This window comes from Aegilops tauschii, chromosome 6, assembly GCF_002575655.3.
Source record: "Aegilops tauschii subsp. strangulata cultivar AL8/78 chromosome 6, Aet v6.0, whole genome shotgun sequence".
Classification (NCBI taxonomy): domain Eukaryota; kingdom Viridiplantae; phylum Streptophyta; class Magnoliopsida; order Poales; family Poaceae; genus Aegilops; species Aegilops tauschii.
Genome location: NC_053040.3, coordinates 462600461 through 462671428, shown reverse-complemented (window position 1 = coordinate 462671428; position 70968 = coordinate 462600461). Strand labels below are relative to the sequence as shown.

The window sequence follows — 70968 nt, the reverse complement described above, 5'->3', positions numbered from 1 at the left end:
GGAGTGATCCAATATGACGTAGCATAGCACAGGATAGGTGTTGATTAAGCTTAATGTTGTGGGCATAAATTACAGATGTAAACATATATTGCTAACACATGAGTTCTAGCGTGTTTTATGTGATTGGCCTGGATTGTATTCATGACGACAAGCAGTTCTGTACAGATTCACCAGTGCATTCTTTCATGAATGCCAAATCCTACATCTTGCTGCACCAAGATATCCTTGCATCAGTTGGTAGTAATAGAGTACTCATACTCGATGCCTATTTAAAACACAATGATTTCACAGGAACCAATGCAATTCCCATAGGGGACAGAAAAGATAACTCCCAGATCCCAAGGTGGTATTCCCTCTGCAATGAAATGGATAGACACGTATTCCCCATATTTTATGTTCCTTGCAAGAAGAATTCCCTGAAAGCTAGACAATCTTTTTCTCAAACCTGGCATGATGCCGCGCTCCAACAAAAAATCAGCGCTGCCATAGCATTTTATCTTTGAGGGGGCTACAGGAGGCCCAGTCATCCATTCATCAGTGTGGATGCACAAAATTTGGTAACTGAACGCTAACAAAAAAATAGCATCACTTTTTATATACACATATAGTAACTCAAGCACTGCTGCCTTTGTGCAGGCTTGCAACCTACTATATCATCTTCATGTTGTTCTTTTCTTCTCTCCTATGCCAAAGTATGTAAGCTACTTAGAGTCGATAACGACACATTCCTTTTGTTAACATGATAACGCGTCCTTAATCCTCACTGCGCAGCTTGGAGTTCAATCAGCAACAACCCCAACAACATTCACTCATCAGATCTGTCAAATAGGAGCATCTCAATGTGAACATGCAGATATTGTGCCCTGATACAAGATCACGTATGCGGTGAAATGTTGGTACCTGGGCTGCCTTTGCTTTGAGCCTCTGCACCTCATCCTGTGCACACAATAACCTGCAGTGCTCCAAACTTTCAATCCTGAGCTCTTTTCTTGTTTTTGGTTTAGACTATGGACAGATTAGATAAGAGATAATTACCGCCATTGTAGCTCCAGGACTTCATTGACCAGTTCCTTCTCCTTCTCTTGTGCTGCTTCCAACTGAAAATGTAGTCAGCGGGTTATACTATTCTTGGCATTTAGAGTAATTGACAAAAAACTACCACATTTCACGTATCCGTCCCACAGAACTACCACATTTTGAAAACTGACCAAAAACTCCAGATTAGTGCTAATTTCGTGACAAAAAACTACCAGGTCGAGTTGAAGACCGATTTAACCGTTTTAAACCCCTTTCTGACAGAGCTGGCCCACCTGTCGGGACGGCTGCCGCGCTAACGGCCACCGCCGCCATTGTTGCCGAAGCTCGTCGCTGCTCTTAGGCGCCGCCGCCGCTGCTCTATCTGCTGTCGTTGCTACCTGTCGCTACCACCGTTGTCCCTGCTGCTGGCCTCTGCTGCCCGCGCCGGCGAGCCCCTGGCCTCCCCTGCCTGCTGCCGCGCAGCTCCTGCCCGCGCCCCCTGCTGGCTTGCTGCCGCTGCGGCTTGCCGGCCCCGCCGCCGCAGACCGCCCGTGCCGTCCGCTCGCGCTGCCCGCTGGCCTGCGTGCCTCGCCGCAGCCCCGCCGCTGCTCGGCTCCCGCCTCGCCCCGCCTCCTCCTCCCAGCGCCGCACAGCCCCCTGCAGCCCACACACGGCCGCGCCCGGCGGCCGGCCAGGCCCGCATCTACCATCGAGCAGTAGCTCGCGACACTGACATCGATGTCGCCGTGAAGGCTGCCACCACTGCCGCCGTGCAGTGCGAGGCAGAGCCGACCCGGAGCTGGTTCACCTGGCGCTCGTGCTAGGGTCCAACGTGGTGTAAAGCGAGCAGGCGGCCGGAGCTCCCCTGCTTCCGTCTCATGCACAAGAGGTGTTTGTTGAAATGCCAAAGAGAGAGAGGAGGGGAGGAAGAAGAAGGTTGATGATGACGTGTGAGTCCCATCTGTCATAACAGTTAACTTGACGGTCAAAATAAACAGAGTTGACTTTGCTGCCGGTCCCACATGTCATAAACAGGTTTAAAATCATAAAAAACAGTCATCAACTCAACTTGGTAGTTTTTTGTCACAAAATTAGTACTAATCTGGAGTTTTCGGTCACTTTTCAAAATGTGGTAGTTCTGTGGGACGAATACGTGAAATGTGGTAGTTTTTTGTCAATTACTCTGGCATTTACCATCATAATAACGAGAGTGAGTAACTGAATAAAGTCAGCAAAGCCTTTCTTTCACGGTTCATCATATTGGCGGCTTAGTAATTTGAATAACTATCATCTATGTTTTGGGTGCTAAAATTTAGAGGTACCAGCCCACCAGGACCCAAGGACTTTGTGGGATCTTTGCAGTGTTCAGCAGATATTAATTTTAGCTACCCACAAAATTCCATGACACTGATTTTTAACTGAGTTAGGTCGTGTTTCCGGAATCATCACTGCTTGGATTTCATATCTCAGCATTAATCAAAAGAATGGAAAATGAGACATGTTGAAGATATAAAGTGATTTGGTTTTCTAGTTGGTCATGGCTTAATGGTGTCCAGTATTCATCAGCATTTTCCAACACAGACATTGCTTTGAGTTTCATAATAGAGTTCCTGCCACTTTAACTGGAACCTGAGCTTACCATGGATCTATCTACCGATAAAGCTGATGATGGAGATGGGGAACGACTTAACGAATGCATCCGAACAGGTGAAATAGAATCAGAAATGTATAACTGCTTCATCGCATGAAGTATCTGTTCCTGCAAGTGAGGGGAAGACTACCATCAACAAAGCAAACTTTTCATTCTTGGGAGGTTTTGTTTGTCAAGCTCATTTTCTGTCGTGAGTGCTGTATGGGTGGGGGATTTACCCTCTGAAGCAGATTGGTCTGCAAAACATTGTATAACTGGATGTACAAGGAGCCACCAATAATGCTTGAAGCAGCCTCAGCTGAAGATGGTATGCTTAATGCAGAAAGTTGAGAAATTGTCTGCATAACAACAAATATATGGTGTAAAACGAAAAGAAGTTAAGTGTATGTTTTATGCATTACAAATGATCAACCACATTTGACAACTGTGATTGGCTAGTTCATGTAAAAGTAAACAGAGTTCAAACCAAGTTCTCGACCTTACAATGCAATGCATTCGGGTTATCTCTCCCCTTGGGTCGAGTTTTTTTTTTCTTTAGTTCAAAGTTCAAACCCTTACCAGGGTTTTTAACAAATGGGGTGGTCTAATTAAAACCTATCAATACAAGGACTAACATGCATCAATTACTTTCGGATATTCAAGCTAAACCCAAGTAATCCTGCTGCTATTGCACATTTTGCAGTCACATAAAGCAGTCTTTTACTGAGCCTTGAGGCAGGTTTTATTGCCAATTCCCTCTTGAGGACCAAGAGAGTTAAAGCAAAGACAATCAAACAGCTCTCCGGCACTCTGTACTGTTCATGGTGCGATTATTCTAAACTCTTTTTTTAACCTAATATTCTGCAGTCAATATATCAAATTTTTAAAGAGGTTATAATGATGTTTCCACATGGCTTAGGTCCCAACACAAAAGCTGCCGAATATCTCTACTCCTAATGTCTCAGTTGGTAGTCTCCGTTCCGGGTTTATTTTCGTCCCACCATTTTCATCCGGTTTTTTTTCGTCCTCACTCCCACCTCTGACTTATCCACCAGAAACCGAAAAAACCTCCTCCTGAGGCCCCATCCACGTACCAAAAAATAGACCTACGAAGGTTAACCAACGAAAAAAGACCTACCAAGGTTAACCAGCGACAAAAAAACCTAAACCTATCGCCCGCTCCCTCGCGCCCCTGTTGCTCCCTCCTCGATCCCAATCTGGATCGAGGGGACGAGGAGCTCCTACCTCCCCGACGGCCGGCCTCCTCCTCGCCCCGCCGCTGCGTCCGGCGCCACCACGGCCTCTGTTGCCAGGGAAGCCATGGCCTGAGCTCGGCCTCGAGGTCCCCGCCGCCGTCTCCTGCAGCTTCTGCCCCGCCGCCTCACCGCCCGAGCTCGCCGTCGCACCAACCTCGGCGCCGCGCCGCCGCCGGCTCTGGCGTGGATCTGGGCATGGCAGCGCGAAGTGGCCGTTTCTCTGGCTCGATCTGCTGCTACGGTGTCCAGGCGGCCGGAAGGAGATGGTCGGTGGTTGGAGGGGCTGTAGGCGCGCTGGTCTTACACGGTGAGGGCGGAGCACGCGCTGGTCTTACACGGTGAGGGCGGAGCACCCAGCCCGTAGGCTCATCCCCTTCTCCGATCCACTCTGGCGGCGGCCATCGTTGGTACGTTGCGCTTGTGTCACCTCTCATGAATTTTTTTCTGGTTTGATTCCCCATGTCTCACGGGTGTGTGGTATGCAGTCAAGGCATCGGTTCATGTGGTTTCCTGCTGCTGGCATATGTAGGTTTACCGCTGGATTCAAGTCTAGAAATGTTTTATTTTCTTAAAATTGATTTATCATATGCTTTCATGATTTCATCAGGAAAGAGATGCAGACGAGAGGAAGAGAGCCTCCCCCAAGCTCTGTCTAGGCGATGCACGGGCGACGGCCACCCTTCCTGTTATTGCCTCCATGGCTGGCTGCTCATCCCCAGGAACCTCCTCCCCTCTCACGTGCGCCACACTCTGGGATTAAGGTCTGCTCCTTGGCTGACATTTGCGCAGACCGATTCTCTGGTTTCTCTCCACCGAAGAATCAAAGAAACAAGCAAGCTGATGTCTAACATATTCGTTTCGTAATAGTTGGAACACAGGTATCTAGGGGAGGGCGTGGTCACATTGCAGGCAGCGAGGAGCAGCGCAAAGTTGTCTTGGCTGTGCCCTGCATCGAGGAGGAACACAGGTATTTACAAATCAAGGAGGAAAACATGTAGTTTTCTGTATTTTTCTGTTTGTTATTTTGTAACTTTATGCTTCACCTGTCCTGAATTATACATATACTCATGTTGTCAGATACATAGGTATACAGATACATAGCTATGGAAGATACAATTTACTGATACATATCTGAATGTTATAGCTATAAAGATACCTGATTGTTATAGCTGAATGTAACAAAGAAAGTGGTATGGATGAATGGTGTCGTTTCTTTACCCATGCTGTGGTTGAAATCGTTGTTTGGTTCCCAGGTTGAACAAATCCGACATCTGTAAATCATCGATGTTTTTCTGGAAGTAGTACAGTAGGTTTAAGATTGGGCGATGATTCGTTCATTCGACTGCCAGGTGATCAGAATTACTGCTTTGTTTATTACTCAACAATGTCGGACACTGGTTTCTCTAAATATCTTTTACAAGTACAGTTTCTACTTTTTTCTGCAGAAATACTACATGGTAGTCTTGAAGTAAATACCAATTATGTGATCCGATATGTTGTTTCAGAACAATAGACCATCAATATTATTTTCGCCTCGGGTTCTAGAGGAGGACAGCTAATTAAGAGAAAACTTCGGTGGGATAGAGACAGAAGTTTGCTATATTTCACAATACCCAAACAGAATTTCATTGCTGATTCTTCTCCCCTGAACTTTGCTCATGCCAATTACATTTTGTAGACCCTTTTTAAGGAAACTGCTTCGTTTACACCATCCCATTGGCATGTCTATTAGCAGTAATGAAACTCAAACGAACACTTCTAGGCTAGATATTATTGAGGTGTTGTGTACGTTGGTCCTTTTTATAGATCTTGCCATCTTTGTTTGCCAGGTGATCAGTCATTTAAAGTATTTGAGAAACTTGAAGGGAAGCACATGGCAAAGCCATAATTACCTTTTAGTTATATTTCAAGTTGTAGGAAAGTTGGAATCAATCTGGAAAGCATCTTTCTATTGCAGATATTTTATTAGTGGCTTGAAGACTTACACTCTGTTTGATGTTAGAGAAATAGTGAGGTTATGCCACAATGCTGATAGACTTGGTACTTGTAGGATGGAGAGGAGAAAACTGAAAAGGATGTTGATATGAGGAATCCAAGGAAGTGGAAGAGGAAGAAAGTTCTGATGATGGTGATAATTAGGTTAGTACCTTAGAACTTTATATGCACTGAGGTTTTCTTTGGGGGTAGAAAATTGGGTTTTAAAAGGTTCATCATTTTGGTAAAATTGTGTATTGTATGTGTGCTCCTTCACATCAACAAATATGAAATGGATAGACCAGTTGATGCATAACTTAGTTGTCATCCATATTGTCAAGTTTAACTTATATATTCTCGCTCTGCAGAATATCAAGTTTGACGACGATGATGATTGGAACCAAGAGGAGGAAGTACGTAAGTTTCCATCTATTCATATGGATGTTATCCTCGATGTACTGTGACCAAATATGTAATGCCTAGTTTGGTTTAATTATTTTCTTGTGTATCACTAGATAATCAGTTAACAAGTGTTGGCCATGGTGCATTGATCTTATTTAGTTGTGGTTTTGTATGCCTCCCCCAGCTGCCGCTAAAACCCACCAAAGAATTAGCAAGAAAATTGATGGTGGGAGCTAGCAATGCCGGCAGTGCCTCCTTTAGGATTACAAAATCGTTAATCCTATCTTCGCTTGCATGTGACTGATGGTGATGCTACACAAGTTCTGAAGGCAGTGCCCTCCCCTTCAGCAGGTAACAAGGATATATTAAAAACATTTTAACTTTCTGACATATTAGTTCAACATTTTTTGCATAGTACCTAGCAAAATCAGAAAGTGCACAAACAGATCTCATCAATATTTTGTGTTTCGCTTGTTCAGTCTTTTGAGGTAACTTCTATTGTGTATTCCATTCTCTTCAGGAGATCTTGCTGGTTCTGCATGGCACAACTGGATTAAATATGCTACAGCAAGCGAAGGAGTTCAACGATGTAATTGCCACTGCTGTTCTGATGCTTGATTCATCAGATATGTTTCTATTGGATACTAATAATGAGGGACTTTCTTGGCTTCATACCAGGTTGTTGGAATCAAAGGATTCATCCTAACGAAATTAGACAGGACTGCTCGTGTTGGCTGTGTGGTACGGGCGATTTCCAGTCCTTTATTGTAACAGTTACAAAATCCAGTCCTGGATCTTAAATAAACGACAACTAAACTTGCTGACCTGAATCCTGTCTCAGGTGAGTGTTAATAGACGAACTTGGAGTTCCAGCCAAGTTTGTTGGCGTCGGCGAAGGGGTGAAGATCTCCAACCTTTTGATGCAGAAGCATTTGTTGAAGCCATTTTCCCATAAATTTGACCCAGTTATTAGCGTTTCTCATGTAACAAGACTTTGGCTAACATGCTACTCCCTCCGTTTCTAAATAAATGTCTTTTTAGGAATTCTAATATGGATTTCATACGAAGAAAAATGAGTGAATCTACACTCTAGAATATGTCTACATTCATCCGTATGTAGTCCATATTCAAATCACTAAAAAGACCTATATTTAGGAATGGAGGGAGTAGAACTTGGTAGAAGCAATTATTTCAACAATTACAGTTTTTTTGGTTCAGTCGTCGACTCATCTGCCTGACTTGTTTCTGTCGTTGATCCTAACTATTCATACAGAAACAGAAGCAAGTATTTGTGATATTATATGTTTCTTGTGATTAAGCTCAAGGCACGTTGCAGATACATTGAGCAAGAGTACTAACAGAGAAGAGGAATTTTTCTTTTCAGACTAGCATGATACAAGAATATCTCATTAATAGTCATACATTCATAACATATATCTTGAATCATAAATACTTCCACGTTCGATTTTGAGTCCTAAGAAAAAAGATCCTCATGTGAAACTTCTTAAGATGAAAGTACTTCCATGTTGGATCTTTTTTCTTAATTAGGTGATATCATTTGATACCATGCTTGATTTGTACTACTACTTAAAAATTAGCTTTCTTGCAGTCGTGGTTGATCTGCAGGTGCAGTCAACTGAGACATGGACTCTCGATTGAACAATAATTTTGTGCAACTATGTCAACATCTAGACCATACATTTAACAGGTCATGAAGAGCATCACGTGTGCTATTTTCTGGCATAAAGCCTGATCTTAATGCTCATAAAACAAAAAAGAAAGACTGTACATATAGAAAATGGATATATACAAACATGAAAAAAATATAGTTTATATAAAAGCAGTGGATGTTAGAACATCACACCAATGAAAAGCACTGTACATACAGAACTATTTCAGGCTAAGCTGGTTTTGACAACAAAATTTGTCGCCCGTAGCAATGCACGGCCATTTGGCTAGATGAGGCGTTGGGAGGGGATCAGTGTGGAGAGAGGGGCGATTAGCGGAGGACTCCTACTTGGCAGTCCATGGGAGGTATGGTGCGACAGAAAGGGGTCGTGATGGCGAAGATGAGGTGGGTGTCGTACGGTTTGAAAGGAGAGCACAATAGCGAGAAATGTCCTGCTACGGCAGAAAACCGAGCGGGAAGGGGAGGGTCCGGCAAGAAAAGAGAAATGTGCGTTGTGGGGGCCGGGTTTTTGTCGGACCGCGTGTTGGACATAACATGACGGATAGTCAAGATTGTTGGGCAAATAAGCCACGGCGACGAGCCAGACGCGACCAGCGCGTGTATGGGCGCGAGCTGGGCGTGTCGGGCGCGTCGGGTCCGCGGCATGTGTGTGCGTGTGTGCGTGCGTGTGGTGCACGGAGTGCCCGTGCAAGTGTACACCGTAGGCGTGCGTGTGTGTGTGCGCTCTGTTGGCGAGAATAGGGGGGTGTGTGGAGTTGGTCCAGGGCGGGCTCGCCGCGACCCGGACGTGTGCGTGCATGTTGGGCGCGGGCAGAGCGGGCCGGACCAGGCGCTCTGCGTGGACGGGGACGTGGGGTGCGCGCCCAGACGTGGCCCAGGATATAAGACCCCCCCTAGACGTTGTAACAGGTGTGGGCTGAGTTCGTGCTCAGGGAAAATAGAAAAACGCCGTTCGTGGCGGCAGTGGCGTTTGTGCGCCGGCAAACCTCGTTGTGCTTCGTGTCTCCTTCTTTCTGTCGTTCGAGCGCAGCAAGCAGAGAGAGTGAGAGAGGCAGCAGCTAGGGCTAGCTAGGGTTTAGGGTTTGGTTCCAACAATTGGCATCAGAGCCACATTGCGGGAGGTGATCACCGGCGATGTCGCTCGTCCCGTACGCCGGCGGGTCGGAGAGCTCGCTGCCAACGCCGGTCCTGATGCTCACTGGTGATAATTACACCACGTGGGCAATCAAGGTCGAGGCCAATCTCGACGCCGCTGGGCTGTGGGAGGCGGTGGTGCTGCTGAAGGACGCGACCGCGGTGGTGATCGCCAAGAAGGACAAGCCGGCGTGGGCGTGCCTGCTCGGGGCGCTGGCGGAGGATCTCCTACTGCAGTTAGCGTCCAAGAGGACGGCGGCGCAGGTCTGGGCCAGCCTGAAGGCGCGATTCATCGGCGCGGATCGAGTCCGGGCGGCGCGGCTGGGCACTCTCCGGGGTGAGTTCGAGCTGCTGCGCATGGCGGAGGCTGACACGCTGGATTAGTTCGCCGGCAAACTCGGTGGTATGGTGGCGCGCTTCCCCGGGCTCGGGTCGACACTGGAAGATGCCGCGTTGGTGAAGAAATTGCTCGACTCCGTGTCGGATCGCCTGTACACGGCGGTGGCCGGAATCGAGCAGTTCTGCGACGTGTCCACCATGGCGTTCGAGGAGGTGCTGGGTCGCCTGAAGGCCTTCGACGAGTGGCTACGGCGAGGCGGACAAGTGGACGGCGAGCGTGCAGACGGCCAGCTCATGTACACGGCGGGGCAGTGGCGGGCACGGGAGCGGCAGCAGGGCGACGCTCGGGTCGACGACGACGGGTGGAGCGTGGCGTCGGGCTACGGTGGCAACAGACGTGGCCGCTGCTACAAGTGCGGTGAGTGCAGCCATTTCAAACGTGACTGCCCTCAGCTGCGGAAGGCGCCGGCGGCGGAGCAAGCGCTGTTGGTAGACGTCGGCGTCAAAGACGAAGGCCTGCTCTGAGCCACGGCTTAGGGGGTGAGTGTTGGGCAAATAAGCCGTGGCGACAAGCCGGACGCGACCAGCGCGTGTATGGGCGTGAGATGGGCGTGTCGGGCGCGTTGGGTCCGCGGCGTGTGTGTGCGTGTGTGCGTGCGTGTGGTGCACGGGGTGCCCGTGCAAGTGTACACCGTAGGCGTGCATTTGTATGCTCTCTGTTGGCGAGAATAGGGGGTGCGTAGAGTTGGTCCAGGGCGGGCTCGCCGCGACCCGGACATGTGCATGCATGTCGAGCGCGGGCAAAGCGGGCCAGACCAGGCGCTCTGCGTGGGCGGGGACGTGGGGTGCGCGCCTAAACGTGGCCCAGGGTATAAGACCCCCCCCCCAGACGTTGTAACAGGCGTGGGCTGAGTTCGTGCTCAGGGAAAACAGAAAACGCCGTTCGTGGCGGCGGTGGCCTTCGTGCGCCGGCAAACCTCATTGTGCCTCGTGTCTCCTTCTTCTTTCTGTCGTTCGAGCGCAACAAGCAGAGAGAGTGAGAGAGGCAGTAGCTAGGGCTAGCTAGGGTTTAGGGTTTGTTCCAACAAAGACAACTACATTTGTCCCCCACATATGGAGTGGATTTGTGGGAGTCCGGACTATCCAGATGGTTGGATTTGGAGGAGCCTACTGGGTGCTTGTTTGATGTGTGAACATGCACTGACATATGAGGGAGAAATAAACTTCAAACTTTGAGACGACCTTAATTATTTGTTTGATTTATTTATATGCATTGTAGCCCGTAGCAACGCACGGGCATTTTACTAGTACCAAATAGGGAACCACTAAGGTTGTTAGTCAGGAAACAATGGTTTTTTCTGCATTCTTTGAGCACGCAAAATATATATGACGCCAGTCCCCAAACATGCACTGCACCAGTTCATGAACCAAAACAGATAAATACCCATGAAACATGATGTAGGATAAAGACTAAAAACCTGCATGCTGTGAGACTTTTGTAGGCCAGGTGAGTGAGCCTGAAATTACAAAATCATGTCATCCTAGAGTTAACCAACATGCACCAAGTATTATTAACGGTTTTCAGTTACCTTATCCAACTCGACATTCCCAGGTGTAACTTTAAAACGACCTCTTTGCTGTATAAGTGGAGGTTTTGATCTATCATCATGTTCGTCAACATTTGATACTGCATTAAAGCAATAAACAGATGCCAAATTTTCATACTCGTGAGAACTTATTCTGATTAGCCCACATTTGGTTAGCTTATACGAACTGCAGGGATGAAACCAGTATGTTACTCAATGATTTATGTGCCCTAGAAATAGCTTCAGGAGATGGCTCATCTGCTACTTGCAAGACCCCTCCGCTACCCTTGTCACGGTTATGAATGTTGATTTGTGGCTTAGAGCTGAAAGAACCACATATACAGTTAGACACTGTATCAAAATATATTACAAGGAGATACAAGTACAGTAGTAATACTATGGACAGCTTCCAGAAGAACACCATTAGGCCTGGTTTGGAACACAAGAATTTGGTCCTGCATTCCAAACAAGGTCTAACTACAGATGGTAAATAGTGGAACATCACTGGTTAATAGAACAGAAATCCCAATGACGTGGTCAAAATATTTAGCTTTGTGTTCCAGTTTGACGCAACATCCTTTTTGGTAAATATAGCTTACATATTAGTTATGGGGTTATGAATATGGATATAAGAAATAGTACAGCCTTGCAGCTTTCATATGAACAAAATAGTTATTATCAAGACACTACTAATAAAAAATATACATTGAACTGCTAAGCCAGGCAAACAACCATTTAAAAACCACATCCCCATCAGTGGCACTGCTAACTAACTGAAACTTCATAGACATTGACTGTGAGTTGCAGAAAAAAAATTCTTCAGGCACCAAAAGTGCATACCGAGAATCTCAAAATTTTATGTGACTATACAGGAAAGTAAGTTATGTTCATTCCCAGTGCATATGTAACGTGATAAGAAAAGTCTCTGTCAGCACTTGTGTGACCTGTATTTTCGTAATTGGTTGTTTTTCAAGTTTGATTCTACAAGATATTGGCAATTTTGCCAACTGAAACTATGAAATATAACCATGATAAGATGGAACTGGTTCTAGAATACGGTTCAAATTACAGCAAGCAAAACATGTTTTCGTATACTTGGAAAAAAGGTGATCCGTCAAGTTTACATTTCATTCTGTGAAGTACAACAAACCTCTCTTTGGAAGAAAGAAAACCATCTGATGAGCAAGAACTGAAAGAACACTTCCTTTCCTGAAATGAGCTTGTTGGAATAGCATCCAAATCTTTCTCTTGCAAGTCCAAATCACTGCTTTCCATAGAGCTGTGTTTCCTGACATGGCCATTTACCAGTACCCCGTTAGAAGTTCCACATAGAGATGCCCTAGTAGTAGAAATAAGTGATATCAGTTTTCTGAGGTGTGTAGTACAGGTGTACAACAGTGACATTACGTAATTTCGCAATGTCATCACAAGAACTATTTGGCATAAAATAAGATATTATCATTTACAACCAACAATATGATTGAAGTAATTTCAAGCAAATTAAATCCATTACCTTGATAGACAAACAGACTGCTCGGGTGATGAAACAGCTGACTTATCATTGGCCATGACATCATTTTCCTACCAACTTTGCTTGGCGTTAGATGTAAGCAAAATTCTAGATTGAAAAACCTTACTTTCTGCAGGAGCTAAAACTTACGATGTCAGTATCATACTTCATTGAAAAAAGAGACCCTTCGAGTGCTTGCTCCTGCAAGCTGGTGTCGAAGTCATAGATAGAAGATATATCTGTATCTTTAGATGATATTGTGTCCTCACACTCTGAAATCTGTCAAAATATAAATAAGCTAAATTAATTGATGTGAAGTCAATGACTAAAGTGGAAATGAAAATGCTAAATGCCTACCAGTGAGGCTTGAGACTTCAGGTCATCAATGTCAAAGTTCCAGCTGCTGATACCCCTTTTGTATTCATCCTAGCAATGCAAGAGATACAAAGGATTGGATGAAAAACAATATAATGGTGACAATAAAATAATCATCTCAGTGCCGAAAGGGTACAACAGAAATGACACAGATCTAAAAGTCAAAACAATGATAGGAATAGAATAGAGTTTTGGGTTGGCAACATTTGTTACACGTTACAGTGGGCTATTCCTGGTGATTCAGAGAGTGGGCAACACGGCTTACAAATTACAGTTCCCTGAACATGTGAAAATACACCCAGTCCTCATGTTAGTCAGCTCAAAATGCATATTGGACAAAAATCCATTCCCAGCCCTGACTTCCCTATGGTTAATAAGGATGCCACCATCAAAACAGCTCCAGCACTAGTGCTACAGGTACGACAAATTTCTTGACAAAACCTGCCTGTGGTACAGTGGTTAATCCAGTGGGAGAATTTGTCCCGAGGACGCGACTTGGAAAGATGCAGATTTTATCAATATATTCCCAGCATTCTTCCGTTCCACTACAGAAAGGTGGCGCGCTTCTTCATCAACGCCGTGAGGTCATCTCGTATCTCAAGAAGGGGCAATGTCAGGACAGTTCTCTAAAGACGCTGCACTAGCTTGGCAAGTTCAGTTAGGTGTAGCGCTTCCAGCAAAACGGTTCACACTTGATCAAACGGCTCAGATCACTCCTCGTTCTCAGTTGGACAATGACAGTCAGATCAGTTTAACCAGAGCTACTGTTCATTTTACTTTACCATTTCTTTACCACCAGTTTGCTGAAGTAAAACGTTGGCCTATATTCCACTACGAATTCAAGTAGATCATGGCCGGGTCCTGACCAGGGGGGGTTGGTTGGGCTTATTGCGGCTTCTCACCCTTACAAGCCAATAGGGGCCAACCAAACACTCGATTATTTTTAGCCTTTTCAGAAGCGTTGTGGCTGCTTTCAATCAAAGGCAGAAGCACCTTGTGAGGAGCTTTTCCAGCTTAAACAAAACCCTGCCCAAACTACCCTGCCACTTCACCGAATTTGCAGTATATGCTTCTTACCCCCAATTCTCTCCCATTCACCTCCCGTGAAGAAAGATGGGTCAACGCTAGGGTTCCATGTGGCCGCCGTATCTCATGCTTCGGCGTCGCCCACCAGAAAAATGGTGTCCCCGCCCTTCTCTGATCTCCCTCCTCCAGCCCCCTACCTGTTCCAGTTGTATCATGGCAAATACTCCCGGTGGAGCATGTAGGTGGTGAAGGAGGATATCGTTCAGTGATGCTATGACTATTGACCATAAAAGAAAGAGTTCTTTACAGCGCATATATGCTTTAGGTTTCCTAAAAACGTTATGATTGATAGTGGGGGATCTCTAGGATGTGTTAAAAATGTAGCCACATCTAAATTTTGAACTCTATTCTTTGAGAAGATACATGAGTGACTCTAGTGTCGGCCTTTATCACGTAGTCATGCCATGTCCTCCCAACCCTACCTGGTTTAATCATAAATTTATAAGCTTCCCGTTTGTCTTTCTAACTAGCAAAATTTCAGAAACAAGGTCATATCAATATGCTTAATCATGTTATGGGGAAACATAAAACTTAACCTTTGGATAAAGAAACCAACATGAAATGCATATTTTGTTCGGCGATCATGATTAGCGATGCCATAAGTAATAGTATTAATTATTGTGGCTACCACCCTTACAAGACATGCCAAAAGGCCGCAATTAAAGATAAAATAGTTGCTTGATTTTACTACTCCAACAATAGGGCCATTTTCAGGAATGATCATTTACAAATTTAGAATTAGCACCTGCGAGATTTCTTCCTTTCTACCATCAGGCATTTTCTTTTGAGCAAGTAAATGTTCATCCTTTTCCTGTTAATAGTTAAGATCCCACATTAAAGAGTGAAGAAGATCAAGTGACCAATAAATAGCCATGCACCATTTAAACCAGTGTACCTTCAAAGCTTGATATCTGGCGCCAAGGCCAGGCAATCCCTCCAAAAGCTTTCGAACAATGTAATCATGGGAACGAGCTTGCTTGAAAAAGGATTGCTTGAGCAATTTTGTTGCAGTCGGCCTTTTTGAAGGCTCTTTTACCAAACACATAGCTACCATTTGCTTGAAGTGCTGTTATAAGAAACCGTATGCATAAGTCCTCGGATAAATAACACAGAGGTGATGGATCGTCTCAAATATATTTACCCTTGAGAATTTCTTATCTCTTTCATAATCAAGACCGGGGGGAGCATTTTGAAGTGTCATAAGCAAGACCTAAGCAAAATAAGTGAAGTAAAATCTCAGAAATTTGAAGTTACTCCCTACCATACATCATAAGAAAAGGAGCGTGACCATGGGCAAGTTCAAGTGCAGTAATATGGTATCTGCTTGAGTATGCATACCTTCATGGGAGGGTACTTTGAGAAAGGGGCGTGACCATGGGCAAGTTCAAGTGCAGTAATTCCAAAGGACCATATATCTGCCCTGCAATATATTTCATATTTGGTCAAAGCAGCTCCAGTTAACAAGCAGTTGTGAAGAAAAGGTACCCCACTAGTTAACTAGTGATCCAGTACAGTAAGTAGCCTACTTGAAATCATATCCATGTAGTTGCTCCATTACCTCTGGTGCCATCCTAATCATTAAAAGGGCCAACACATGAGCATGTGTCAAGAAAAGGTTATGTAGCAGAAATGAAAGCATATTTAATTGTTTATTGCTTTGTCAGAATGACTACCAGCAAGGAGTTCCCACGAAAGTGTTTCTAGCCCGCTGTCTGTCACCGGATTCAAAAAGGCAAGCAGAAACCCCAAAATCTCCAAGCTTAACTCCACCACGAGAATCAACTAGGATATTTCCTGCCTATGGTCAAAAGAAAGAGAAAGGAAATCAACGTAGCGCTCAGCACAGGGGAACAGCAGATCCTTCAGATATATATGAATGCGCATTTACCTTGACATCACGATGTATATGCCCATGATGATGAAGATATTCCAATCCTCTTAGAACTTCACGGAGCAGCGTTGCAATGACAGCTTCCTCGAAACCATCCGGATAGACTGATTTCATTATGTGAAGACAAGATCCTCCAGCCATGTACGGCATAACTACCCATAACGTTTGGTTATTTGCAAATGAACAGATCGCCTTAACAACATTAGGATGGTCTATAAGAATCATTGTCTGAGCTTCACGCATGATATTGTTCTGCATCAAGACAAGCACCGGTGTTGGTCATTCTCGAACTAAAATGTGGCATGAAGACGGACATAAATTGAATAGGAGACATGAAACTGCAGGCAGACAATGCTAGAAGCCAATACAGCCAAGGAGAGTATCGGATTCCCTCTGAATGACATATTTGCATCATTGAAATTGGCCGGTATCATCCAACCAGTTCAGATTCATATAATCATGTATTCTCAACAGCTTAACACAAATCCAATGCCAGCTACCAAACTTCCTTATCCATAAATATGAATCCAAGCATATCATTGTTCTAAGCACATTATTGATATCTGCACTTACTAATTATCCGACAGGCCCATCGACGACATGAGTATGACCGAAAAATCGTTCTATGACAGGCCGGGATCATCTACCTGAGTAATTTACCTACTACTGCGAGATATAACAGACAAACATATCGCGCTACTATGATGCAACACCCGACGAACAAAACAGGAATTGTTGGCGCGCAGGCCGGCGAAACAGAAGGCGGATTCTGGCGACGGGCGGATTCAGGTGGATTATTACCAGGTTGCTGTTGGTGCGCTCGAAGTCGAGCACCTTGACGGCGACGGTCTCGCCGAGCGGCCTGCAGAGCGCGCGGTAGACGATGGCGCTGACGCCCTGGCCGATCTCCTCGTACAGTTCGTAGTCCTCGGCGCGGATCGGGTACTTGCGCCTCTCCCCGCCGCCGCCGCCGCCGCTCCCGCCCGCGGCATGCTTCGACCCCGACCCGACCATTGCCGGCCTATGCCGCCGCCACCGCGGCTCCCGAACGCGACGGCAAGCGGGGCGAGCCTTCCGACGCGCGCGGCGAGCGAGCCGAGCTAGGTTCGCGGAATCCCCGCGCGGGGTGGGACGGAGCTTGACGACGTAACCCTAGCTAGGATAGGACCGCAGCGGCTCCGCGCGATGGGGCGGGAGGATTGGGGGTGGTGGAGGCGGGAGAGGGGAGAGGTGAGGAGGAGGAGGAGAGGGGGAGGCGGGGCGTGCGACGGGTCGCGCGTTGCGGAGGAGGGAATTGGGTTTGGGGTGGCGGAGGCGGGAGGCGGGAGGCGGGAGGCGGAGGGAGCGCGCCACTCGGCCGGGAGGGACGGGTGGCGGCTATACCTGGCCATGGGCAGCCCGGCCCGGACAGCCCGATAAAGCCTGACCCGGCCTGACCCGACCTTGCCCACGAGACAGGCCTAGGCCTAGATTTTGAGCCCGATGGCCAGGCTGGCCCGGGCTTAGGCCTGTCGTATTTACAGTTTAAGAAAGAGGCCCGGCCCGATGGGCTTTTTGACATATGAGCCGGGCTTGGGCCTGATTTTTAGGCCAGGTGGTCGGGCCGGGTCGAGCTTGGGCCTAGGTTATCAGTGTCGGGCTTTGGTAGGCCCGGCCCGAAGCTCGGCCGGCCCGACAGACGCCCATTTATAGGTGGCGCGGTGTGTCTATGCAACCACGTGCTGAGGCCAACGCGTCACGACCCGCTGAGGCCTGTATATAATCGGGTCGTATGGGGTCAGGGCCTCGCCTTGAGCCCATGTAAGAAAAAGTCCAAAACAAACCTTAAACTTAACGAAAGCTAAATCAAACCTTCAACTTGTAATTCCGGAAATTAGCACACCGAAAACATTGAGATTCCGGTCTATTTCAAATCTTGTGGGTGTTTACCTGGTATTTGGTGACACGGCAAGGATTGCTAGCTGACGGGCTCGCTTGCATTAGGTCGAATCGGGTCGGTGATTAGCGTGGATCGCTCGAATGCTTGCTCTGCTCTATTTTTTAATTTTATTTTCTTTTTATTTATGTAATGGTAATAAATTCCTTAACATTTTCTTAATGGCAATAGTTTTTTCTTAAACTACACGAACCCACTTGTCTTCTGTTAGGAGTGACAAAAAAATAGTAGCAACACACAATGAGCTTTAGAAGAGTCGAACTGTACAGTGGCCGCCTAATCACCCCAATGGCTGATCATGATTATATTTAGCATGTTGTGTATAAAAAGACACAGTAGCTTTCATATAATTAAAACATTTTTAAAAAATTGAAACGTTTCTTGAAAAAAAAAATGTCAACAACTTCATAATTTCTAATACTTTTTAAACCCAAATAATTTACTAAGTTCCAAAAACATTTTTAGAAAAATGTAACACGGTAACATTTTGCCAAATACACGTTTTACATTTTTTAATGACAATAAACATTTTATAAAACCACAGGAACATTTTGTTACATTGTTTAAACATTTTTTAGGAAAAAAATAAGTTTCAAAATTTGTTTCTGTATTTTCAAATGTAACATTCCAAAAAAATTGGAATGTTATACATTAGATCATCATGCATATCATATTTTATTGCATTTCGGTTTGCGATTCTCGAAATTCTAAGCAACTCAAGGACCCACGGAGAGAGTTGGGGATTTCACGATTTTCATATTTAAATTTTATCAAATATCGAAACGAGGATCATTTGTTTTAATTATTTTTCTCTCCGAAAATATTTCATATCAAAATACATGAGAGGGATAATATGACTTCTCCAAAAATAATGAAATATTGGAGGAAAAATATTAAAAACAAATATTTGATTTTATTCGGATTTCATTTCTATTTTATTTGCCTAGGAAAAATATGCGTTTTTCAAAGTTGCATTTTAGGCCCAAATAAATGTTCATCTTGTCCGGCTTATTTTTAGAGGACGGGGAAAAATTATTTCGGGATTTTTGGAGTCCGTTTAGTATTTCTTTTCTTTCTTTTTCTACACGTCCGAATTGTTTAAAAAAAAAGTCAAACCGACTCGGGCCGTAACTGGCCAGGACTCCTCCCAGCCGGCCCTCTTAAATAGCGCCGCCCCGAGCCCCCCAGCCCACCGAAGCCCGACGCCACCTAAACCCTAACCCTAGCCCGACCCCGCTGCCGCCGCCAGCCGCCGCCGCTGCCGCTGACGCCGCCCGTTCCGCTGCCGCCCCGCCGCCGTCCCGTCGCCGCCGAGCCCGTCCCGTCGCCACCTCGCCGCCTCGCCGGAGATCTCGCCGGACTCGAGGTAGCCGCCGCCGGTTTTTTCATAAAACCGTTCGGTTTTAAAAAAAAACTAGATCCGTTTTTTCAGATCGGTTCGTCGGTTTTCTCGGTTTAGTTATTTTGCGGTCGTTCATCCGTACGTTCGTTTTAACGAACGGTTTTCGTCGTTTAACCGCAGACATCGAACATTCGTTTGTTAGCCTGTTCGTCAGTTTTTCTTTTTCTCGATTTTTCGCGATTATTTTCGATCGCGATTTCTGATCCGATTTTCGTTTTAGTATAACTTTTCGCTCGTTTATCGGAATCAGGCGATTCAAGCGCCTAGAGTTTCGTCTCGAAACCCTCTTTCTGTTTAACCAACTCAAAGAAGTTTTAGCTACTGTAAAATTTGACTTAAGTCCAGATTAGTAAACGGAGTTTGTTTCTTTCGCCGTTTGAGTTTTGTTGCTTCGTTCGATTTGATTCTTTTTGCCAACCGGAGTTCTTAAGTTGAACTTTCTGGTTAGATCTCTTATTTGAGTTTTACCTGTGCACCCTTGCTTGATTGCTTATGAATGTCATTGTTTGTTTGCGATAGAGTACCCGGAGTGCGCAGCGTGCTACTACGAGTCTCTAGGTTTCCCGGATCATCAGCAAGGCAAGTAACACTTTGATCATACCTCTTTACCACCCAGTTTTTTACATTAGATCAACCCTCAAACTATTGCATGGTTAGGAACTGTTTAATATGTGGGTTTTGGAAAGTAGATGAGGTAGTACCTATTACATGTTTTATTATCAAACCCTTGGGAGTTACTTCTACGTTTGCTTATATTGCTATGATATGCTCGTAGATGTGGATTGGGTTTGAGTGATTACATGACAGATGTGAGATTGTTAATTAATGGTTAACTTAAGGTGGCTACTTAAATACACATCTGGGTGGATTGAGGCACCTGGGGAACCCAGTGTTGCCTGTATTTTTGGATATCCCGGAGTACCCGTGAGATTATCCTATGGACCGCCACCCAGGCTCAAAGGGATCATGAGATTATTCATGCTAGAAACTTCCGTGTGCGGCCACAAGCTATTATGGGCTCTAGCATAGTTGATTAAGTCATGTGAACTCTTACAGTGGTAGACTAGCAGATGTAGGGGAAAGTAGGTGTAACTGTCTACCAATCGTAAGGTGTTAACGCTTCTGAAAGACTGTGTCTCGGTCATCCGTTTCTCAAACATCATGAAGTGTGAGAAATCCAACGGAGGAGATCGAGTCTTGTGGGAAAAAGTGCGCAAACCTCTGCAGAGTGTACAATCTAATCATGGTTAGCCGTGTCCCCGGTTATGGACATCTTGAGTATCTAGTTTTTGGATTATTATGTGAATCCCATCATCATGTTACTTAATTAAATTTGTTGGGTTTAATGAAGATTACTTAATTGGGATTGAGTTGGGTGAACCTTTTCAATGTTTAACAACCACCATAATAGTTAAATAAAATTTAATCCTTTGTTGTAGGGAAAAATTGGCTTTTCGCAAAATTGTAACCATAGAGCTTTCCACCAGCCAAGTATGCATGTAGTGTTAGCATTATTCAGCTCATTACTCTCTATGTGTTACTTTGTCAGCATATTCCATGTGCTGACCCGTTTTCGGGCTGCAACGTTCATGTTGCAGACTTTTCAGACGACGAGTAAGGTGCCATAGGTCGTGGTCTTATACTCAGTGATGCCGTTGGAGTTGATGGACTCACTTTATCTTCCAAGCCTTCCGCTGTTATCGTATTAGATGGCCTTAAGCCATGTTTTTTGCAATAAGTTCTCTCTTGAGACTATTCAGTGTAATAAGTGTGTGACTGCTACTCTGTTATAAATCCTTCAAGTACTGTGCGTGTCAGCATTACCGATCCAGGGATGACACTGATGCACAGAGACTAGACTGTTTGAGGTCTGGTCGCTACATCAAACCATTTATATGTTTCAAATAGTGTTTGCTTTTTCAAAATTTATTGTATTTTCAAAATTGATTATGTTTCATATTGCGTTTTAAAAAAGTATTCTGGTTTTGAAATTTACAATTATTTGAATGTACGATTTTTTTAATCACACAAATATTTTCTTTACATTGTATAAAAATGTTTTTTAATGTCACGTACATTATTTTAACTCGTGACATTTTATAGAGGTCACAAACATTTTTCTTACACATTTGCTCCCATTAAAAAAAACTAATAAGTCTTTGCACTTTAAAATTTGTTCAGGTTTCAAAATTTGTTCCCATGTTTTCAAAAAATGTTTATGTTTCAAAAAGTGTTTGCTTTTTCAAAATTGATTGTGTTTGATAAAACGTATTCAGAATTTTCAACAAGTGTTCACACTTTTATCCTTTTCGGAGACTTCAAAAATTGTTAAATATTTCAATGTTTGTTTGCCCTTATAAAATTGTTTTCAAATCTCGACGCTGGTTAAACTGTTCGGGCCTCTGATTGTAGCTCTAACAACCATTAGTTTTAGGCTAGCGTGAGCAGTTAACCTGTGTCAGGTTTCAAGCTCGATTCCTCCTAAGTGTCTCTTTTTTCTGTATTTTTACATCGCACGTTAAGAAAAGAAGAAGAAACTCGCTTCGCTCCTGGTGGGCCGGTCCAGTTGCGTTGTAAAAAATCCCGGGATTCAACCTGCCTTGTCCATGATTTTGTTTGGGAACGCTTTCGAAGTTTAAAATAGACCGAAATCAAAGAGTTTGGTGTGTTGATTTCAGAGATTGAAAGTTTAGGGTTTGATTTAGCTTCGGTCTACAAATTCAAGATTTATTTTGGACTATTTCTGACCCGTGCACAACACATGTGCTAAACAGGTTGGCATCGTATGCCATGGGCCTGCGTGCTTTTGGGCTTCTAAAAAATAAAAAAATGTTGTGTCAAGCCGGCACGCGTGCCACACCTTGAGGCCCAGGCATGGCCCGTTTAGCCCGACCGGCATGGGGCACCTGACGTGCCGGACACGCGTGCCTCTGGGCCAACCTGCGAAGCACGGCCTGTTGGCCCACTTACAACTGACCAACTCAAGCATAATCGTCACATACGCCCCGTCGTAATGACCGTTAATATAACAATTTTGAACCAAAATGACAATTTAGCATAGTTGCCATATGACCCCGAGTCGCTAATTTTTCTATAACTCGCTCCAAAACGACCCCACGAGACTTCGTATTTGAAATTTGGGTCAGGTGATATGGCGCGCCCATCATCCACCCAAATATTAGTGTCACGAACATTTCAGACCACACGTTTCCTTCCACCATCGCACACGTTCTTGCACCCCTCTGTTTGGTGCCATCGCTGCCGCCCGGACCACCATGATTTTGCCCCTGTCGTCTTCCGCGAGCCGCTCCCGGTCCTCCCATGCTTTGCCGGAGGACCGCCGTGACAAGTAGCGATGGAGCGAGGATTCCAATTTTGAGTGTAGAGTAAAAAAAAACAGTGCATCTTAGTGGCTTGCAATATGATATTATTGTAGTAGCTGAAATGGTGGATTCGCCTGGTACATTATAATACCTCACTCCTTATACGGAAGCAACCCTGGCTGGTCGACTGGAGACGGTTTTTTCCGTGTTGGGCCAGCTGCTTCGATAGTTTACTTTAAGGAAGAAAATAACGGAGAGTTGGTTTTTTAGAAGACTAATGGAGAGTTAGATAGTAGATGGGCGGGGCTGCCTGTCTAAAAGGAACCGATGTGCATATTATTACGCCTAGCGTACAATACATAAATATATTTTTCTCATGGTAATATGTGTCCCATTCATATAATAAAGGCCAATTACAAGCCATGCATACACCACATGACAAATTAAAAAGAAGGGACATACTTGCGTGAGATCTCACATTAGGTGAGATCAATGATATCGTTTTTTTTGGAAAAAAATCTACATTTTCAAAAAATTAAAATTAGACACACGTCAATGGTTGATGTTCAACTTCAAAAAGTCTCAGCTCCTAATTTGACCTACAATAATAGAAAAAAGACAAAATTGGACATGAATAGTGTCAAAGTACTATTAGGCCAAAGCTGCCATTATTCACATTCGAATTTGTGTCTTTTGAATCTCCAAATGTACATCGAATTTTGAGCTGATTTTTTCGGAGTTATAGACATACCCCACATGGATGTTGTCAAATAATTTTAGTTTTTAAAAAAATGTGTAAATATGAATTTTTTAGGTTGATCTCATGATGTCACTTAATGTGAGATCTCATACAAGTCCCCCCCTTAAAACGATAGTAGAACAATAGCCTTTGCATAAAGGACCACCAACCTGTCAATGGCTAGTTCTTTGATGATATTCCAGTACTTTAGATCTTCCCTTACGGACTCCTCCAATGGCAAGTTTGGTCTGCTCCGACCTCTCTTAACATTATCAACACGCTTTAGCCGTTCGCTGTGCACTGGAGCTTCTGTAGGCATGCACTGAATATGCCCAAATCATCTCCGACAATGTTGGACCCGATCCTTCTTTGTGTGGCCATTCATTCATCTCAACATGCGCATCTTTGCTACACCTAACTGTTTAACATGTTGCCTTTGAGTAGGTCAACACTCAACACCATAACATTGCGGGATTGGCTTAAAAAGTCTTGTATGTGCGTGTGAGACTTGCTATAGAACAATCTTCAAAATTTTGTTGCGCGTCGGAATTGTTTGTCATTAGCTATCGTATTTTCCTGGATTTATTTTAGCCTTTTCAGCGATGTTCGTTCAGTAGGATGAGTGTATGTGCATGCAACGATGTTCGTTCAGTAGGATGAGTGTATATGCGTGTATATGAGTATTTGCAATTGTACTGTGTTCAAAAAGCTGTTTTCCTGTAACAATTTCTTGTCTTCTTTGGCTTAGGATTTTCATTGTTGAAGGGACTGAAGCATTGGGAGTGCCCTCGGTGCGCCAGTCTTACCGGCAGTAGATTAAGTACCGTTGAACCATAATTAGTCAAGTGAAGATCAAAGAAATTCAATAATGAAAGAGTTCGATATGTTTTTTTAATTTCAAACAAGTTCATTTTTTTTATTTGTTGCGTCCTAAACTTTCACCGAGGTCCAGATTAGCATGAGGTTTTGCAAAAATCTAACACATTTACCACAACTTGTCACCAACGGGCTCAGAACATGTCTTAACAACGCGGCTTCCTCAAGAAAATCACTCAGACAACCCTAAACAATAAATACATTCATGCAGGCAAAATGGAAAGCAGTGACCAACTACTCCCCCACATCTTCAAGCACGCTGACGACATTGCGGTGATCATCTTTGCAAAGAAATTCCAATGCAACACTCCGGCCACTGGCAAGACGGTTTTCCGACTTGACGCGCGCTCGTACAGGGTTAGCTGTTCTCGGCCATGGATCGATCTTCAATGCTTTGAGAACCGCAGCATTGTGGAGAATATGAAGCGCCAGCTCCAGTTGATCTTTCTCGCCGATGAATCCGCTTATATGCACCAAACTGAGATGTGAGTGCGGGCGTGAAGGGAGACTCCTCAGCTCGCCGTCTTCATGACAGTACCGCTTGTGTAGGAAATGGTCCATTACCATCTTTAAGCATGAAAACCGCTTTGTTAGTACCTCAATCAGGAATGACCAAACAAACTTGTACTCCCAAAAGGTCTTATAAAAGTTTACAGAGGGAGTAACATGTATACAAGAAATAAAATAAGCAATATAAACTTACAGGAAAGAGATAATCATATAAGATAAGAGAGACACTAGATATATAGACATATAAGCTACACGGGTGACATGTTATTTGCCGGACCAATTAATCAATCAGCTCTGTCCATGTTAGAGATCACGGATTCCTCATGATAGCTTAATACTACAGGAGGTTGCACAGACTAGTGTTGCGCAAATAGTTAAATAAGCATGCTTATCTACACATCAAGACTCGATATTTTAGCCTTCTTATATGTTTTTAAAGGAATTCCATCATGTCTCGCTTCATTTATTAAAACTAGGGGAATCATCCACCCAAACATTAGGGTGAAGTCCACTCTCTTTAGCTAAACTATGAGCAACGATTTTTTTGCATCCCTTAGGACAGCAATCATAAACAACTTCATGTCTACATACAAGTGAAGAACTGAAAGCTGAAAAGGATAGGCTTACATGCAATTCTAGTTTTTCCATGAAAGGGGCAGCCTCTAGGAGACAACCAAGGTCGAGGATATCAGTTGTCCCGCGTGCAGAGTCAGAAATAGTCCAGTTTAATATCAAATGATGCAGAGAACGAAATTTGGAAAGCCTGCTCACTGAATCAACCTTCTGCATACAACAAATATGAAACCAACATAAAATAAATATGAACATAACCAATGAGAATACAAAAACGGCAGGGGAAATGCAAACCTCAAGTTGTGTGCAACTTAATGAGAGCATCTCAAGACGTGGCAAGGTAATAACTCAATCGATAGTTTCGTTAGCTTCAAAGGTGCAGCAAACTCCATTGGTATCAATGAACCTCTATAGTGGAGTGCTGGCACTCCACAATCTAACGTCATGTCTTCAAGTACCGGGCAACTCAGAACAAGCAAAACCTTAAGGCGATTCAGGCAATGTGGAATCCTTAAACTGGTAAGCATCTTACAGTAGGTAATACGGAGGCACTCTAGATGATTGCCTTCAGACAGCAAACGTTGAACATCTTCATTGGTAATACTAACATCTCGCAGGCAAAGCTTAGTGAGATTCTGAAATCCCCTGTAACCAGCAGGCGGATTTAAAGAAACAAACCAAAGCTCCAGACGGCGCAAGTTTGAGTTCTTTGTATCAAGAACCTGAAGAGGGAAATTATATGGCACTGTCGTGGGCCCATAATTCACTGCCCATAATTCAAGAATGAGACCCTTCGCCTTCGACGCAATAGCATAGTTGAGCAATCTATCGATATGACCCGCGTATCTATCACAGAGATCATGCCTGATTCTGATGTCCTCGGTCCCTACACCCTCGTATTGCTGGAGAAGTGCACCAACACTCTTAATAAATTTGCGCCTGTTGAGTCTAATACCTCGAGGACCAGTCCAGGATCGTTCCTTGTCGGACTCCGACAAGACTGTGTGATGACTGAGATCAATGTAGGCGCGGCACAACCAAACACGCCGCCACTGGCTCGACAAGATGCTTGTCCTGGCAGCTTCCTTCAATGACAGTTTAGATGTGATGGAGCTCAAAATATCCTACAGCACAGAGTGTGATCCAACATCAGCAAGACAAAAAAAAAAGAGAGCATTGGTGGTCTGCTTCAGCTTTTTTTTGGGAGGAAATAGTTTGTTTCAGCTTACATTGGGTAGACTGCTGATTCGAAGCCTGGGTTTCCTTCTCTTGGCAGACGTGCTCTGCGGGCTACCTGGTGGCAATTTCCTCTTGGCATTCGACAGTGGGCTACAATGACCTATCCCCATTGTTAAAAACTCGGAAATTGTCCAAAAAGTACCGGAGGTCGATGGATACTGAAGGGGGTTGAACCTATTAGATAGGCTGCCTAGAGGAAGGGGATTGAACCGACCGTAGACGAATCCTGAAGGTCGGGATGATGGCCCCTAAGCAGAGTCTAGCTGAGGTTGGCAACGAACGAAGAATGAAAGAGACTGACTGGCAAAGGGTTGAAAATATCGGATTTTGCCGCAATCGCCGCAGCAAGAACAGAATCCTCACTTTTGGATCTGGGCGCTACTGACTGGGAGCCTAGGTGGCGGGGATGCGCGGGGTTACCGTGGGCCGTGGGGCACCGGCGACGAGGAACAGACGCGGCCGTCAGAGGGGCGCCACCGGCGCGTGAAGGTACAATCGATGGCGCGGCCACGGACGGGAAGCAGAGGAAGGAAGAGGAATAGAATCGCGAGCGAAGCTCGTGGTCGTGTTCGAGCTGGACTTTTTTTGTTTCATCAAGGGAAAGAAAAAGGAAAACTGACCAGCTCGGCGGAAATAAGGCCCACGAGGAAAAGTAAAAAATCTATTCCAACCCTAAAAAAAACACTTAAAAATCTCTTCCTTTCTCAAAAAGGAAAAGTTAAAAATCACTTCCTATCCTGCTTGCTGCTCTCTTTATTTTGCGAGAAAAATTCCGATCTATTCATTATTGATTGCAATTTTTTGTTTGGTAACTTATATCAAGCTGCCCGCAAATATCATGGCAGTACAAAAAAACACAAAAGTTACAAAAAAATACATCCATGTTGTTAGACCACCTAGCAGCATTTTCTCCCATGCACAGCTTCAAATAGAGACATTTGAAGACTTTTAGCTGTTGTTGTGGGAGAATTTTGCGTAAGGACGGGTGTGCCACCATCTGCCGCCATCGTCGTGCTCACCCTCAGATTATAGATATTCTAAGGCAGATTGCCGACCCATCGCACAGGCCACAATCGACTTGGCCCGGCCCAATACACAGATTTCACTTTTCGATTATGGGAACCCAGGTTTCCAGCCTATTTTTGGGTTTTGGGAACCTTTTAGTACGTTCCTGAACCGTTTTTCTCTTTTCCTTTTTCTTTTTCATTTTGTCTTATTCTTTTGCCTATTTTTTATATCTCCATTTTCTTTTTCCCATTTATTTTTCTTTCACTTTAAGTTTTATTTTTCCTTTTCCTTACATTAAATTTTATTTCTATTTTTTAAAATATGTTCATGTTTTTAAAATGTTCCTAAATTTCGAAAAATGTAGATATTTTTTCATAATTTATTAAAAACTTAAAAAATGATCCTATTTTCAAATTTTTCTCACAAATTCAAACAATGTGTTGAAATTTTAAAAAATGTTCATACTTTTTAAAAGATGTTCAGATGTTTAAAAATGTTTCTGTTTTCAAATTTTGTTCAAAATTGAAAAGATGGTTGAGATTTCACAAATACAAAAATATGTTTTCATTTTTGTAAATTTTGTTTGGAGTTCAATATTTTTTCCATTTTAAAAAAAATCTGCGTTTTTCAAAAAATGTTTGGAATCTTAAAAATTGTTAGAATTTTTAAACTATTTGAGTCAAAAATTCTTCTTGTTTTGTCAAATAAAATGTTCGGAATTCCAAAAGTTCTTCACATTTTTTCCAAAATGTTTGGAATTTCATACAATATTTGAGTTTTTCAAACATATTCAACACTTCAAAATTGTTAAATAAAATTCATAAAATGTTTTGATTTTTTCAAAAAATGCTTTCAAATATGAATGTTGCTATGTGTTCTTATATATTTCGCGCTTTCTATCATCACCAGTTACCGTCAGGTCGAGTGGCAAGTAGCACGCGTCGGGAGTGCTAGGTCACGATTTCTTGCAAGCTCACTCCTTTTCTACGACGAGATAGCGGGGCAGGGACACGGCACGACTGACACTCTTTTTTTTCTATCTAATTTGTATCGGTACTAATTCATGTATTTAAAAAAATCATGTCAGAAACTACAACTGATTATTCTACTTTGGTATTAAAATTTAGTCTGTCCATTGCCGCATCACCTAAATGCAATTTGCCTCCCGAGATGGTAATGCAATTTGAAATGATCACCTCTGTGATCACCCTGCTAGGCTACCTGTGATCAATGCTTGGTATCTTGTGTGTCCTGGTCGGAGACGCCCCTATCACTAGCCCCGTGCAGTCACATCGAGAAGGCGAGTCGCTGAGAGGAAATTGCTTTGCGCCTACCAATCATCAGGATGACGCCATTCTAGAGAAGGTGTTTCTTGCTAATAAGTACCATCATTGATGGCTTTACATGTAAAAATGCCAGAGCCGCGTGTTCTAACTTTGCTCGGGGCCCTCGAAATTTCAGGACCGATCCTTTTATAAGGCCATTGAGAGTTTGAGACATCCTTGTCCATCAAGCTCCCGTAGTGCATCAATAAGACCATCGATACATTGCATTTTGCCCGGTTCAACGTTGACCGCCGCCATTGACCTCTCCATTTCATGATCAACCCCCCACCCCCTCGTGTGCCTGTCGGTGGACCTCCTCCGCTTGTCCTATGTGGTACCGATCATCATGCCATAGTGTCATGTTTATGCGCACTAAATATTTGAAATAACAATAGAGCATTTTGCAAGTTGTTTCCGCGAGCAATACACCCATATGTATATTTCAGAGCTTTCGAATACCACTACATGTATGTCGCTTGGGTGATCCATGAGTGCGTAGTAATTATTTCCATCCTTTTGCTACTGTTCAACCACTTGGAATTTTTCTTAGGTGACGCTGAGTCTAGAATGAGCAGGGCTACAGGGACGCCACGACATCGCCGGCAGAAGCGAGGCGGGGACATGACAAGTGTAGGTGCGGGGGTGGTGTGGTGGAGGGGATCACCGGCGCACGAGAAAGTCCCGGGGTTAGAGGGATGGCCGCGGAGAGCGGCAAATTTGACAATTTTGACCTATAATCGAAAGCAAATCACAGAATGAACTGGTTGCGAAACTATTTCACACCCCTGACCCTTTTGTGTAGCGCCCGCCACGCCGGCGCCACACCCTACGGTGCAGCGCCTAGCTCCGGGGCGTTGCACCACTGTCCACCGTGGCAGCCCACGGGCCCGCACCCAGCAGTGCAACGCCTCCGAGCTAGGCGCTGCACCTGTAATGTGCAGCGCCTAGCCGCTAGGCGTTGCACGTGTAATGTGCAGCGCCTAGCGGCTAGGCTCTGCACTGTGACTTATATGCAAACGCGCCAGCCCTCTCCTCCCCCACCCTCCCCATTGGCAGTTACAGAAAAAAGGGCGGCGGCCATCTGCACTCCCCCTCTCAATCCCCTCTCCCAAATCCTTCCGATCCGACGATTTGGTCCGTGCATTTGTTCACCAATCCATCGTAGAAGGTACTCTCCTCCGATCCCCTTCTTTCTATCCATTTTAATATTATATTTTGAAGATTTGGGGAACCCTTGTTTGAATCTTGCATGTATTAGATTTGGGCAACTTTTGTTTGAATCTTGCGTATATTAGATTTGGGGAACCCTTGTTAGATTAGAATGTGGTTTGGATAGATAGGTTGACATGTTATTTATATAGTTTGGATACATAGATTGACATGTTTTTTGTATGGAGAAGTAGATTGACATGTTATTTGTATGGAGAAGTAGATTGACATGTTATAGTTTGGATACATAGATTGACATGTTATTTGTATGAAGTAGGCCCAAGTAGGGGGAAGCACCATATGCTTTGGATCTTGCATGTAGTAGGCCTACTTTAGTTTTTTTGAATTGAAAAGATAATCGTGTTGACAAGAATGCTTTGTTGAAATTGTTAGGATGGTTTGGCTTCTCGATGATCACTGGGACCATCAACACCGGTCGTACGCTATGTCGGTGCAGCAGCGGGTAATACTGAAAGTGGCCGGTGTTATGAATTTCGTATGTTTGTTCAAACACAAATGCCCCATATGTAATGTTATGATTTGTTTGTTTGTAGGAGCTTGCACCTCTGAAGCTTCGGTCTCACGGGATCACCCTTGGAGGGATGAGCTATGATGAGCGGTACACACCTTATGTTAGGGAGGCAGGACTTCTCCCTTTCATTGAGTTGGTCCGCCGGTCGACGCCACCCAACAATGCTGCAGCACTCACCGCGCTTATTGATCATTGGAGGCCGGAGACACACACTTTCCATCTTCGGACCGGGGAGATGACCGTGACGCTGCAGGATATCGCTATGATCACCGGTCTTCCTATCGATGGCAATCCTTTATGTATGAACACCGATTCTGAAGGGTGGCGCGCGCAGATGCAAGCCCTTATCGGTATGGTTCCTCCGGAGCCTCGGGAGCCAGAAAGGGAAGATAAGAAGAAGGAAAGAGTCGCAGCGGGCGCTACTTTCACGTGGATATCATCGAACTTCGCTCATTGCCCCGATGATGCTAATGAGGACATGGTGAAGACTTATGCTCGTGTCTACATGTGGTACGTGGTATCGAGGACAATGTTTGCTGATGGCACAGGAAAGAATGCTCCATGGATGTGGCTGAAGGCGTTGACCGTCTTCGATAGCAAATGGAGTTGGGGTTCGGCGACACTAGCTTACTTGTATCGACAGGTATGAAGTTGTTTCCTTTTCACTTCATTGATACATTATCAATGCACTCTTGCGGCAAATTTGACCATGTTCTTTTTTATGTGTAGTTGGACGATGCCAGTTGTAGGCACACTGGAGGTATTGGTGGTTGTCTGCTCGCACTTTCCATATGGAGCTGGGAGCGTTTGCCGGTTGGACGACCTAAGACCGTGAAGTACGAGGATTGGGACGATAAAGACGACCCACTACGACTCCCCACTTGGGCTTACAAGTGGGATGTGTTAAATGAGACGACGGATGATCCCTCTGTAATGTACAAGTTGTACAAGAGCGAGCTGGACGCGATCACGCCTGAGCAGGTGAACCGACCTTGCATAAGTGATTATCATGCTTGTATCTGGATAGGTACAGACATATGCAGCGCCTAGCTTGGAGGCGCCACACTCTACAGTGCAACGCCTAGCTCGCAGGCGCTGCACTATAGAGTGTGGCGCCTCCAAGCTAGGTGTTGCATATGTCTGTAACTAGCCAAACTTCTGTTGCTTTTCTGGATAGCTACAGACATGTGCAGCGCCTAGCTTGGAGGCGCTGCACTGGTCTGTAGCTATGCAGCCAGAACAGAAGGTACTTTACAGTTTGAGGCACTTGGACTTGGACTTAGTGAATTTTTTAGCTATCCAGAGAGCAACAGCAGCTAGGCGCCACATGGTAGATTGCAGCGTCCAAGTACTTCACGACACATAGTAGTTCATAACACATACTACTTCACGACACATGGTAGTTCGTACAACCAAATCAAGGAGGACACATAGTAGTTCACCGCACATAGTAGTTCTAACAACCAAATCGAGGAGGAGACATGGTAGTTCACGGCACATAGTAGTTCACAACCAAATCGAAGAGGAGACATAGTAGTTCACAAGCAAATCGAAGAGGAGACATAGCTCTATTGCGTAGAGGAAGGCCCCTTTCCCTTCTTCTTCTTCCTCTCTTCTTCCTCTTCCTCCTCCCTTTTTCTTATGAGGTGAGCCTCCTTAACCACCCTCTCCATGAATATCTGCTTGTCCCTCTCTTCTTTTTTAGCTGCAATTTCCCAAAGCTTCATGGTTCTTTCTTCAAAATCCTGTTGACGCTTCTTCTGTGCCTCCTCAACTTGCCTCATCAACGCTTGCTCCCTAGCGCGCATCGCATTTGCCGCACTCTGTTTTCGCTTCCTCTCCTTCTCAAGCTCCTCTTCCTTCTTCTTCTTTAGCTTGGCTGCATCCTCCTCTCTAAGCTTCTTCGCCGCCCTCTCCCACCATCCGGCCATCTCATCTTCGCCATCCTCCTTCATCGTTGGTTTGTTGGGTTGGGAAGCCGCCATACCTACAATGAGTGGAACATAATGGTTAGTAAGGACAATAAGAACAAATGGAAGCAAATATGAAAGAGAAGAACATATGGAAAAACAAGAACATATGATACATTATAGTTAGTGAGGAACATACGGAAACGGTCCATCTAGTTATCCAAACATTCCTCTATAACGAACTTGCGCTTGTCCATCACCACGGCCAAGTCCACCACCAAGGCCAAGACCATCACCAAGGCCGAGACCATCACCACGGCCATTACCACCACGTCAAGCTCTTCCACCACCACGGCCGAGACCACCACCACCACTTCTACCACCACCACGGCCTCTTGTAAGTCCAAGTTGCCGACCTCTTGGTTGGCTAGGCACTTGTTGGCTACCACTTGGTTGCCTTGGCACTTGTTGGCTACCACTAGGTTGGCTAACACTTGGTTGGCTAGGCACTTGTTGGGTACCACTTGGTTGCCTTGGCACTTGTTGGCTACCACTAGGTTGGCTACCACTTGGTTGGCTTCGCACTTGTTGGCTACCACTTGGTTGGCTACCACTAGGTTGGCGACCACTAGGTTGGCGACCACTAGGTTGGCTACCACTTGGTTGGCTCCCTTGTGTAGCTCCATGTTGGCTTGTGCTTGCATCATTTTTCTTGGACCTTTTCCTTGGTTTCGTACATTTTCTTTTGTTGTGGCCATGACCTTTGCACTCCCCACAACGGGAGCTCTCACGAAGCTCTTGGAATTGGTCGTTGCCCGCTTCGCGGCGCCCACCATGGCCCCATCCGTCCATGTCGCCTCTAAGACGCTTTGTCTTACGTCTACCCCGTTTAACAACCTTCAACTCCGGATCCGGCCATAGTTGAACTCCATGATACTCCGGCCATTGTGATTGGTCAAAGTATGGGTGAAAGCGGGGAGCCCATGTTTTCTTGACCGTCATGATTGAGAACTGGGACTCCCTCACGGTGCATGGGTGATTGATGTCCACATTCCTAACGCGGCCGGCGGCATACAAATGTGAGCATGGGAGATGAAGCAACAATGGCCTCCCGCAAGTGCAATCACATTGTGTTAACGACACCTTGAAAGCCCGACCTCCATGTTGCCGGCCATCGTTTGTGGTTCCTCCTGGCTCTTTCACTTCGTACTTCCACTCCTCATTGTCATATAATATAGCTTCTTCTGAGTCCGCCTTCCGTGATTGAAATAGCAACCATTCATCAACTTTGGGTGGGAACTTGTACTTGTACTTCCGTGGGTTCTCACCCGCTATCTGTGCATCGGTTTCCATCGAGTACTTTACAAAGTACGCATTCATCTTGTCAAATGTGTATTGAACTATTGCCGTCACGGGTAATCCACGTGCACCTTTGAGCACCCTATTGAAGCATTCGGCCATATTGCTTGTCATTTGACCGTATCTCCGGCCATCTTCATCAAAAGCACGTGCCCACTTGTTCCGGCATTGAATGTGCCTATTGAGAAACTCTTGACCCCCGGGATCAAGTTTTTTGTGTGCGAGCAATTTGCTGTACAAAGTGGCGAAGCGCTTATCGGAGAAAGCGAGACAACAATCTTGAAGATCATCGGCCAACTCCTTAAGGCCACATGCCCTATAGAAGTTCGAACAAAAGTGCCTCATGCACCATCGATGGTGCAACGGAGCATGCCCGGGAATGTCAATCTCCACGGCGTTAAGAATTCCTTGATTCCGATCCGATATGACACAAATTTCCCTTTGAGCGGGTAACACCTTCGTCCTCAAAAGATGCAGAAACCACTCCCGGTTGTCATTGTTTTCCACCTCAACCAAAGCAAATGCCAATGGCAACACCCGGTTATTGGCATCACTTGCTATCGCAACCAACAAGGTGCCCTTGTATTGTCCGGTCAAGAACGTGCCATCAATTGCGATGACCGGCCTACAATGTTCGAAAGCCCTCACACATTGCTCGAGCGCCCAAAAAGCACGGCCAAATACTCTGACTTTCCTTCCTTCATGAACCGTTGTTTGGTGCCCATGAGGCTCGACCACATGAACCATGCCCGGGTTTGTCGCGGCCATGGCTAACAACAACCTAGGGATTCGGTTGTATGCTTCCTCCCATGTACCATACAACATCTTAAATGCGGCTTGCTTCGCCTTCCATGCCTTGCCGTATTTCACCTGGTAATGAGAGATGGCTTTCACAAGGTCAATGACATGTTGGACGCTCATTGTTGGAAGTGTGGATATTGAGTTCGAGAGCCTGTAAGCGATGAACTCGGACGTGAGTTGTTTGTGGTCTTGGGACACAATCTTGCCATCCACCCTTTTGCCTTGGCACATGTGAGTTGGCACACAACTCACTACATGCCAAGTAGGACCTCCTTTCCATGGTCTTGCACGCACAATCCACGGACAACCGCCACGGCGTCTTGCCACTCCTTGTTGGACCTCCTTTCCACGACCTCTACCACCACCACAGCCTCTTGTAAGTCCAAGTTGGACCTCCTTTTCATCTTCACATGCACATGCAACCGTGTAGCGCACATTAACGTCCGAGTGCACCACCTTGTGTGGACGATAATGCGTAACCGAGTAGTTGTCGAGCCACATCTTCAAATCCAACAAGCTGTCGAACTTAGAACCTTTAGCAATCCGGTTCTTGTCGTCTACCAAATCACGGTGAGAGCTTGGCCTAACCCCAAGAGCTACACATTGGCCACCATCTACCACGGCTTCATCCGCGAGACTAACATCCTTGAACAATGTAGTCCGATGATCCCGACCAAATACCTTCTCGAAAGCTTCGGCCTCCTTCACCGTGAACCCCTCCGCATCAACTTGTTCATCGGGACCATCGTCATCCGAGTCCGATGCATATGCACGGGAAAAAGGGATGGAATGGTCCATTGTCTCTTGCAAATGATATTTGTCGAGATCACCCACATTGTTGTCATGGAGATCAACTTCATTGTCATCGTCCGCATACTCATCGTTGTTCTCTTGCAAAGATTCATCTTGGTTGTTTCTACACGGGCTCAATGTTGGCCTCACTTCTTGGGTCAAAAGAGGTTCAACAATTTCATCTTGCTTCAAGGGTGGGGGGCTACTAGCAACCAAAGGGGAGGGGTTCCGGTTCAAGTCCAAATGCAAACTTGACTCAACCTTCTTCGTTGCAAATAACTCAAGAGCCTTGTCTAGTGATTCGGCCACCGTCTCCTTGTATGCAACCCAACGTTGCTCCGAGTTTACACGCATTGTCTTCCAACGGATGTGCATTCCAAAACCAACATTATGCCTTCCCTCCAACTCAATGATATCACTAGGGTCCATCCAATTCAAATTTTTCCTAACTTGTTGCAAGAGCTCCGCATAGCTAGGACTACTATCAAACACAATGTCAAGCTCATCCGGGTCTGGTTCTTTATTGCCTTTCAAAAAGGCGTCTTTGTCCCCATGATGAACAAACACACATGTTCTTCCCATCCCTATAAGCAATGAACACAAGGTAACATTGCTTCCATGAGTACTAATCCATGGATTAACACCGAATACAAACCCTAATATATATATGAAACAACAACCCTAACCCTAACCCTAAACCTAACCCTAACCATAACCCTAGCCCTAAACCTAACCCTAGCACCAACATAAGAACACCCATAAGAATAACCCTAGCATACTAACAAAGCCTAATCATAGAAATTGGCAAACAAACATCTCACATCTCCATGCAAATCTCTAGATCCAAACTAAACTAGGGTTTCCCCAAACTACCAACAAATGAGCAATGGGAGAACTTTACTTCGATCAAAACAAGGGGATCGGAGATTATTACCTTGCGGGAGGGTTTGACTTCGAAATACACGGACAAATTCTTCAAATTTGCAAGATTTGGAAGAAGATTTGAGAGGGGGGGAGAGTGGGAGAGGGGGCAAAGCTCGGGGAGAGAGTGAGAGAGTGTGTGGTGGGGGGGGGGGGGGGGTGGGGGAGGGGGGGCCCAGCCAAGTGGCTGGATAAGTCACAGTGCAGCGCCTAGCCGCTAGGCGCTGCACATTACACGTGCAACGCCTAGCGGCTAGGCGCTGCACATTACAGATGCAGCGCCTAGCTCGGAGGCGTTGCACTGCTGGGTGCGGGCCCGTGGGCTGCCACGGTGGACAGAGGTGCAACGCCGCGGAGCTAGGCGCTGCACCGTAGGGTGTGGCGCCGGCGTGGCGGGCGCTACACAAAAGGGTTAGGGGTGTGAAATAGTTTCGCACCCAGTTCATTCTGTGAATTTATTTCGTTTCGAGGTCAAAATTGTCAAATTTGCCGCGGAGAGCGGGGGGCGTCTTGCGCAGGCCGGTGCTGCGGTTAATTTGACTGAACAAAAAGATCATCATCATCAGGTGACTAATATATAGTCGGCCCCTTTATTTCAACAAACGCTGGTTGCAAAATTAAGCATTCCATCTAATTGCAGCACACCATTGTACGTACGAGAAGTCGGGAGGCGGGAAAACGTCGTCGCGGCACTTCTTTCAATAAATTCTTCCTGAAATCTAAAAAGCGCTTCGAACCGAGCGGCCGCTCGATCTCGCTCACGCGTGGGGCAGGTGCCACCTGGTCGGAGGCTCACCGCTGCGCTACCCCTGCTCCTTGCCTTCCTTCCCATGCTGGTGCTGGCATTAAATGTGTTCACACTAGTCCCATCAGATAGAGAAAACAGATCCACGTACTTTTATTTCAGGATTTTAAATTCTTTTAAAGCCGTATCTTTTAAATCACACGTCGGAATTCAGTTCCGTTTTCACCGTTGGATTCATCGCGACGACATCTTTGAAACTAGACCCCGCATGGATATGTTTCGACGGAATTTTTTTGATGCCAACTTTGGTGCTATATGGTGCAACTAAAGTACCGCATTGTGCAACTTTAGTACTACATGGTGCAACTTTTTTAAAATCAGTTGGCTTGTAATTTAGTCTAGTTGTACACATATTGATGTTTTAGGTTGCTTATAATGTAGTCTAGTTGCACACACATTGATGCTTAGTTGCCAGAAGGACTAGTTGCACACACACATGCTCAGTTGGCTTGTAATTTAGTTTAGTTGCACACATATTGATGTTTAGTTGGTAGGACACTAGTTGCACACACATATGCGCAATTGACGCGGCAATGTAGTCTAGTTGCACACATTGATATTTAGTTGACAAGACTAGTTACACACATATATGCTCAGTTGGCGCGGCAATGTAGTCTAGTTGCACACACACTGATCTTTAGTTGACAGAAAGACTATTGGCACACACATATGCTCAGTTGGCGCGGCATATAGTCTAGTTGCACACATATTGATGTTTAGTTGGCAGGTAGACTAGTTCATCGAAACATACTCATGTGGGATCTAATTTTGAAGAGCATGTCGCGAAGATTCCAACGGTGAAAACAGATCGCAATTCCGATGTGCGGATTAAAAGTTATGCCTTTTTAAAATTCTGAAACCACCAATAAATGCATAAGAGAACAAAGTGCATGCACCGAAAGATATGGCTGTGTTGCTATTTAATACGTCACGGAAGATTAGATGAGAAAGATTTTCTAATTTGGAAAAAGGATAAAAAATTCTTAAATAACCGGCCGCTCACTAACCAGGGCTGGGCGCGCTTCCCGACGACTGCGGTTGGATATACTAGTACGGTACCCCGATGTTTCTTCCTGAAACCTCCTCCACACGCTGACACGCACGCACGGTCAAGTCGTCGTCCCCTTGCCTTTCACCCACCGATCGGCCGACGGCGACCGCGACCGCGACCGCCACGCGCCGTGCCATGTATCGGCAAGGGTCGGTGGTCGACATTGGTTGCCGCCGCTCGGCGGCCGCGCATGTCCGCATGTCACCGTCCGCCACATGGCCGCCCGCCGTTCGCCGTTTGTCGTCGCCGTCGACGTTTCTGCCTCGAGAGAAAGCGGCTGGATCACTCGGCTGTGCGGTGCGTTGGCGGTTGCGAGTGCATGCACGTGGTACGGCCGACCTCATCGGCCGGGTCGGAGTAGCAGAATCGCTCACTGCAACCGTTGGACGCACGTAAGATGATGCTGCGTACTGTTGCGTCGCATTGGTCGCTCGCGGTCAGCCGGATGCCTCTGCAGTGCATGCTTGCGCGCAGTGCATGCTTGCGCGTGAAGCTGTGGCCTGTGGACACGAGACGTTGCAGTCTTTCCAGAAGAAGGCACGCGAGCAGTAACAGTGAAGATTTGGTCGCGTGCAAAAGTTGTCTTAAATCGAGAGGTTTCTGTACCGCCTCTTTGTGACGCAAGGGCATCTACTGCTGAAGATAACAATGAGGAGGTACCACGAAGATCACCAATGTATCTGCCAGGGTCGTCTCTAGCTAGCACCCGTCGATGGAGTACGTGGCTAATATTGGAGTCTGGCAGCTAGTAATACTACTCCCTTTGTCTCATAATATAAAAACGTTTTTAACTCTACACTAGTATAAAAAACGCTCTTATATTAGGGACGGAAGGAGTAGATCCGACAGTTTGTCCTGGGGCCTTGGCCTTGGCTTTCGTCAAGGTGCCAGGTGCCACGTGTCGCCTGGCGCGCCTGCCGCCACGGCCGAGGGGGTTCTTTTTGTCAATTTCATTCGAAGAAGGTCTTTTTTGGCAATTTCAGTGGGCAGGGAGTCTCTTTTGACAAAAAATCGCGAACCAACGGCAAAGCGATTTCGAGCTGCCTGCATACCACGGTCAGCAGTAGAACTTTCTGTGATCCGCATGTCACGTGTCGCTATCTCGGTGGAGCTTTCTGCGACCGCGATACGGCGGAGCCGGAGCGTGGCGGGACAAAGATTTGAGCGAGTGCAAAAGTTGTAGCCCGTACGCCGTAGCCACTAGACAGGCCGCAAGGGATCCCGGCCTCTTCCCTTTTTGTCTTTATTTACTGAAAGCTGGGTCTCATCTGAGATTGATCATGCTACGGCACACGGGTAGGGTAGGGACGAGTCGAAAGATGATAATGAGGAGCAGAGTAGGTACCACGAAGATCACCGATATATCTGCATGATCGTCTATAGCTCTTGTTGATATGGAGTAGTACGTACGTGGCTAGTTGGAGTCTGGTACTCGCTAGTACTCGCTAGTCGAGGTGGGCACACGAAATGAACCGATCATTTGTTGGCAAAGCATAGGCACCAGCCGTGGCGACTGCAACTACATGCTCCCGTCCCGGTGGGTCGCTCGTTCCACTAGCTGCAAGCCTCCCGCAAAGGGAAACTAGCAACGTGACAACATACCCTTAAAATCAATCCCATTTTACACCCCAGAAAAGAAACCCGAAGACGAGTAACTTTATGTTGAAAGAATTAATCAGTTTTACTCCCTGAAAAAATGGATGGTTGGCACAACCCTCAAATAATGGGCGATGTAATACAAGTACTAATGAAGGGCCTGTTGGTATTCACTCCACTCCGTCAGATCCTTAGCTCCACTCCCAGCTCCTAGGTTGCTAGCTCCACAGGGCAAACGAGGAGCAGACAACTTGTTCGGCAACTAACTCCACTCTGCACTCTGGATTACAGGCTCCCCACAACACATCAAGCTGGTTTGATACTGGTCAGTACGTGGATCACTTGTTGTGCCAATGATGCAACACAGTGCAGAAAAAATGCACAAATATGCTGAGTTTACTGAAAATAATGCTGAAGTTTCACACATAATTTCTTTGTGCAAAAATTCACTTTATCGCACAAGAACGCTTCAGCATGAGTTTGCTGAAATTACATGATTTTAGCAACATAGACAAATAGGATTTTTCATAAGATAAACACAAACAAAGGCAGCATAAACACATGTACTTTGTAGACATCACTCTAGTCCAGTGAAGGTCCTGCAGAAACAATTTTCAACACATGAAAACCTTTATGCAATGCTGGTGATTGCTTGAATAGAACCAAAAACATATATAGTCTGCTTCGGATGGTTTCACCTACAAAATTACGAAATTTGTTAATAGGTACAGATACATATCAATTGTGAAAGAAGCAAATCATGTTGTGATTGAACTAGCTAAGAACATCTTCTGGATTCTAGACTTATGCATCTTGCTACAAGGAAATAAATGACAAGTAATATTGTGACTAATATTTCAGCTACTGACAAAGACAGTGAACAGTTTCGACATGTTTGGAGACAACATTCACTTGTTTAACTTTACGACCAGTCATCTCTGAGAAAACATGAATTTATCAAGCAAGGTAAAAACTAAAGAATTGTAGCAAATAAAAACACATGAATGCGGTAGAAACTAGTATACTCACATTTATAGCAGAACTGGAAGTCACCAACCAAGAGCAATATCAGTTGCTAGTCTATTACGGAACCGGTCCATGTCTTTATCACTAGCCTCCGAGGTTGACGCATCCGATGCATTCGGAGGGATGGCATACCGTTGATACCTTGAAGGGATAGTTGGGACATAGTTGGGATCTCTGTCGACTCGAAGAAAGTGAAGATCCCCCTTATCATGATATCGAACGTAGTTGTGGAGGGCCATAGTTGCAGCCACTATCATCTTTTGAGTTTCAACTGAATAATTGGGCATCTTTAGTAGAATCTGCCACTTCATTTTCCACACACCAAACGCTCTCTCGATCACATTACGCTTGGATGAGTGTATCTTGTTAAATTTCTCCTTAGGTGTTCTTGGCGCCACACCTCGTTGAAAATCAGGCACTTGGTACCTTTCCCCCTTTGTAAGGTGCGAGATATCCAGGTCTATTAGGATAGCCCGCGTCCACAAGATAGTACTTACCTACAAACAACAAGCAGATTGCATGTAAGGCCTATGATTTGTTTACAGAATTTAAATAAAAGAAATTATTATAGGAACTACTAACCCTTTGGAGGATGAGGGAAGGTATCTTTGTCAGCTTCAATTGCATGATACAAGACACTGGTATCATGCATAGAGCCGGGTTGACCAACTGAAGTGTACATGAAATGCATGTCAAAATCACATATTGCCAGAACATTCTGTGTTGTTGATCCTGACCTTCCAATGTATCTAACTTGGTCGCCAGCAGGAATGGTAGCTCCGACGTGAGTACCATCTAGTGCGCCGATGCAGTCCTTAAGATGTGGATAAGCCCTTCTATCCTTTTGAATCCTTGGGTGCACACTACTAAATTTGGGTCCTTAGGTTTCAGGTAATCTGCTACCATCTTAATCACACAGAGTAAAACCTCATGAAACTTCCGGTGGACTGTATCTCCTGAATGCTTGAAACGATTTTGTGTTCTCCTATTAGACTCGCAACCCCCTAAAGTCCACAAGAACATTGCAAGCGCCTCATAACTGCTCACGAAACAGGTTGATTTGAAGCCATTCCTTTTGACCAACAAGTCATGCAATTGAAAGAAGAGGCGTGCGTTCATCCTCAACATGGTATATGTTTCTCCAGGTGTTGACACTGTCTCTTGCAGCCATCCGAACCCACTGAGAATAGAATTCCTTGGGTCTGCCTTGATCGAATAGTTGTCACAGTACTTCCCTGCAAGTGTTGATGCACCGGCATAGATGTTGGACATTGATTGGACATGGTGGCATACCCTCTTCTTCCTTTCTTCATAACTATCACTATCATTGTCACTATCCGATGACATCTGAACATACACAAGTAACAACAATTAGTACTTAATTATCAACCAGATTAGTCATAGCAGAAAGATAAGTAAGAATCATATGTAACATTAAAGACAAGTCATATGTAACAACATTTATCATGTAACCATCAGCAAGATGAGTCATAGCAGTAATATAAGTAAGATTACAAGAAATATTACCCAGATTGAAGACATACGGCTGAAACAAGGTAAATGAAGACAAACAACTGAAAAAGGGAAGAATGGGACTAACATAGTAATGTTACAACCCAAATAGTCTTACAAGTAAACCGGAGTACATAATTAAGTTCAAACTTTAAATTAGTATTACATCCCAATAGGCACAAACAACATCAGTAGCATCTAATGCCCATACTTGGTGTTGTATTTCCTACGCAACCAATCTAAACGAGCAGCACTTTCCGTCATATGCAAGAACATCTCTCTCTGCTCTCGCTTCACAAATAGTTCACTAGCAATGAAATATTCATCACTTCCTACTATTGCACCGCACTCAACAACCAGATCCATCACAGAAGTAATCGATGAACTCTCTTCTTTCTTCATGTATGACTCAAAGCTGGATTGGGTCCTCTCTGCTATATCTCCAACCCTGGTTATCTGTTCTTGTATAACGAGAGATGTCTTTGGCTTCTTGTTATTGCCATCCACATACCTCCCAAGTCTCTTCCCTTTTCCATCAGCATGTGACTCACCTGTTTGGGTCTCCTCCAGATCAACATCTTGTATGTCGTCCACATTGAAAATAGAAGTTGCACTGCTAGATTGGGGAATGGTGCCTGAAGCAAGATTCCAGTGATCTATACCATCACTCGTGATGTCAGCAAACATGATAGATAAGTTATTCTCATTTTGAAGTCCACGCTTTCGGAACTTGCCACGGCCAGGGATGTCCTAAAATACAACAAAACAAAGCTTAATTAGCATCACTACTCACGGAACAATTGCTTATATGATAAGAACAAATAGGAAAAGTCACGACTCACTATCTTTGCTTTCTTCCACCATTCAGCATCTTGTTTGATGGTGTTTCTCTCATAGTCCCACCCACCACCGGTCTCCTTCAATTTGAGTTTTCTGAAATTGCTGTAATCAGTCTTCAACTTATCCCACTTGTTCTTCAGTTGGAGCTTGGTGTACTCCAGACCTGTTCTGACTTTGAAATCTTTTGCAACTTCCTCATAAGCATTCTGAGTCAAGTGCTTGTCTGGCCTATTGCCAGCACACACTTGTTGGACAAAGAGCTCGGTCAAGATCGTAGTGTTATCGTCACTCCAATCGGCAGACATTCTTCAAGAAAATTATACATTAATTGCAAGCATTACAATTTAACACATATCGATGAACAATCATCAATCATGCTCCTAGTTACATACCAGCAAAGACCATGGTGAAAAAGAATCAGCACAGCTACTGTAGTACAAACAAATAATAATGTCTTAAGAAAATCCTGAAACAAATAATAATTTCTTAAGCAATCTCAATACAAACATATTTCAAAGACATGTAATATTGACTCAACTGCACTAGCTAGAGTTTATGAGCATCGGAGCAGATATCATATCCTATTCCCTCGCTAAAGGAAAAATAATAGTTACAGGTTATAGGCAGAGAAGGGGTTCACTAGCTAGTTCACTCCATCCATGTCAATCAAGGCAAATAAAAGAAACAGATGCAATACGTATATGTTTACAACATCCATGATAATCATGCAGTGTGTATTTATTATCTTTGAAGAAAAGGAAACTCTATCTGTCTCTATGCACTCTGTCGCTCATCCCCTTTCTATACCAACTCCCCTAATTCATCCCCTTCCTCTCAATTTCCTCACATAATCCTTGCAGGAATTACAGACATGTTGTACTACTACTTACTGGAATCAAGAACTAAGAATCAAGAACACCTGGAACTATTCAGGAATATGAATCAAGAACAGTAGAGGAACAAGGGTGAAGAGGAGATATGGATCTCACCTTGATGGATGTGATGTAGGCGTGGGTGCCGACCTTGCAAACGAGGAATCCGAGCTGCCAGGGACGAGGACGAGGCCCTGGTGATCTCAGCCGCCAGAGGTCCACTCAAACCGTATGCCCTCAAAGTGGTTGCCAAACAGAAAAGCCGCCTTGGATGAGGAGGGGGGCGAGGAGATGGCGAGGTCGCAGGGGCATGGATTTGGCCGGAGGGGAGCTGGGGATCCGTGGCGGCGGGGGTGGCGGCGGGCGGCGGCGCAGCGCTAGGGTTCCATGGTCACGTGAGGACAGGGGAGTCGCTGCACGGGCGAGAGAGAAAAGGATCGAGTGAAGCGGTAAGTTGTGCGGGGAGTGGCACGCGGAGCTCGGTTTTGCTGACTCCGCTGAATTGAACTATGGTCTGGTCCGCTCCGCTCTTCCTACTCCGTGGAGTCGGACCGTTCGGCACTGCTCTGTCCGCTCCAGGAGCAGAGTCGGGGAGCGAAGTGAAACCGAACACGCCCGAAATCATCCTTGTTGGTACCAGCAAAATTACTTAACTTGGTGTCTGCAGGATAGGTACCCATAATAGCGACTGAAAAGAAAGTCACTACGTGTTGAAATTTAAATTATTTTGATAGTTTCTGATGTATAAGAAAAATAAAAACATAAACAAAACAACAACTAGGGAAAAGCGGTTAACAAGGAAGATAATATTTGAATTTAAAAATATTGGTAGTAGAGAACTTGTACTTCCCCGGCAACGGCGCCTGCAAGACTTGGTGGCTTGATGGTGTGGCAACTTTTTTTCTTGTAACCTAAAACTCAAAGGTTTGTAGTAGACCCACAGGCAGCCCAACCCGTAGGCCCGAGTCCAGAAGGCCGACATCTCGGGCCAGGCTTGGGCTCCATTTTTCTCGCCTAAAAGCTCAACCCGAAAGCCCGAAAAAGCCCAAAATGACCATATATATTATTTCAAATATAGGTATAATATACTAATATAATATCATGAATATGAGTATTTTAATTAAAAAACAGAACTGTCCAAGCTGGGCGGGGCTCGAGCTTGGGATTTTCACTTCGGGCTTTGCCAAGCCCGGCCAAAACCTGGCCTGGGCCAGGGTATGAACAGGTTTAGCCTGTAGGTAGCAGCAAACTTCCCACTCCAATGAATGATTAATTAAACTATCAATCCGTTGTAGCATTTGTCCCAAAAATAATTGTCAGCGTTGCAAAGCAAATAAATGACTCGTGTCTCGACAAGTTTAGCAAATGTGTCAACCTTACTAGCTTTGCTAACTATAATGACAAGTTATTAACGTTTTTGTGGTTGGAATTACTTTTGTATTTTCAGACTAAATAATTGCTGAACATAAGTGAACATATGTACAAGATATTGGAAGTTTTTATGAAGAAAAATTGATCGGGGTTTATAGGTTCACCAATAGTAACCCTCCAAAAAGCAGTAGTGCCGTAAAAGTATCAAAACTATATATGTGAACAAAATGTTACATACTCATGATAGAAAAACTGCATATGTGATGTGATTCTGTTATATAGGGTAGTATGTCCATCAATCCACAGAGGCGGATTCCATCATCATCTATGATCAGTACGCCACTCAATGACTCAACTCTATTTACATCTCTATAATATGACCTCCAGAATAGGATTACCATACCACTCTGGTGTGGATCTCACTCTGGTTTACCTACGAGGTTCGGTAGTAACTTGATCTGAAGTTACATGATCATCATCATTAGCTTCCTCACTAATTGGTGTAGGAGTCACAGGAACAAATTTCTGTGATGGACTACTTTCAAATAAGGGAGCAAGTACAGTTACTTGATCAAGTTCTACTTTCCTCCCACTCACTTCTTTCGAGAGAAACTCCTTCTCTAGAAAGGATCCATTCTTAGCAACAAATGTCTTGCCTTCGGATCTGTGATAGAAGGTGTACCCAATTGTCTCCTTTGGGTATCCTATGAAGACACATTTCTCCGATTTGGGTTTGAGCTTATCAGGATGAAACTTTTTCACAGAAGCATCGCAACCCCAAACTTTAAGAAACAACAACTTTGGTTTCTTGCCAAACCACAGTTCATATAGTGTCGTCTCAACGGATTTAGATGGTGCCCTATTTAACGTGAATGAAGCTGTCTCTAATGCATAACCCCAAAACGATAGTGGTAAGATCAGTAAGAGACATCATAGATTGTACCATATATAATAAAGTACGGTTACGATGTTCGGACACACCATTATGCTGTGGTGTTCCAGGTGGCGTGAGTTGCGAAACTATTTCGCATTGTTTCAAATGAAGACCAAACTCGTAACTCAAATATCCTTCTCCACGATCAGATCGTAGAAACTTTATTTTCTTGTTACGATGATTTTTCACTTCACTCTGAAATTCTTTGAACTTTTCAAATGTTTCAGACTTATGTTTCATCAAGTAGATATACCCATATCTGCTCAAATTATCTGTGAAGGTCAGAAAATAACGATACTTGCCGCGAGCCTCAACACTCATCGGACCGCATACATCAGTATGTATTATTTCCAATAAGTCAGTTGCTCGCTCCATTGTTCCGAAGAACGGCGTTTTAGTCATCTTGCCCATGAGGCATGGTTCGCAAGTACCAAGTGATTCATAATCAAGTGATTCCAGAAGTCCATCAGTATGGAGTTTCTTCATGCGCTTGACACCAATATGACCCAAACGGCAGTGCCACAAATAAGTTGCACTATCATTATCAACTCTGCATCTTTTGGCTTCAACATTATGAATATGTGTATCACTGCAATCGAGATCCAACAAACTATTTTCATTGGGTGTATGACCATTGAAGGTTTTATTCATGTAAACAGAACAACAATTATTCTCTAACTTAAATGAATAACCGTATTGCAATAAACATGATCAAATCATATTCATGCTCAACGCAAACACCAAATAACATTTATTTAGGTTCAACACTAATCCCGAAAGTATAGGGAGTGTGCGATGATGATCATATCAATCTTGGAACTACTTCCGACACACATCGTCACCTCACCCTTTACTAGTTTCTGTTCATTTTGCAAGTCCCGTTTCGAGTTACTACTTTTAGCAACTGAACCAGTATCAGATACCGTGGGGTCGCTATAAACACTAGTAAAGTACACATCAATAACATCTATATCAAATATAGCTATGTTCACTTTGCCATCCTTCTTATCCGCCAATTACTTGGGGTAGTTCCGCTTCAGTGACCAGTCCCTTTGCAGTAGAAGCACTTAGTCTCAGGCTTAGGTCTAGACTTGGGCTTCTTCACTCGAGCGGCAACTTGCTTGCCGTTCTTCTTGAAGTTCCCCTTCTTCCCTTTGCCCCTTTTCTTGAAACTAGTGGTCTTGTCAACCATCAACACTTGATGCTTTTCTTGATTTCTACCTTCGTCGATTTCAGCATCAGAAGAGCTTGAGAATCGTTTCCGTTATCCCTTGCATATTATAGTTCATCACGAAGTTCCAGCAACTTGGTGATAGTGACTAGAGAACACTGTCAATCACTATCTTATCTGGAAGATTAACTCCCACTTGATTCAAGTGATTGTGGTACTCAGACATTCTGAGCACATGCTCACTAGCTGAGCTATTCTCCTCCATCTTGTAGGCAAAGTACTTCTCAAAGGTCTCATACCTTTTGACATGGGCATGAGTCTGAAATACTAATTTCAACTCTTGGAACATCTTATATGTTCTGTGGCATTTCAAAAAACGTCTTTGAAGCCCCGATACTAAGCTGTAAAGCATGGTGCACTAAACTATCAAGTAGTCATCATACCGAGCTTTGCCAAACGTTCATAACGTCTGTATATGCTCCTGCAATAGGTCCGTCACCTAGCGGTGCATCAAGGACATAATTCTTCTGTGCAGCAATGAGGATAATCCTCAGATAACAGATCCAATCCGCATCATTGCTACTAACATATTTCAACTTAGTTTTCTCTAGGAACATATCAAAATAAAACAGGGAGCTAAACGCGAGCTATTGATCTACAACATAGATATGCTAATACTACCAGGACTAAGTTCATGATAAATTAAAGTTCAATTAATCATATTACTTAAGAACTCCCACTTAGATAGACATCCCTCGAATCATCTAAGTGATTACGTGATCCAAATCAACTAAACCATGTCTGATCATCACGTGAGAGGGAGTAGTTTTCAATGGTGAACATCACTATGTTGATCATATCTACTATATGATTCACGCTCGACCTTTCGGTCTCGGTGTTCCGAGGCCATATCTGCATATGCTAGGCTCGTCAAGTTTAACCTGAGTATTCCGCGTGTGCAACTGTTTTGCACCCGTCGTATTTGAACGTAGAGCCTATCACACCCGATCATCACGTGGTGTCTCAGCATGAAGAACTTTCGCAACGGTGCATACTCAGGGAGAACACTTATACCTTGAAATTTAGTGAGAGATCATCTTATAATGCTACCGTCGATCTAAGCAAAATAAGATGCATAAAAGATAAACATCACATGCAATCAATATAAGTGATATGATATGTCCATCATCATCTTGTGCTTGTGATCTCCATCTCCGAAGCACCGTCATGATCACCATCGTCACCGGCGCGACACCTTGATCTCCATCGTAGCATCGTTGTCGTCTCGCCAACTATTGCTTCTACGACTATCGCTACCACTTGGTGATAAAGTAAAGCAATTACAGGCCGATTGCATTGCATACAATAAAGCGACAACCATATGGCTCCTGTCAGTTGCCGATAACTCGGTTACAAAACATGAACATCTTATACAATAAAATATAGCATCATGCCTTGACCATATCACATCACAACATGCCCTGCAAAAACAAGTTAGACGTCCTCTACTTTGTTGTTACAAGTTTTACGTGGCTGCTACGGGCTGAGCAAGAACCGTTCTTACCTACGCATCAAAATCACAACGATAGTTCGTCAAGTTAGTGATGTTTTAACCTACTCAAGGACCGGGCGTAGCCACACTCGGTTCAACTAAAGTTGGAGAAATTGACACCCGCCAGCCACCTATGTGCAAACCATTTCGGTAGAACCAGTCTCGCGTAAGCGTACGCGTAATGTCGGTCCAGGCCGCTTCATCCAACAATACCGCCGAACCAAAGTATGACATGCTGGTAAGCAGTATGACTTGTATCGCCCACAACTCACTTGTGTTCTACTCGTGCATATAACATCTACGCATAAAACCAGGCTCGAATGCCACTGTTGGGAACGTAGTAATTTCAAAAAAATTCCTACGCACACACAAGATCATGGTGATGCATAGCAACGAGAGGGGAGAGCGTGTCCACGTACCCTCGTAGACCGAAAGCGGAAGCGTTAGCACAACGCGGTTGATGTAGTCGTACGTCTTCACGATCCGACCGATCAAGTACCGAACGCACGGCACCTCCGAGTTCTGCACATGTTCAACTCGATGACGTCCCTCGAACTCCGATCCAGCCAAGCTTTGAGGGAGAGTTTCGTCAGCACGACGGCGTGGTGATGATGATGATGTTCTACCGACGTAGGGCTTCGCCTAAGCACTGCTACGATATTATCGAGGTGGACTATGGTGGAGAGGGGCACCGCACACGGCTAAAAGATCCAATAGATCAATTGTTGTGTCTATGGGGTGCCCCTCTCCTCCGTATATAAAGGGGGGAGGAGAGGGCCGGCCAAGGGGAGGAGGCACGCCCAAGGGGGGAGTCCTACTCCCACCGGGAGTAGGACTCCTCCTTTTCCTGTTTGGAGAGGGAGAGGGAAGGAAGAGGAAGGAGGGAGGAAGGAAAGGGGGGTCGGCCCTCCCTTGCTCCTTTCCCCTCCTTTTCACTAAAGCCCATTAAGGCCCATATACCTCCCGGGGGGTTTCGATAACCTCCCGGTGCTCCGGTATTATCCCGATCTCACTCAGAACCATTCCGGGTATCCAAATGTAGTCGTCCAATTTATCGATCTTTACGTCTCGACCATTTCGAGACTCCTCGTCATGTCCGTGATCACATCCGGGACTCCGAACTACCTTCGGTACATCAAAATACATAAACTCATAATATAATTGTCACCGAAACATTAAGCGTGCGGACCCTACGTGTTCGAGAACAATGTAGACATGACCGAGACACGTCTCCGGTCAGTAACCAATAGCGGAACCTGGATGCTCATATTGGCTCCTACATATTATATGAAGATCTTTATCGGTCAAACCGCATAACAACATACGTTGTTCCCTTTGTCATCGGTATGTTACATGCCCGAGATTCAATCGTCGGTATCTCAATACCTAGTTCAATCTCGTTACCGGCAAGTCTCTTTACTCGTTCCGTAATACATCATCTCGCAACTAACTCATTAGTTACAATTATTGCAAGGCTTATAGTGATGTGCATTACCGAGTGGGCCCAGAGATACCTCTTCGACAATCGGAGTGACAAATCCTAATCTCGAAATACGCCAACCCAACAAGTACCTTCGGAGACACCTGTAGAGCACCTTTATAATCACCCAGTTACGTTGTGACGTTTGGTAGCACACAAAGTGTTCCTCCGGTAAACGGGAGTTGCATAATCTCATAGTTATAGGACATGTATAAGTCATGAAGAAAGCAATAGCAACATACTAAACGATCAAGTGCTAAGCTAACGGAATGGGTCAAGTCAATCACATCATTCTCCTAATGATGTGATCCCGTTAATCAAATGACAACTCATGTCTATGGCCAGGAAACATAACCATCTGTGATTATCGAGCTAGTCAAGTAGAGGCATACTAGTGACACTCTGTTTGTCTATGTATTCACACATGTATCATGTTTCCGGTTAATACATTTCTAGCATGAATAATAAACATTTCTCATGATATAAGGAAATAAATTTACTTTGTCGCCCAGCCGTGGAGTTATACTTTCGGCCTCACCCTCCGCACCCGCCTCGCATCGTCATCGGTGTTGCTGTTGGCGACCACCAGCGCCTCCGCCGACACCTCACTGCCTCTGGCGTCCGCTTGCCCCACTCTGAGGCGGTCGCTGGATGTTGGCGTCGCCAGAATCGAACTCCATCGTCGGCACTGCCGCATCGATCACTTCGCGAGAAGGACGAACCAAACTAACAGCTGCTCATCTCGAAGCTTCGTTGACCACTAACAGCTGCTCAAAGTCGCCAATCGACCGAACCACCTCCGACGCCGTTCAAGTGTTCGATGATTTGCCTAGGTGATTTTTTTGGTCTTTTTCATCTCCTTTATTTTTTTTTCTTTTGTCATTTGAATTGAACCGAGCCATTTCTACTAAAGAAGAAGAGGTCGAGGGAGATGATCTTGGAGGACTCTTCGTTGTCGTCGGAGGAAGACGGCGACGACGACTTCAAAATTGCCGTTGGCATGATCTTTAATGAGGATTTTCTGTGGCCGATGAGAGGGTCACAATTCGGTTCTATGCACCTCAACCGAGAGAAAGTGGAGGGCCATGCCAATACTATGAGAGATAAGTGTGAACCCTTTGACGAAGTGTACTATCACGGATGTCCCGGTGCCGTACTGCCGTAGTGGCATGTCCATAGTACTTCATCATGCTATTTAGTTGGTTTGAACCCTTCCATGGGTTTGAATTTGTGCAAGGCGTGTGCCGGCTGCCGGGGCCACCAGCCACTAGAGTAGAGCACCGCCACTGCAAGTGCGGTCTGCAACATGGAAAAAGACAAGGTGGACGGCCCCGGCATCATACGCAGTGCCAAGGAATCATCATGCATGCCACACTGTCACGACTCACGAGAAGACCCACTGCAGCCCATCAGCCAAACAAATCCACACAGAAAAACAAAAATGCTTCCAAAAAGAGCACCACCGACCGTCTTCTCGTCCGGGACGAAATATACGACGACATGGGTTCGAGCAAACTGCTATTTGGTGTGCGTCGACACGGCAGTCGAAATGCGTGTCTGGTGCTTCCGTCCGTCCCTGGGCCTCCGTGCGCCGGTGCGCGCGAGAGAGAGACCGGCCAATGGCCCGAGGACGCGTGCCGAGGCAGGGCCAGTCGTCGCGCCGCAGAGCACCAGACCACAACATATTTTAAAACCTTCTGTCGCATTTCAGATCACAAATCGCCAAATATTTAGCCCGTGCAGGCAGCGATGCCACGGATCCGCCGCAGCCCGCAGGAGCAAATCTCTGCGACAGCAACGAAGAATAAAATAAAAACAAAATCTCAGGAACAAGAACAAAACGTACTCGTGTACCTATACACGAATAAAAATAAAGAATATTTTTCCCCTAGAACTTGGTACGTAGTACGTAGCAATAAAGAAATGCAGTTCGAATACAGCTCATCCTCGAGTGTCGTGTCGGCTCCACCCCATCCGCGTTGACGGGCCCGCCCATGTGGCCCACGTGGGCAGGGCCCAGCCACCGACCAATCGGGGACACCGAGGCCCCACTCCCAGCGACGGCCACCGGGCCCACCGCCAGCTCCGTCGAGCCAGCGACGCGCGCGCCAAAGCCCAGCTGGCGGCCACCCTCGCGCGCTTCGATGCAACGCGCGTCCCTCCAAAGCTTATCCCCAACGCTCCAGAGCGACGGCGCCGCAAACGGAAGCGGAACCTCCGCCGCGAATTTTCCGGGCTGCCACCCCGGCGACGGACCCCCTCCGCGCGCTTTCTCCGGGGGTGGGGTGGGTAGGGGGGAGCGGTAATCGGAACGGCAAAGGAACAAACCGCCCGATTTTTTGAAATTTAAACGGGCGATCGGATAAGCCAGTTCGTAGCTTCATTTAGTTAGAAAGTTAGAACAACCGCGTCAGCAAGATTACATACTTTTAATTGGTTTTTTGAAAAAAGTTTTAGATCATGTGGGAGAGAAAAAGAAGAAACTAATCGAGAGCCACTGTCTTTACAGATTGAACAAGGGAGGGTAAAGAGAAGAGATAAAACATGCGACAATAAACAATGAGAAAAGGTTTCGCTCCATTGCTTTCTTCGTCGGCGCTCGGCGCCAAGTGAAGGAAACAATTCGATCCGGGATTGATTTTCATTTTCTTGATCGGAGAACACCATAAAACGTATTTCCCCAAAAAGAATCGAGACAAGAATGCTGTTAATGTTCGACGACGATCCATCCATCCATCATCCATCCATGGGACTGAAAATGTTTGATCCGGGAGTGGTCGGAAATAAAGAATCAGCAGGGGGGGTTGGGGGAGGAGAAGAATTCCGGCGGCGCGGCGGAGCGGTCACAAGTTCTTGGATCCCCGGGTGTAGCCGTAGTAGGAGAGGTACCACTTGACGAACTTCTTGAGGCCGGCGTCGAGGTTGGTGGCGGGCTTGTACCCGAGCTGCTGCCGGGCGAGCGAGATGTTGGCGTGGGTGAAGGGCACGTCGCCGTTGCCGGGCATCTCCACCACGTGCTTCCTCGCCTTCACCCGGAGGTGCTTCTCCAGGATGGCCACCAGGGTGGGCACCGTCACCGGGGACGTGTTGCCCAGGTTGAAGATCCGGTACGGCGCCGGCCCGCGCTTCTTGCCGCCGGTGCCCGTGCTCCCGCCGGCCGTGTCCAGCGACCCCAGGCAGCCCTTGACGATGTCGTCGATGTAGGTGAAGTCGCGGGCGAGGTCCACGTGGTTCTTCCCCCGGTACACCGTGATGGGCTTCCCCTGCAGGATGTTGCGGGTGAAGGAGAAGTAGGCCATGTCCGGCCGCCCCCAGGGCCCGTACACCGTGAAGAAGCGCAGGCCGGTGATGGAGAGCCCGTAGATGTGGTTGTACGAGTGGGTGATCTCCTCGCCGGCCTTCTTGGTGGCCGCGTAGAGCGACGCCGGCTGGTCCGTGCGGTGGGACTCGGAGAAGGGCACCTTGTCGTTGAGGCCGTAGACCGAGGAGGAGGAGGCCCAGACGATGGCCGGCTGCGGGTCGGCGTTCTTGCACGCCTCCAGGAGGGTGACGAGCCCCGCCACGTTGGAGTGCACGTACGAGGCCGGATTCTCCATGGCGTAGCGCACGCCGGCCTGGGCCGCCAGGTGGAGCACGTGCGTGAAGGGGACGACGTCGAAGAGCTTGGCGAGGAGGCGGCCGTCGTTGATGTCGCCCTCGACGACGAAGACGCCGTGGGAGGTCAGCAGCGCCTTGCGGGCCTTCTTGAGCGAGGGGTCGTAGTAGGCGTTGAAGTTGTCGATGCCGACGACGCCGTCCCCGCGCTTGCGCAGCGCGAGCGAGCAGTGCGCGCCGACGAACCCGGAGGCGCCCGTGACGAGCACCGACATCCCGGCCCCGGCCGCGGAGCCCGGCGGCCTGCGCGGCGCGGCGGAGGCGCGGATCTGGCGCTCCCAGTGCAGGCCGCCCCAGGAGGCGGCGAAGTACTTGGAGGAGGTGTCGACGAAGGACTGGAAGCTGAGGTAGGAAGCGGTCATGGCGACGAGGAAGAGCGCCCAGAGGAACATGGTGCTAGTCGAAGCGAAGCAGCGGTGCAGCTGGCGGTTCATGGTGCCGCCCGCCCGCTCGATCTTCACCTTGCCGGGGGTCGACGGGAACAGGTCGTCCTCCAGCGCCCGCATCTTCTTGCAGCACGCCGTCGTCGTCGTGCCGCCTGCCCGTCCGCCGCGGCAAGGAAGCCAACCAATCAAGAAGATACCAAGAATCCCTCACACCCCTTGCTCCTCCTTGTCCCGGACGACGACGCAACCACGGACGGATGGAGGATCGATCAAGCAAGCAAGCAAGCAGGCGCAAATCGGCGCGGTGCCTTCCGTCGGACGGGTGCACAACGGGCGCGTGCGTGCGTATCCCCCGTCGGGAAATCCGGGGCGGACGGAAGGAATTTGCGCGAGCGAATTTTATTGGGAAGAAAGGGAAAGGGGGAGGGGGCAGGGGCTGGGTGCGCGCCTGCCTAGGGGAGGAAGGCGGGGAGGGGCGGGTATAAATAGGGGAAAGCGACGGGGGGTGGAGGGAGGAGCTGCCGGCGGCGGTGGCGGTGGCGGGTAGGGGAGGGGAGGATTGCGCGGCTATTTTTGGGGTCGGCCGCGGCGAGGCGGAGGATGTTGGGGGATTCGATCGATTCTTTCTTTCACGGGGACGGGGCGTCGGCGGCGGGTGAGCAGTAGTTTAGTTTCCTGGCGGTATTTATCCTGGCGCGGTCACGCGGGTTTATTATTACTCGTCGCTCATCACGGGCTGGGTTTCCGCGTGGGTTGTTTTTACTTTTTACGCGGCGGGGTGTGAATGTGATGCCGCTCTGTCCGTCGCATTCATTGGTGGGAATTGACGGATTTTCTGCCGCGTGACTTCCGTGAATTGGTGTTTGACTGCTGCCAACTGACTGATCTTCGGGCTGGATTGGCGCCGGCGTTTCTTCAGGCCTCGAGCATGATGCCATATCGAATTTACCGTCAGGACAAGAATGCGTTGCGACTGATCTTCAGGCTGCATGGATCCCCAATTCGATTGCCCTCGATCGGATACCAATCTGGGCTCAAATTCATAGTCTGAGATAGATATCAAAGATAGACGATGCAAGGGGCTTTACACAATCGACATGCTTAATTGAAAGGTCGATATCACACTGTAATGCAAACGCGCAATTTGCATATCCAGATTCATGTAAAACGTGATAAACACACACTTTTTTTTTGAATATGCAAAGCTTGCGTATCATTCATTGATAGGTAGAAGAGAAATTACAGAGATACAAGAGGAAAAGAGAGAAGCGCCACACAAGGTGTGGGAAAGACGCACGAAGGGATACAACACAGCTATATAGACTCTCCTAGCTCGAACTCCAGCCAGCGGCAAAGAGACGAGGGGGCTGTTCGGATTGGATTCGCCGCACGCCCAGCCAATATTTTGGCGTTCACCAGGACACTGCAACTTGCTTGGATTGGTTCCAATGTTTTGGCTCGCCAACTGAACCAACCTTTTCCTCTGTGGTTGTATGCCAATTCGTTGGCGAAACCAGGGGCGGCCGTTTTGGCCGCCAATATATTGGCGCGCCCGCGACGCCCACAATTTGGCGTGGCGTTGCTGGGCAAAAACCAAACAGCCCTGAGATACAAGGGCATCTGGGCCGCGTCGCGACCAACGCCGGGCACCATCACCGCACAGCCACGCCTTCAGGACGAACCAAATCAACATACCTCCCAACTAAGTGCCTAGAGGATCGGCAAGTGGGTGCAGGATCTGGCCGGACAAGGAGAAGAAGCCACGGAGAGAGCGTCGTCGAGACCATACACAGCGCCCCGGATGCCCACGCCAAGAAGAGCAGCCCGGACCAGCAGAGCGTCCGAAGTATTCAAATCCAACACCGAACACACCACAAGCAACAAGATGTTGGTAATCGTAGCATAATTTAAAATTTTCCTATGTTCACCAAGATGCATCTATGGAGTCTACTAGCAACGAGGGAAAAGGAGTGCATCTACATACCCTTGTAGATCGCGAGCGGAAGCGTTCCAATGAACGTGGATGACGGAGTCGTACTCGCCGTGATCCAAATCACCGATGACCGAGTGCCGAACGGACGGCACCTCCGCGTTCAACACACGTACGGTGCAGCGACGTCTCCTCCTTCTTGATCCAGCAAGGGGGAAGGAGAGGTTGATGGAGATCCAACAGCATGACGGCGTGGTGGTGGATGTAGCGGCTCTCCGGCAGGGCTTCGCCGAGCTTCTGCGAGAGAGAGAGAGGTGTTGCAGGGGAGGAGGGAGGCGCCCAAGGCTGTAGTTTGCTGCCCTCCCTCCCCCCCACTATTTATAGGACCCCTGGGGGGGCGCCAGCCCTTGGGAGATCAGATCTCCAAGGGGGGCGGGGGCCAAGTGGGGGGGAAGGGGTGCCTTGCCCCCCAAGGCAAGGGGGAAGCTCCCCCCTAGGGTTCCCAACCCTAGGCACATGGGGGAGGCCCAAGGGGGGCGCCCCAGCCCACTAAGGGCTGGTTCCCTTCCACTTTCAGCCCACGGGGCCCTCCGGGATAGGTGGCCCCACCCGGTGGACCCCCGGGACCCTTTCGGTGGTCCCGGTATAATACCGGTAACCCCCGAAACTTTCCCGGTGGCCGAAACTTGACTTCCTATATATAATTCTTCACCCCCGGACCATTCCGGAACCTCTCGTGACGTCCGGGATCTCATCCGGGACTCCGAACAACTTTCGGGTTTCCGCATACATATATCTCTACAACCCTAGCGTCACCGGACCTTAAGTGTGTAGACCCTACGGGTTCGGGAGACATGTAGACATGACCGAGACGCCTCTCCGGTCAATAACCAACAGCGGGATCTGGATACCCATGTTGGCTCCCACATGTTCCACGATGATCTCATCGGATGAACCACGGTGTCGAGGATTCAATCAATCCGTATGCAATTCCCTTTGTCAATCGGTATGTTACTTGCCCGAGATTCGATCGTCAGTATCCCAATACCTTGTTCAATCTCGTTACCGGCAAGTCTCTTTACTCGTACCGCAATGCATGATCCCGTGACTAACGCCTTAGTCACATTGAGCTCATTATGATGATGCATTACCGAGTGGGCCTAGAGATACCTCTCCGTCACACGGAGTGACAAATCCCAGTCTCGATCCGTGCGAACCCAACAAACACTTTCGGAGATACCCGTAGTGCACCTTTATAGTCACCCAGTTACGTTGTGACGTTTGGCACACCCAAAGCACTCCTACGGTATCCGGGAGTTGCACGATCTCATGGTCTAAGGAAAAGATACTTGACATTGGAAAAGCTCTAGCAAACGAAACTACACGATCTTTTATGCTATGCTTAGGATTGGGTCTTGTCCATCACATCATTCTCCTAATGATGTGATCCCGTTATCAATGACATCCAATGTCCATAGTCAGGAAACCATGACTATCTGTTGATCAACGAGCTAGTCAACTAGAGGCTTACTAGGGACAGGTTGTGGTCTATGTATTCACACATGTATTACGATTTCCGGACAATACAATTATAGCATGAATAATAGACAATTACCATGAACAAAGAAATATAATAATAACCATTTATTATTGCCTCTAGGGCATATTTCCAACAGTCTCCCACTTGCGCTAGAGTCAATAATCTAGTTCACATCACCATGTGATTAACACTCACTGGTCACATCACCATGTGACCAACATCTAAAGAGTTTACTAGAGTCAACAATCTAGTTCACATCACTATGTGATTATCACTCAATGTGTTCTGGTTTGGTCATGTTATGCTTGTGAGAGAGGTTATTAGTCAACGGGTCTGAACCTTTCAGAACCGTGTGCTTTACGAATATCTATGTCATCTTTGTGGATGCTACCATGCGCTATTTGGAGCCATTTCAAATAATTGCTCTACTATACGAATCCGGTTTACTACTCAGAGTCATCCGGATTAGTGTCAAAGTTCGCATCGACGTAACCCTTTACGACGAACTCCTTTCCACCTCCATAATTGAGAAAATTCCTTAATCCACTAGGTACTAAGGATAAGTTCGACCGCTGTCATGAGATCCTTTCCCGGATCACCATTGTACCCTCTTGACCAACTCATGGCAAGGCACACTACATGTGCGGTACACAGCATAGCATACTATAGAGCCTACGTCTAAAGCATAGGGGACGACCTTCGTCCTTTCTCTATCTTCTGCTGTGGTCAGGTCTTGAGTCTCACTCAATACTCACACCTTGTAACACAGCCAAGAACTCCTTCTTTGCTGATCTATTTTGAACTCTTTCAAAATCATGTCAAGGTGTGCTGTCTTTTTGAAAGTATCATCAGGCGTCTTGATCTATCTCTATGGATCTTGATGCCCAATATGTAAGTAGCTTTATCCAGGTCTTCCTTTGAAAAACACCTTTCAAACAACCCTTTATGCTTTCCAGAAATTTTACATCATTTCGGATCAACAATATGTCAATCACATATACTTATCAGAAATGTTGTAGCGCTCGCACTCACTTTATTGTAAATACAAGTTTCTAACAAACTTTGTATAAACCCAAAAACTTTGATCACTCCATCAAAGCGTATATTCTGACTCCGAGATGCTTGCTCTAATCCATGGAAGGATCGCTGGAGCTAGCATACCTTTTAGCATCCTTAGGATCGACAAAACCTTTCTGATTGTATCACATACAACCTTTCCTTACGAAAACTGGTAAGGAAACTTGTTTTGACATCCATCTGCCAGATTTCATAAATGTAGCTAATGCTAACATGATTCCGACGGACCTAAGCATCGCTACGGATGAGAAAAACTCATCGTAGTCAACTCCTTGAACTTGTGAAAATACTCTTTGCCACAAGTCGAGCTTTATAGACGGTAACATTACCGTCCATGTCCGTCTTCTTCTTAAATATCCATTTATCTCAATGGCTTGCCGATCATCGGGCAAGTTCACCAAAGTCCATGCTTTGTTCTGATACATGGATTCTATCTCGAATTTCATGGCCTCGAGCCATTCGTCGGAATATGGGCTCACCATCGCTTCTCCATAGCTCGTAGGTTCATTGTTGTCTAGCAACATGACTTCCAAGACAGGATCACGCATTACTCTGAAGTAGTGCGCATCCTCGTCGTCCTACGAGGTTTGGTAGTGACTTGATCCGAAGTTTCATGATCACTATAATAAGCTTCCACTTCAATTGGTGTAGGTGCCACAGGAACAACTTCCTGTGCCCTGCTACACACTAGTTGAAGCAACGGTTCAATAACCTTATCAAGTCTCCACCATCATCCCACTCAATTCTTTCGAGAGAAACTTTTCCTCGAGAAAGGACTCGTTTCTAGAAGCAATTACTTTTGCTTCCAGATCTGAAATAGGAGGTATACCCAACTGTTTTTGGGTATTCTATGAAGATGCATTTATCCGCTTTGGGTTCAAGCTTATCAGCCTGAAACTTTTTCACATAAGCATCGCAGCCCCAAACTTTTAAGAAACGACAATTTAGGTTTCTATAAACGGTGTCGTCTCAACCGAATTGCGTGGTGCCCCTTTTAAAGTGAATGCGGTTGTCTCTAATGCCTAACCCATAAATGATAGTGGTAATTTGATAAGAAACATCATGGTATGCACCATATCCAATAGGGTGCAGTTATGATGTTCGGACACACCATCACACTATGGTGTTCCAGACGGTATTAATTGTGAAACACTTTCCACAATGTCTCAATTGTGTGCCAAACTCGTATCTCAGATACTCATCTCTATGATCATATCACAGACATTTTATCCTCTTGTCACGACGATCTTCAACTTCACTCTGAAATTACTTGAACCTTTCAATAATTTAGACTAGTGTTTCATCAAGTAAATACACTCAGCATCTACTCAAATCATCTGTGAAGTAAGAACATAACGATGTCCACTGCATGCCTCAGCACTCATTGGACTGCGTACATCAAAATGTATTACTTCCAATAAGTTGCTCTCTTGTTCCATCTCACTGAAAACGAGGACTTTCAGTCATTTTGCCCATGTGGTATGATTTGCATGTCTCAAGTGATTCATAATCAAGTGAGTCCAAACGATCCATCTGTATGGAGTTTCTTCATGCATATATACCAATAGACATGGTTCGCATGTCTCAATCTTTTCAAAAATGAGTGAGTCCAAAGATCCACCTACATGGAGCTTCTTCATGCGTTCTACACCAATATGACTCAAGTGGCAGTGCCACAAGTATGTGGTACTATCATTACTATCTTATATCTTTTTGGCATGAACATGTGTATCACTACGATCGAGATTCATTTTAGGTGCAAGACCATTGAAGGTATTATTCAAATAAACAGAGTAACCATTATTCTCCTTAAATGAATAACCGTTTTGCGGTAAACATAATCCAATCATGTTCAACGCAAACACCAAATCTCGATGGTAGAGGGAGCATGCGATGCTTGATCACATCAACCTTGGAAACACTTCCAACACATATCGTCATCTCACCTTTAGCTAGTCTCCATTTATTCCGCAACTTTTATTTCGAGTTACTAACACTTAGCAACCGAACCAGTATCTAATACCCTGGTGCTGTTAGGAGTACTAGTAAAGTACACATTCATATAACGTATATCCAATATACTTCTGTCGACCTTGCCTGCCTTCTCATCTACCAAGTATCTAGGGTAGTACTGCTTCAGTGTGACCGTTCCTCTCATTACAGAAGCACTTAGTCTCGGGTTTGGGTTCAACCTTGGGATTCTTCACTAGAGCAGCAAACGACTTGCTGTTTCATGAAGTATCCCTTTTGCCCTTGCCCTGCTTAAACTAGTGGTTTTACTAACTATCAACAATTGATGCTCCTTCTTGATTTCTACTCTCGCGGTGTCAAACATCGCGAATAGCTCAAGGATCATCATAATTATCCTTGATATGTTATAGTTCATCACGAAGCTCTACTAGCTTGGTGGCAGTGACTATGGAGAACTATCACTATCTCATCTAGGAGATTAACTCCCACTCGATTCAAGCGATTGTGGCACTCAGACAATCTGAGCACACGCTCAACGATTGAGCTTTTCTCCCTTAGTTTGCAGGCTTAAGAAACTTGTCAGAGGTCTCATACCTCTTGACGTGGGCACTAGTCTGAAATCCCAATTTCAGTCTTCGGAACATCTCACATGTTCTGCGACGTTTCAAAAACGTCTTTGGTGCCACAATTCTAAACCGCACTGAACTATCACGTAGTCATCAAAACGTGTATGTCAGATGTTTCGTAACATCTACAGACGACGCTGAGGTTCAGCACACCGAGCGGTGCATTAAGGACATAAGCCTTCTGTGCAGCAATGAGGACAATCCTCAGTTTACGGACCCAGTCCGCATAATTGCTACTACCAACTTTCAACTAAATTTTCTCTAGGAACATATCTTAACCAGTAGAACTAAAGCGCAAGCTATGACATAATTTGCAAATACCTTTTTGACTATGTTCATGATAATGAAGTTCATCTGATTATGAACTCACACTCAGATAGACATCCCTCTAGTCATCTAACTGAAACATGATCCGAGTTTAACTAGGCCGTGTCCGATCATCACGTGAGACGGACTAGTCAAGATCGGTGAACATCTCCATGTTGATCGTATCTTCTATACGACTCATGCTCGACCTTTCGGTCCTCCGTGTTTCGAGGCCATGTCTGTACGTGCTAGGCTCGTCAAGTCAACCTAAGTGTATTGCGTGTGTTCCGAGGCCATGTCTGTACATGCTAGGCTCGTCAACACCCGTTGTATTCGAACGTTAGAATCTATCACACCCGATCATCACGTGGTGCTTCGAAACAACGAACCTTCGCAATGGTGCACAGTTAGGGTGAACACTTTCTTGAAATTATTATAAGGGATCATCTTACTTACTACCGTCGTTCTAAGCAAATAAGATGCAAAAACATGATAAACATCACATGCAATCAAATAGTGACATGATATGGCCAATATCATCATGCTCCTTTGATCTCCATCTTCGGGGCACCATGATCATCTTTGTCACCGGCATGACACCATGATCTCCATCATTGTGTCTTCATGAAGTCGTCACGCCAACGATTACTTCTACTTCTATGGCTAACGCGTTTAGCAACAAAGTAAAGTAATTTACATGGCGTTATTCAATGACACGCAGGTCATGCAAAATAATAAAGACAACTCCTATGGCTCCTGCCGGTTGTCACACTCATCAACATGCAAGTCGTGATTTCTATTACAAGAATATGATCAATCTCATACATCACATATATCATTCATCACATCTTCTGGCCATATCACATCACATAGCACTTGCTGCAAAAACAAGTTAGACGTCCTCTAATTGTTGTTGCAAGTTTTTACGTGGTTTGTAGGTTTCTAGCAAAAACGTTTCTTACCTACGTATGACCACAACGTGATTTGCCAATTTCTATTTACCCTTCATAAGGACCCTTTTCTTCGAATCCGTTCCGACTAAAGTAGGAGAGACAGACACCCGCTAGCCACCTTATGCAACTTGCGCATGTCAGTCGGTGGAACCTGTCTCACGTAAGAGTACGTGTAAGGTCGGTCCGGGCCGCTTCATCCAACAATGCCGCCGAAACAAGAAAATACTAGTAGCGGCAAGAAGAATTGGCAAACTCAACGCCCACAACTGCTTTGTGTTCTACTCGTGCATAGTAACTACGCATAGACCTGGCTCATGATGCCACTGTTGGTAATCGTAGCATAATTTAAAATTTTCCTACGTTCACCAAGATGCATCTATGGAGTCTACTAGCAACGAGGGAAAAGGAGTGCATCTACATACCCTTGTAGATCTCGAGCGGAAGCGTTCCAATGAACGTGGATGACGGAGTCGTACTCGCCGTGATCCAAATCACCGATGACCGAGTGCCGAACGGACGGCACCTCCGCGTTCAACACACGTACGGTGCAGCGACGTCTCCTCCTTCTTGATCCAGCAAGGGGGAAGGAGAGGTTGATGGAGATCCAACAGCATGACGGCGTGGTGGTGGATGTAGCGGCTCTCCGGCAGGGCTTCGCCGAGCTTCTGCGAGAGAGAGAGGTGTTGCAGGGGAGGAGGGAGGCGCCCAAGGCTGTAGTTTGCTGCCCTCCCTCCCCCCCACTATTTATAGGACCCCTGGGGGGGCGCCAGCCCTTGGGAGATCAGATCTCCAAGGGGGGCGGGGGCCAAGTGGGGGGGAAGGGGTGCCTTGCCCCCCAAGGCAAGGGGGAAGCTCCCCCCAGGGTTCCCAACCCTAGGCGCATGGGGGGAGGCCCAAGGGGGGCGCCCCAGCCCACTAAGGGCTGGTTCCCTTCCACTTTCAGCCCACGGGGCCCTCCGGGATAGGTGGCCCCACCCGGTGGACCCCCGGGACCCTTCCGGTGGTCCCGGTACAATACCGGTAACCCCCGAAACTTTCCCGGTGGCCGAAACTTGACTTCCTATATATAATTCTTCACCTCCGGACCATTCCGGAACCTCTCGTGACGTTCGGGATCTCATCCGGGACTCCGAACAACTTTCGGGTTTCCGCATACATATATCTCTACAACCCTAGCGTCACCGGACCTTAAGTGTGTAGACCCTACGGGTTCGGGAGACATGCAGACATGACCGAGACGCCTCTCCGGTCAATAACCAACAGCGGGATCTGGATACCCATGTTGGCTCCCACATGTTCCACGATGATCTCATCGGATGAACCACGGTGTCGAGGATTCAATCAATCCGTATGCAATTCCCTTTGTCAATCGGTATGTTACTTGCCCGAGATTCGATCGTCGGTATCCCAATACCTTGTTCAATCTCGTTACCGGCAAGTCTCTTTACTCGTACCGCAATGCATGATCCCGTGACTAACGCCTTAGTCACATTGAGCTCATTATGATGATGCATTACCGAGTGGGCCCAGAGATACCTCTCCGTCACACGGAGTGACAAATCCCAGTCTCGATCCGTGCCAACCCAACAGACACTTTCGGAGATACCCGTAGTGCACCTTTATAGTCACCCAGTTACGTTGTGACGTTTGGCACACCCAAAGCACTCCTACGGTATCCGGGAGTTGCACGATCTCATGGTCTAAGGAAAAGATACTTGACATTGGAAAAGCTCTAGCAAATGAAACTACACGATCTTTTATGCTATGCTTAGGATTGGGTCTTGTCCATCACATCATTCTCCTAATGATGTGATCCCGTTATCAATGACATCCAATGTCCATAGTCAGGAAACCATGACTATCTGTTGATCAACGAGCTAGTCAACTAGAGGCTTACTAGGGACAGGTTGTGGTCTATGTATTCACACATGTATTATGATTTCCGGACAATACAATTATAGCATGAATAATAGACAATTACCATGAACAAAGAAATATAATAATAACCATTTATTATTGCCTCTAGGGCATATTTCCAACACAAGACAGTGCCTTCATGAAGGATACAACGCCGAGCCGCCTTCGCTGTCCGATCTAGTGGACTAGATCTAGGGTTTCCCCCGATACTCGCGTAGGGCGCAGAGAAGATGCCATGGTGGCACCTCCAAGAAGGAAATGGCATCCGCGGGTGTCACTGCCGCCAGCATCGGCAAGCCGAGCAAGGCTTGTGCCCGGCCAAATTCCGCACAATCCCAAAGATTGGTGGATCGGGATTCGGAGACATGGAAACCAAAGCAGGCCGAGACCACAACCACCGGAAGGAGAGCCGCGCCAATCACCGGGAAGATGACATTGGGCACTGCTGGACGCACCACCACACACAGCCACCATGGGGCTCGATCCACCGCTCACGACACACCACAACCAACACAAGGGGGGATGCATGGCTAGAAGCCTAGGACGAGGCTCCGCCGTCGGGAAGACGCCGGACAACCGGATGCCAGCGGGAATCAGGCCTACCGCGGCCAGTCAGAGAGGAGGCACGACCGGGACAAGGTCCTTCCGCTGGGGAGGATGCCAGACAGCCAGGGATAGGGGGGTAGGGTGGCCGGGCGAGGTGGTGTGTAGGGGAGAGCGGGTGAGGGGGGGACGCATCGCGCCAGGGCACCATTGGTGACGACGACGGGGAGGTAATGCGGTGGCAGCGCCAGATCTGACGCGGGAGGGCCGCCGCCGGGACAGCCACCGAATCCACCACCAGGAGGAGCGTCGCCAGCCGCCGGGAGGGGCGCCGACGAGCCACCAGCAGGCAGGCAGCCAGTCGTAGGGCCCCGTGTGAGGAGAGCCGCGCCACGGGGGGAAGCCCCCCCCACCGCAGCCACGGCGCGGGCTTCGCCCGGTGGTGGCCTTCGGCAGCGGCGAGGGGATTAGCTGGAGAAGGGGGGGGCCGGCGGCGGCGTGGCTGCCGCCCGTGTCGCCTAGGGTAGGCGATGCGGGGCCCGAGAGGTTTCACAAATGTTAGCCGAACCAACCTTTTTTCAAACATACACTTTCTTAGTTAATGCATGTTTTTCTTAACACAGTATAAACCTAGGCGCTCATTCATACGCGTATACACTCACCTCTATGAACGCACATCCTACCCCTATGAGCACCTTCGAGAGACTGAGCTGACATATCATCTTTAAATTTACGAAGTCATCGTAGGCGCCTCATCGTCCACGGGAACGTCTCCCCCACTGAAAGTGTATCGCCGGAAATCCTGAAATACTATGCTTATTATGTCTATTATGTTTATATATTGAATGCGCAGAAGTTGCTACGACGACAATTTTTGCTGTTGTGGCAAATTACTTTTTCCACTAGCAAAGCATTAGCAGCGTTTGCAGTGGAGTGAACGCTACAAGCTTTTGAACATGTTTGCGGCGGTTGACTTCCAGGAATGCTGCTACAAACACGATGCATTGGCGGTGTTGGGCTTGAGCAAACGCTGCTGCCAGCTTCGTATTGGACGCTGCTAGAGACCAATAACCAACAGTCTTCCCTTTGGATTGCTGCTACCAACCTGTTACCGGTAGCGTGGCACTAGCAGCGTGCCACCAGGACGCTCCTAATTGGCTCCCTGAAACGCTTCTAACGAGGGGATCTTGTACTAGTGTGTATTGATGCTTGCTAGGAAAGGATGTTGTGGATGGCCTTGTTTGTGTGCACAATGAGGAAGCAATTGTTGCAATGGTTAGGCAAGCAATGAAGCCAAGACCTTGGAGGTCCAAGTGGATTAGGAAAGCAAAAGGACATTGTATGGTGATGCTATAATCAATGATGCCCACCACTGCTAAAGGTTATGGCTCATAGAAAAATGTCAAGTTCTAGTCAATTTGGAGAAGGAACTTCTGGCACCAATGCAAGTGAGGCAGCGAGGGAAGGGGAAGGAGCGGATGCAGGGGAAGAAGAGAAAGGAGGGGAAGGTTTAATCAATGTTGTTGCAAAGATCTTTCCTGATGGTCGCACGCAAACCGGTGGCGCAGGATGGTGAGGCCAACTGTAGCCACAATCCTCACGTCACGTCGTGTGACCACGAGGAGTAAAGTTAGCTCAACTATCATCGTGTTAGCTTGAACTGTCGTCAGTTAAGTTAGTGGTAGCAGTTAAATAAGTTAAGTTGTGGCATTAGTTAAGTTTGTTAAGTATTGGCATCAATTGTCTAGGTATTAGTCAGTTGGTTAGGTTTGTTCAACATTAGTGGCTTTAGTTCAGGCTAGTGTTTATAGTTCACCCTTTTTTAACGAAATGAAGCATTGCACAAAACTAAGTTTGAAAAATGGACAATTAAATAGCATTGCAAATGTTTACGCATATTCTTGATCACATAAACTAATCTGCATATCCAAAAGTACGTACACAAAAGTTACATTCGGATGCTAAACTGAATCACACCAAACTCATAAAGTTGATTTGCATACCGAGAAGCTAAACTGATTCACACCAAACTGATGCTAAACCGAATCATACCCATAAGCTAATTTGCATATCACAAGCTAATACCTAGAACCTACATTCTCACAATATTAATCACACGAAACTCATAAAAACCAGTTATCATCAAAGCAACAACACCATACATAACTGCAGAACAGCACACTGCACGGACTAAACTGAATTCCCTTCTCTCCATTGACTTATTTCGTTTTCTCGTGGTTCGTGATCATGGGTTCTCTCTTCCTTCATCCTCATAGTTGTTGCATCGTTTTCAAACACAGAGTTTGGTAGCAAAAAAACTCTTCAACGTGCTTGCCAATTATAGTCGTAGCCCTCCCGTGCCACTCTGGATCCACCCATTTGAGATAACCACATGTCTCATACTCCCACACAAATACAAAACAAATTTCATAATTTTGCGACAAAACAATTCATGACAAAGGTAATGTACATCCATGTAGCGCACCTCGCTGGTGATCTCCGCCCACTTCTCTTCGTCCTTCGTCTCGTAGGCGCCAGCGAGGTCACACCCGACGAGCGGACGAGGCTGGCATGACAACGCCGCCGCCCCTTCACCACAGTCTCTGGCATGCTCGCCGCCTGCCGCCGTGGAGCCCTTCATGTCTTCGATGTTGGTGAAGGCAACGACGCCTGGACTCAATGAGGGCTAGAGATTTAGAAATTGGGGAATCTGGCGCCGCGGGCTACGGATTTGTAGTTTTACGTCCTGCTGCCTGGGAACCTAATTACGTAAAAAATAAATACCGTTGGGGGGGGGGGGTCCGGAAAAAATACCACCCGATGGCGTGTGCCAAATGTCGCGCCGTGAACATTTTTGTATGAAAGTGAATCCGCATTGGAGTTGAGGGGCTACTTTTCTGGGGTTTTGAAGTTCTTGTATGAATTTGTTCCACCACCACAAGTTTATATATGTACTAAAACATGTATCAATAACTATTATAATTAGGGAAACGCTCGGCTTCAGCCGGCGGATCGCACGCGGACGTTCGCCGCCTCATCCGTGCGACGCGTGACCTGCATGGACTCACCTAGCAATATCTCTTGCGCATTTGCAACTGAGCACTTGTTGCAGTTTGCCACCGCAACAACTCGTACGCTGCAGGATCTGGATCGCGGCGGCCGAGGTACCCAGCAGCCGCTCCCGCTCTTCCTCTCGCTCCACTCGCCGGGCCGCCGCATCTAACCGCGCCGCCCCTATGACGTCACAGGTGCCAGCTTGAAGCTCCATGTAAGGGATCAGGCTTGCCCGCGCGGGACTCTGCCATCGTCGAGTTGTGCATGGCCTCCACCGCCGGATCTGCTCATCCCCAGCCCTTCTCCGCCCTTCGCCCTTCCTCCCGTGTCGCCGGCGTGCGTCCGTCGTGGACCAGACCGCCGCCTCGCACTGCTTGAGCCTCTGCATCACCATCATCTGGGAGACGCCACCTCCCCGTGGGTTGCCTCCTTGCTTGGCAAAAAAAACTGCAACATCACCTTCGTTGCAAAAAAATAAAATCCGAAACAAGACTGTTGTTGCAAAAAATTCTGCAACAAGTCCTCCGTTGCAAAAAAAAATCTGCAACAAGATATTTGTTGCAATGGAGACTCCAATCGGCTGCTCGATCTGCCAGATTTGACGGCTCGTAACCGAAAAAGATCGGCCGGCAGACGCGTAGCACGTTTTTGTAAAAAAAAATTTGCGGAATAGCACGCCTTTATAATTAACAGCTTTAGTTTTAAAAGAAAAATGTTGAGGTTCGGGTTCGCTTTTGATGACGCGAAGAGGTTCAGGGTCCGGCCTCACGTTGCTACCTTGGCTTTACGGTACAGTTTAAACGCCCCTGCCGTGCCATCAACCAGAACCCGTCCGGCGAATTCGCCCACCACGCCGTGTCGTGCCGGGCCTCTACAGCTACAGCTAGTAGTAGATGCAACCCAGGCCACCGCGGGTCTCACTGTTGGCAACCGACGCCGTTCCTCCCGGCCGGCCCGTGCCCATCAGAGTCCATCACCTCACCTGCACCGCAGGCTTGCAGCTTGCTAGTGGAACGAGCGACCCACCTGCACTGCAGTCGCGCCGCATGGCTGCTGCCTATGCCTTGCCAACAAATGATGGGATCCGAGGAGACGGATCACTCTCTTCTCTTATGCCCACTTTACGTAGGTACCCATCGTCGCCTCGACTGTCTACTGGTTTTGCCGTTGGTTCGCTGCATTTGCCCGGCGCTGCCTGCACTACACAACCCTACCCATGTGCGGGTGCGGCAGTGGCCAGTGTTGCTACCCCGGCCCATGTGCCAAAGTTGGTGCCGCGGAGGCGCCGACGAGACGACCTGAGCCGATCACGTCGTGGCGCTGTCTGGTATGGATACAAACCAGCTTTGCTGACATATGTAGAATTTCACGTCTATAGACTAGATCTGGTTGGTCCTGCAGACCGCCGCTGGATTATATTCTACAATTCCAAGTTTGCGATACAAGCATCCACCCAACGGTTCAAGTTTGTTCTTATCCAAAGCAGGGCACCCACACGTCCAGAAAAAAAGAAGAAGAAGCAGGGCACCCTTAAAAAGGAGCAAATCTGGTGCGTCTTCGGAGATTTTAAAACTTGCATCAACGCCGGCCGGGTGGCCAGCTACCTGAATACCTGATCATCAAGCCCCGGCCTCCAGACCTGGCGCCAATTCGCCGCAGCGAGCTGGAAAGGTGTACGTCAGCCGTGCGTGCGACGAAAGCGAATGCCAAGGCCCCAGGACAAACTGCGAGATCTAGCTACCGATAATCCAACTAGTCACGTACTCCATCAACGAGAGCCGGAGACGATCATGCACATATGTTGGTGATCTTCTCGTCTCATCATTATTTCCTTCGGCTCCTCCGTGCCCATAGGCCGTAGTAGCATGATCAGTCTCAGATCCAGCCTTCAGTGAAGACAAAAAGGGATGCGTCCGGGAGCCGTGGCATGTCTAGTGGCTACGGGCGCCAAGGTTTAAGGCAACTTTTCCACGCGACCAAATCTTTGTCCCGCCACGCTGCGCCGTACCTCGGCCGCAGAAACTTGGCATGTCGATCACAGAAAGTTCTACTACTACTACTGCTGCTGACTTCTCCTGTAAGCAAATATGGTAGCTTCCTCGATCAATCTTCACCGTTACTGCTCGTGTGTTTCATCTGCCTTCTTCTGGAAAGACTGCAACCTCTCGTGTCCGCAGCTTCGCGCGCAAGCATGCGCTGTGGCAGGCATCCGGCTGACAGCGAGCCACCAATGCGACGCAACGGTATGCAGCATCTTACGTGCGTCGAACGGCTGCAGTGAGCGATTCTGCTACTCCGATCCAGCAATGAGGTCGCCCGTACCACCTGCATGCACTTGCAACCGCCAACGGACCGCCGAGTGATCGAGCCGTGGAAGGGCCGCTTTCTCGAGCGGGGCACAGGCAGAGACGTCCACGGCGACGACAAAGGGCGAACGGCGCACGGCCGTGTGGGTG

At 46.6% G+C, this 70968-nt stretch overlaps 5 protein-coding genes across 9 annotated transcripts in view; 1 reads left to right on the top strand and 4 right to left on the bottom strand.

The window, feature by feature from the left end:
• Window positions 1–141, top strand: part of LOC109755763 (autophagy-related protein 18b) — a 3667-nt gene extending 3526 nt beyond the window's left edge. The window contains exon 11 of the mRNA XM_020314655.3: window positions 1–141. This exon is cut by the window's left edge and continues 259 nt beyond it. The gene's annotated coding sequence lies outside the window, so the exon portion shown is untranslated.
• A 292-nt stretch (window positions 142–433) lies between these two features.
• LOC109755758 (serine/threonine-protein kinase BLUS1) lies at window positions 434–17279 on the bottom strand. Of its 4 annotated transcripts, none has more exons than XM_020314650.4 (20): window positions 16692–17243; window positions 15888–16142; window positions 15673–15797; window positions 15526–15570; window positions 15338–15419; window positions 15141–15209; window positions 14895–15065; window positions 14745–14810; window positions 12896–12964; window positions 12689–12817; window positions 12542–12609; window positions 12179–12316; window positions 11242–11351; window positions 11032–11129; window positions 10921–10959; window positions 2887–3006; window positions 2657–2776; window positions 1036–1097; window positions 901–952; window positions 434–818 (listed from the first exon to the last, which is right to left on the bottom strand). In XM_020314650.4, exons 1-20 carry the CDS (start codon window positions 16902–16904, stop codon window positions 813–815), a joined length of 2037 nt encoding a protein of 678 aa, XP_020170239.1. In that variant the 5' UTR covers window positions 16905–17243; the 3' UTR covers window positions 434–812. The 4 variants fall into 4 exon arrangements, with proteins under 4 accessions (XP_020170239.1, XP_020170238.1, XP_020170240.1 ...); XM_020314649.4 differs by having other exon boundaries at window positions 12179–12367; window positions 16692–17241; XM_020314651.4 differs by lacking the exons at window positions 2657–2776; window positions 2887–3006 and having other exon boundaries at window positions 12179–12367; window positions 16692–17279.
• A 6897-nt stretch (window positions 17280–24176) lies between these two features.
• LOC109755755 (F-box/FBD/LRR-repeat protein At1g13570) lies at window positions 24177–27088 on the bottom strand. 2 transcript variants are annotated; one of them, XM_073502471.1, is made up of 4 exons: window positions 26479–27088; window positions 25544–26373; window positions 25304–25456; window positions 24177–24733 (listed from the first exon to the last, which is right to left on the bottom strand). In XM_073502471.1, exons 1-2 carry the CDS (start codon window positions 26596–26598, stop codon window positions 25561–25563), a joined length of 933 nt encoding a protein of 310 aa, XP_073358572.1. In that variant the 5' UTR covers window positions 26599–27088; the 3' UTR covers window positions 24177–24733; window positions 25304–25456; window positions 25544–25560. The 2 variants fall into 2 exon arrangements, with proteins under 2 accessions (XP_073358572.1, XP_020170235.2); XM_020314646.4 differs by having other exon boundaries at window positions 25304–25459; window positions 26479–27087.
• Window positions 27089–42533: 15445 nt separating this feature from the next.
• Window positions 42534–51252, bottom strand: LOC109755761 (L10-interacting MYB domain-containing protein-like). The gene is made up of 4 exons (XM_020314653.2): window positions 51094–51252; window positions 43568–43641; window positions 43178–43403; window positions 42534–43085 (listed from the first exon to the last, which is right to left on the bottom strand). Exons 1-4 carry the CDS (start codon window positions 51250–51252, stop codon window positions 42534–42536), a joined length of 1011 nt encoding a protein of 336 aa, XP_020170242.2.
• A 1863-nt stretch (window positions 51253–53115) lies between these two features.
• LOC109755754 (UDP-glucuronate 4-epimerase 1) lies at window positions 53116–55247 on the bottom strand. The gene has a single exon (XM_020314645.4). It carries the CDS (start codon window positions 54713–54715, stop codon window positions 53399–53401), a length of 1317 nt encoding a protein of 438 aa, XP_020170234.1. The 5' UTR covers window positions 54716–55247; the 3' UTR covers window positions 53116–53398.
• Between the last annotated feature and the right edge of the window lie 15721 nt (window positions 55248–70968).

Coding starts and splice junctions, on each gene's coding strand:
- LOC109755755 (XM_073502471.1), bottom strand. CDS start 26,598: ATGGGGATAGGTCATTGTAGCCCACTGTCGAATGCCAAGAGGAAATTG. Junction 26,374..26,478: donor GAATCAGCAGTCTACCCAAT/GTAAGCTGAAAC, acceptor TCTGTGCTGTAG/GATATTTTGAGCTCCATCAC.
- LOC109755761 (XM_020314653.2), bottom strand. CDS start 51,252: ATGCGGCAGTGCCGACGATGGAGTTCGATTCTGGCGACGCCAACATCC. Junction 43,404..43,567: donor TTTCACCATGGTCTTTGCTG/GTATGTAACTAG, acceptor TGCTGGCAATAG/GCCAGACAAGCACTTGACTC. Junction 43,086..43,177: donor GGTGGAAGAAAGCAAAGATA/GTGAGTCGTGAC, acceptor GTTGTATTTTAG/GACATCCCTGGCCGTGGCAA.
- LOC109755758 (XM_020314649.4), bottom strand. CDS start 16,904: ATGGTCGGGTCGGGGTCGAAGCATGCCGCGGGCGGGAGCGGCGGCGGC. Junction 15,420..15,525: donor CTACATGGATATGATTTCAA/GTAGGCTACTTA, acceptor AATATATTGCAG/GGCAGATATATGGTCCTTTG. Junction 10,960..11,031: donor GGAATGTCGAGTTGGATAAG/GTAACTGAAAAC, acceptor TTGTAATTTCAG/GCTCACTCACCTGGCCTACA.
- LOC109755754 (XM_020314645.4), bottom strand. CDS start 54,715: ATGCGGGCGCTGGAGGACGACCTGTTCCCGTCGACCCCCGGCAAGGTG.